At 37.9% G+C, this 72,089-nt stretch overlaps 3 protein-coding genes, 3 long non-coding RNA genes and 1 pseudogene across 11 annotated transcripts; 4 read left to right on the forward strand and 3 right to left on the reverse strand.

The window, feature by feature from the left end:
• Positions 1-3,247: 3,247 nt before the first annotated feature.
• LOC147489581 (uncharacterized) lies at positions 3,248-8,221 on the reverse strand. The gene is made up of 4 exons (XR_015200789.1): positions 7,927-8,221; positions 6,644-6,728; positions 4,253-4,323; positions 3,248-3,798 (listed from the first exon to the last, which is right to left on the reverse strand). It is a non-coding gene; the product is annotated as an uncharacterized LOC147489581 (long non-coding RNA).
• An 8,277-nt stretch (positions 8,222-16,498) lies between these two features.
• LOC147489582 (uncharacterized) lies at positions 16,499-17,495 on the forward strand. Its single transcript, XR_015200788.1, has 4 exons — positions 16,499-16,648; positions 16,815-16,910; positions 17,174-17,283; positions 17,367-17,495. It is a non-coding gene; the product is annotated as an uncharacterized LOC147489582 (long non-coding RNA).
• Positions 17,496-17,930: 435 nt separating this feature from the next.
• Positions 17,931-22,086, reverse strand: LOC147489583 (protein FAR1-RELATED SEQUENCE 6 pseudogene; annotated as a pseudogene). Its single transcript, XR_015200786.1, has 5 exons — positions 19,613-22,086; positions 19,398-19,535; positions 19,247-19,321; positions 18,983-19,168; positions 17,931-18,873 (listed from the first exon to the last, which is right to left on the reverse strand). The product of XR_015200786.1 is annotated as a protein FAR1-RELATED SEQUENCE 6 pseudogene (transcript).
• Positions 22,087-27,116: 5,030 nt separating this feature from the next.
• On the forward strand, positions 27,117-30,640 carry LOC147489584 (uncharacterized). 3 transcript variants are annotated; one of them, XM_086570026.1, is made up of 3 exons: positions 27,117-27,294; positions 27,404-30,021; positions 30,165-30,640. In XM_086570026.1, the coding sequence occupies exons 2-3, from the start codon at positions 27,495-27,497 to the stop codon at positions 30,500-30,502; spliced, it is 2,865 nt and encodes a 954-aa protein (XP_086426152.1). In that variant the 5' UTR covers positions 27,117-27,294; positions 27,404-27,494; the 3' UTR covers positions 30,503-30,640. The 3 variants fall into 3 exon arrangements, with proteins under 3 accessions (XP_086426152.1, XP_086426153.1, XP_086426151.1); XM_086570027.1 differs by having other exon boundaries at positions 27,151-30,021; positions 30,152-30,640; XM_086570025.1 differs by having other exon boundaries at positions 27,153-30,021.
• Positions 30,641-31,439: 799 nt separating this feature from the next.
• On the forward strand, positions 31,440-34,098 carry LOC147489585 (uncharacterized). Its single transcript, XR_015200787.1, has 2 exons — positions 31,440-32,252; positions 33,106-34,098. It is a non-coding gene; the product is annotated as an uncharacterized LOC147489585 (long non-coding RNA).
• Positions 34,099-35,031: 933 nt separating this feature from the next.
• On the reverse strand, positions 35,032-39,689 carry LOC147489586 (uncharacterized). Of its 3 annotated transcripts, none has more exons than XM_086570689.1 (11): positions 39,509-39,689; positions 39,360-39,415; positions 39,118-39,242; positions 38,939-39,033; positions 37,588-37,793; positions 36,765-36,953; positions 36,472-36,672; positions 36,058-36,211; positions 35,905-35,968; positions 35,429-35,494; positions 35,032-35,343 (listed from the first exon to the last, which is right to left on the reverse strand). In XM_086570689.1, the coding sequence occupies exons 1-11, from the start codon at positions 39,599-39,601 to the stop codon at positions 35,267-35,269; spliced, it is 1,326 nt and encodes a 441-aa protein (XP_086426815.1). In that variant the 5' UTR covers positions 39,602-39,689; the 3' UTR covers positions 35,032-35,266. The 3 variants fall into 3 exon arrangements, with proteins under 3 accessions (XP_086426815.1, XP_086426814.1, XP_086426816.1); XM_086570688.1 differs by having other exon boundaries at positions 35,881-35,968; XM_086570690.1 differs by lacking the exon at positions 35,032-35,343 and having other exon boundaries at positions 35,445-35,622.
• Positions 39,690-39,740: 51 nt separating this feature from the next.
• Positions 39,741-45,515, forward strand: LOC147489587 (uncharacterized). Its single transcript, XM_086570687.1, has 4 exons — positions 39,741-40,264; positions 40,773-41,258; positions 43,993-44,502; positions 45,039-45,515. The coding sequence occupies exons 1-4, from the start codon at positions 39,782-39,784 to the stop codon at positions 45,120-45,122; spliced, it is 1,563 nt and encodes a 520-aa protein (XP_086426813.1). The 5' UTR covers positions 39,741-39,781; the 3' UTR covers positions 45,123-45,515.
• The last annotated feature ends 26,574 nt before the right edge of the window (positions 45,516-72,089 follow it).

Raw genomic sequence — 72,089 nt, forward strand, 5'->3', positions numbered from 1 at the left:
TTCCTACAAAATATTGCGGAACTTCCAAAAAAAGAGATCAAAAGCTTGTTCAACAGATCTTGACATAAAGTCCAGATGCAATGATTTCATCCATATTTACCAAGTCTGCCATTTTGTACATAAATACACTACACATTAAACTCCAAAACAATTCAACAATAATTAGTTAAATTAATAGAAGAGGATCAACAGTATCTAGATACCAAGATTTTATCAACTACAAAGAAGCGAAATCCTCCTCCTCAGCTTCCTCATAGGAGTTGTGACACTACATAAGAAAAAACACTTTATTACTTTTAATCAATCAAGGAAAATGACACTTAAGTAAATAAGGTAGAGTGTTTACCCGCATATCAGAATATAATAACTTTCCATATGAGTTCTTACAACTGCATCTGAAAAGAAGTCGTTTAGTGACATCGAGTTCCAACTTAATACTTGAAAGATTTTTTTTTTAATAAAATAAAATAAATAAATAGAGATGAAGGAATCATAAGAATAAAAAATTAACACTCGCTGCTTAGAAGTCTCTTAGGTAGGAACATATTCACAAACTCAACTTGAAGTATGTGTGTGTGTGTGTGTATTGTTAACAAACATTGTTATTAGGTGCTAGAAAAAACTTACATGGTTACTGGGCTACTGGCTATAACCATTAACATGCTTAATCCAATTACAATTTAAAATTCACGTAGAAGTCATATACTATAATAATCAGATGTGAAAAGTGAAAAGTGAAAAGTTAATCTTATTGAAAAACTTAAAAACTCATATCAACCAAAACTTAAAAGTGCAAGGAAAAACAATGATACCCTAAATTGGTTTTAACTAAGGACTACCCACCCCAGTCTATCATATGGCCGGTTATGTAACGTTCACTGAATACAACTATTTATGGGTGTACTAAGTATGCCATTGCGCAGCCAACATGTCCCGCACGCCAAAATTTCTACAGATCCATATCTAATTATAGTGCAGTACCCTAAAGCATACAAGGGCTTTCTAGAAATTCGGTACATACAACTGGAAGAACTCTCCAACTTAAAGAAAAGAATTTACAACATGAAAAGCATATGGCCATGTTGGTCAGTCCTTTAGTTAGGCAATCCATATCATAATTATGAATTATATAAATAAAAAAATGCACAGTAACTAATGTGTTATCTTTAAAAAATGATCCAATCATTAAAACCCAACTAAATATGGATCAAAAGAACATCTAAAAAAATACTACCATGATCAACAACATTCCAGTAACATATCCAAGGAGAAAGCCTACCTGATCACCTCTTCAATCCAGTTATTTGTCCAATGGAAGCTCTTTGCATTTTCGGTAGCACTATGAACAACAAAAATCCAAAAAAAAAAAACAAAAAACAAAAAACAAAATGTATTAAGGAAATAAACAAAGTGACGTATCAAGCAAGGAACATAAACAATGCACACTCCCTACCAAAACAAAAAACACATTGCACACTTTAACAATAGGTAATAGGTATTCAATAAAAATATGGGGGTGATATTGAAACCTACATAAAAATGAAAATCACAGAAAATCGACATAGTGATGAGACATTGAAACAAACACTTGGCAAACTAACTAATAGAAAATAATCAATTATTTGTTTGTGCACAATAAATTATAATAGCTTACACAGCTCCATTTGCTATTCCACTTAGCAAGCGATGCATTAGTTGAGAGAGAAAAACAATTTCTTTCAAGTATAGGCTTCACCACCTTCAGTTTGTCGTCTGACAACGATCACTTGGAGAGTTTATTTGCATGGGCTGAGTTGAGTTTTAAGCATAAAATGTTTTTTTTTCCGCCATCAATGGTATGCCTACTAAGCCAAATATTCATGATGTAATTGATTAAATTTGCTTAATTAGGCAGCAATATTAAACTCTGCCTAACTTGGTTTTTCATATTTGCCTGATTTCATTAAATTTTATTCAGGACATAAATGATGGATTCATTTAGTTATTCCAGTAACATTCTAATGCAACCATGAGTAGGTGCTCATCCATGGAAATGGTATCTTCGAATAATCCAGTTGTTTTCCAATTCAAACAAACCCAATTCGATCTCGTATTAAATAAATTGCCAAACCGTTAAAGAAACTCAAAATTGAACAATAAAATGAGTCTATCTCGAATCACTCCAATGAATTAGAATAAAGTCATTACGGCATATCCATTTCTCCATGTTCAAAATTAATTCAACCATTAAGTTGATAGAGGGTATTTCTTCATTCAATTGACCTAAATAAATCAGCATAATCTGCTAACAACCCTATCTGTGACGTGTCCTTAAGGTAGAGATTTTTTTTTTCTTTTTTATTATTATTTTGTTAAGTAAAACACTCAAAGAGGGTAGACAATGTAGAGCCTTTAACAATTAACAATGATGATGCAAGTGATACTAAAGCATGATTAGTTCATATAAAAAACTTAAAAATCATAATGACATTAGATATGAATAGTACCTTAATAAATCAAGATTGTTCAAATATCCATTTTCCCAAACAATTAAGTAACTCCACTAATGGACATATATTTGAAGCCAATCAAAGACAAATATGTGGAATGTGGCCTGAACCAAAAAGGAAAAGTGAAGGAAAGAATATTAATGCCATTTTTATGTACCTTAACCAAACAATGTTTGGATGGCCATTTTACTGAGATGCTATAGTGATCTATATACAATAGCCTTTACAATGTTATGCATGTGTTAATTCTCCACAGAGCCTGACATACCACACGACATTCCTATAAACATTTTGATAATAAATATGTTCACGTCAGTAAGCAATTTACCAACCCATAACTATATCTAGCTTATCAATAAGCTTCAATTAAGAGTTCAGTTCAAACCCCACATGTATTCCTTAGCTATGTCAGGTCCTTCACAACTTAAATAGTTTATTCCAATGATATTTGCGAATATCTGGTATGCATATATAGTATTCTTTATCCCAGGAACTTTATAAATGAATGCTGCTTGCCATAAAGTTAATTAAGAGGCAACGCTGAAGTAGTACGAAGTTAAAAATCCTTGTGAAGATGAAGTGTGAGAATCCAATGTTCCATTATATGCTCTCTTTTGGAAGCACAATATCCATCTCCCATTCAATCCTACTAGTGGACGTTCTTCTGTTATGCATGATTAAGGAAGGGTAAGCAGTAACTAAACTAACATTAAAATTGATTTTTTTAATTAAATAATTAAATCAATTCAACTGACACATATATCAAAACCATGAGAAACAATAAAGTCATAAGAACAAAATTTGCCTGAAAATGAAGCTTATGTCAAAGAGACTCCTTTTACATTTTTTTGATTTGATAAGACTGGTCATGGTTATCACCATTTTATCAAATTGTGCAACATATTGTAGAAGCACCCTATATAATGATCCCCTTCTTACAGCTACAACACCTTTGGCCAAGTGGGTTAACCAAAACATTGTGAATTTGAGATACAACGGTCATAAGTTAACTTCGCTCTCAAGAAGTAAAACCATTAAACCTAAAAAATGACTCAGTTGTGTTTTATCTTTAATTTCCTTGGGTAATTAAGTCAGTAGCATCCAAAATATTGAACCACTTCAAAATATGGTTTTGTCAATATTACTCACTTCTTGATATAGAAGGTGAGACCATTTGTACGAAGGTTCATAGAAACCATATACCGATATTTCATTTATTATACACGATAAATATAGAATGCTTATATTTATAATGGCCTGGTAGGATTGCACATCTGATTTCCATCAGTTTGAACTGCTCCAAAAAATTCTGCAACCATGATAACAAACAATAGGAATCAACACTTGCAATTTGAGTTACAAATATATTCATCAGATAACAAAAAATTTATTTCATGTAGAAGCATCCCATTATAGAGTCACATTATATTGTCAAAAAAAGGTGTTGGTAACAATTAGATGCATGTGCATGGACACACTTAATAACTAACATTATATTCATATAATACATCAAAGCCAATAGATGATCATCATCTACATATTAGATAATCAGATTCGAGACACAATGTTCCATACACACATGGTTCAGAAAAAGATTATATGAGCATATAATCCTCATATTCGAGCTTTTGTCGATTTATATTTTTTATTTTTTCTTAAAAAAAAGAATCTAGAGATTATTCAACATATTATATACACTTAATTAACACTGCAACTTAAGTGTATATAAAGAGAAACACGGACAATGACAAAATGGAGATTACCCATGCCACCGATTGTATAAGCCGTGTGATCTCTATGGCGATGAAAAAGATAACTGCAATGACTCCAAAACCTATTCAACCAAAAATTCCAACAGTCAAATATAATCAATAACTTATTCCATAAAAATAAAAAAAAAATAAATAAATCACTAAAAAATGATTGAAAGCGGTCATAATCAACATCGAAAGTTGAACAAAATTTTGTCAACCTTTTCTGTATGTAATACTTGATGTGTGTTTTATAAATGTTCCCAGATGTTTAGATATTTACAATATAGTTCAGCTACAGAAAACTAACTCAGTTATTACCTCTTTTCAACATAATTTTTCCGCTAATAAAAACCTGATATATATAAATCCACATTTTAAGTCATCTTATTCTTGGTGCAATTTACACCAACCAATTTAATAAAGAGATGTGAGGAAACAAATTAAACACGCAAAGTAGTGGAGGGAAAGGGATCACTTACTAACAACAGCAAGTGAGACAAGTTTTAATTAGAACTAAGGCAATGTTCTTCTACCGATACAGAGGAGTTATAGAATTGAGTTCCATTCGACCAGTGTCGATATATCTTCCTCTCTTGGCTCATAAAAGAATGGATATAGATTTTCGATTAAACACACATTTCGGATTCTCGAACTACTGCCCAAACCTAATTCTTTTCTTACCAGCCTTCCTATCGGATCTCATCGTTCCATCAAAATCACGCACCCTCGGACGAAGTTTCCATTGACTTAGTGAAAGAACATGAAAGACTACCATAAAGATCAAACACCCTCCTAATATTGTTATTCAGCTCTCTAATCAAACCCACATTTGATCCTATAACAACTGATCCTTTTATATTCTCCTAACTAACTTACCTAAACAAACCTCATTAAAAATATTATACTGCCTTGATTATCCAGAAAACTAAGAAGCATATTTACCCACGGTCAATTTTTTTTCATGTAGAAGATCTTATTATATTATAGTTACTCACAAATTTAAATTATAGTAGCCAGGTTGGGCCTTTAGAGCGATTTTTCAAAATATAAGGCCTGAAACAAACATTTATATCAAGGTAGTCTCTTTGATAGGTCAAAGTTATCGTAGAAGTGGAGGAAGTACTAAAGGCTTCAATCAATTGAGAAACCCACCCATCTAAACAAAACATAACAAATATTTAGTATGCAACGATAGAACATACATCTTTTTTGTCATTTAAGTATAAGTCAATCTTCATAAGTCATAATCACAAATCATAGGTCTTCTGTCCTTTGCATATTGCCACTCTATTTACCAGTATGTTTTTAGCCGTGAATATGTTTATGGGACCTTTAGATCTTTATCTATATCAGAAATTTATCCCCAAACTGAAAAAAGAATATTGTATCCTACTTAATCACGTGAAATACTGAAATCCCAAGCATAAAAAACAGTCACACATAAATACATAAAGTTAAATCAGTTTCGTAAAAACTATTTTTAATCTATGCAACTACTTGCATATGGAACTCCATTAGCATAAACAAATACCGTCAAAACCTCAGAAGAGTTTGTATTCATAAATTATTAGTACGTTTAATTATGAGAACGGATACAACTTTCAATTCTATTAAGTAATTCTATCCCATATCTTGTCATACATCTTTCATAGCATCTAAGAAACTATTCACTTCACAAATCATCCATCTTACCATGCAATTTCCCTCTTTATTTATTTTTTCTTTTGATTTATTTTATGAAAGATATAATCCACTAAAAATTTAACAATTCCTAATACCAACTAAATTTTTTCTCTAATATCACATCCAAGCAACTTACACATCCTAACCAAATAGTGCAAAATTTTGAAAGCAGTACAAAGATAAATATACAACGTATTAAGATAAAAATAAAGCAAAGAGAAGAAAAAGAAATTTGAAAGTTTGTAAGAATATACTATCGTAACTATTTTTTCCCTGCCTTAAAAGAAATTGTGATCAGTTGATCTTTTTCAATCATTAGTCCCACATAAGACACTCAAACTTCCAATCAAGTGGACAATGATTGCTCTCATAAACATTGAGGCTGTGATCTGGGGCCTCGTATGTAATCCATAGCAATCGCTTCAGGGTCATAGCGATTTTTTTGCCCAATGACAACAGCTAATTCCATTAAGTTATCAAGTGCTTCTAAAGGGCTTAAAATTTCAATGGTCCTTCTATTTGGTAGATATGAGACAATACCTTTTCCAAGCCTAATCAAGATGAAAATAAAGAAACGAAATGACACACATTTTTTGAAAAACTTAATCGAAACGCACTTGTTATGGAATGATTTGCAAAATCTTCTTCGAATTATAAAGGGTTGAAAGTCTAAAATCAGTGCAAGTACGACAGTAAAAACAATTAGGAAAAAGTTACCTAATTTGTGGATTCGAGTTTGCAAGAGATTGCATCAAAACTGAAAGAGGATTCAGAAATTTGACTTGATCCAGATTCGACGTCGCTGTAATCCAATAAGAAAAATAATTTAAGACCAACTTGAAAAGGTTATCAGCAAATATCAATGGCTTGCAAAAATAAACTTGTTGTCGTCACAGTCAAGAAAGGGCTAATCATCCTAGCGAAAGCAATGGAGTATTAATGAAGATCAATTAAATCAAGTCAATATTCAATGAGCAAAAAAGAACACAGAGTATTAGACATCAACAATAAACACACATGCTTAGTTTCATGACAAATAGGTGAAGTAGCATGAATTTCAAACTAGGTTACAACAGGTAAAATCAGGTCTACACACAAATTCCCTGCTCAATTCAAACGAAAAATCAATAATAATAACTTTTCTTTAGTAATCAACAATTTCATATGTAATATAACCATATACCATAGTAATCAAAAAATTAGGCTGCTCAAAAGTATACCATATCGTGGTCCTTATGTATACTACATCATGACAATCTTGCAATAATCAAAAGTATAAGATAGTATGTAAAACTTAACGTGCTAATTGGTACAAATTAATGCAATAAAGCTCTTCTTCATTTTAGAAGGAAGGGCATATAATTGTCACCTTAAACATATAGTTTAAATGCTAATGGATTATTTAAACCAAGAAAACATGTAGAGTAATAAAAAGTAAAGTTGGCAAGTAGAAGTTTAGTGGGAAAAAAACTTACAGCGTTTCACACACACACACAAACACAATTCTTTGGGATTCTTTTTGGGTTTTAATTGAAAAATCATGAGAAACCCTGCTTATATTCATTTAGTTTTTTTTCCCTATTTTTATGGGACTATTTGTGAAGTTTTAATTTGGCCTCCTGTTTTTTTGCAAGTAGAAAATGCCCTATGAATGGGTGCTTCAAGGACTTCTCATCGGAAAATCTATTTTGGTTAACAAATTTGCTATAACTTTGCATTCACTTTCTTATTTTGTGGGCATTTTAGCTAAATCACTATGATCTCGTGAGAAAGTTAAAAGGGACCATACCCAAGTTTTGGTTAGAATATACCAATAACACATGATCACTCAAGTGAATAACTAAGAGAAAAAGAATAACATATAAATTCTAAAGAACACGACCCCAACAATGACAATCAACTCCAGTGCAAATTTGAACCCAACACCGATCATATAAAGCAAAACACTTTTAATCTAGAGCAATTCAATCGTATATAGCAACAATATAGAAGGGACCTACCTCCACCGTAAAATGACTTCCTGTTCCTCTTTCAAAGATATTAAATCTTCACAAACTTTGTCCACATCCACCATTCGCCTGTTTGTAATTCCATTTACAGATTGTTTTAAGAAATGTTGGCAATAGAAGAAAGTTTCCATTATTTTTCAGGCTCAAACACTTTTGATTGCTCGACCAATCTAATTCTATAAAAATTGATTTATGGCGAGTAAAAGAAAATTAGGGCTTTAAAAATTGCCTTAAGCAATGCTAGAGCTACTTGAATTTGTGTACCATAACATAACCATAGTGCCTTAACTTCTAATTACGTTTTTGCCTTGACTTTCTAATTACAATAGTGTTATTACGTGGATGTATTCGCTTTTGGTTGAGTAGTGCATTGTCCTATTTCAAAGTGTCATAGGACTAATAGGAGTATGTATTAAATTGTATGCAAATTTTCTCTCTGCGTACTTATATTCCAATTAATTAATTCAAATTAAAAGAGAATAACTAATTCTAGCTGACCTGATTCATAAACAATATTTGATGGAAAGACCCTCTCTTGTAACAAAAAAAAAATTTACCACATAGTCAATGTAATGAACGTGATACTATGCATTGTTGGAATTGGGGATTTTAATTGAACGTCTAAATATTACTTAATGCCAGATTCACAAAACAAACCTTTTCTCAATTATATAGCTTAGTAGGCATGTAAGACAATAAACTTGAAAAATAGGAGATACATACACACGCTAGTCTCAAACATACTTCCAAACCACATTAACTAAACTAGCAATCATGCACATGCTCTGCACGTGGTGAAAAAAAAAATCTTATGGAAGCTTATTTGACGACTGTCTTTACTTTGGAAAAGTTTATTACTAATGTTAGACAAATAAGCAAAACTGAAGGGGAAATCCATTGTACTTGGCACACAGAGTACAATGCGTTAACTGCAATGCACTTTGAAACTAAAACCAAAGCATACCCATTAACCGGTATGAAGTAAAGAAACACCCACAAATTTTTATTTTTTTTGAACAGCCAACAAATAACTACTTCCTTTATATCTTGAAGTTGGATATCAAACATACACAAAGAAGTGTTTACACAAAAGGACACACTTGGGAAAGAAAACTCGGTCATTACAATACCCATGATCCACTTCAATACCTACTACTTCCTTATAGTTATCTAGAGAGCGGTGTTAGCCTATCATACTAAAAAAAAAAAAAAGTGTCACCGATTGCACAAGGACACAAGCTTAACTCGGTCATTAAGAAACAATGACGTCATCGACTACAGCGCGCCATTTATTGGTAAACCTGGATCAATTCAAAAGGTATTTAGCTGGTGGCGATGAGAGCAACCGCGCCGAAGAGGATGTGTATACTTCTTGCAAATGGCTTGGAGCACGTCCTCGCTGGTCACCGAAAGTGGAAGTGAGCCAACATCTTGGCACGGACGGAAGTCGCGTGATTAAGAGAAACCCGGTGTGATGCTCAGAGTTTCATCCCAATTCAAAAGGGGTTTTGTTCAAGGTACAACGTGCAACATAGGCTGCAGGAAGCATCTACCGGTGATGAATAGTACCAGTATCAACTCATCTTGCGTCAAGGCCAGCTCTGCCAAGAAGAATATCATGTTCTCCATCTCCTAATCGACACAACAGCCTTTATATATATCGCACAAGGAAGCTAGACATATGGTGTTGGGATTTGTTAAGCTCCATTCAAGCTTTCCCGAATCGGCTTCTCCATTACAAGTATCGTGCTTTGCCGCAATGCAAACAAAGTCATTAACCTCGGTGCCCAAATCTCCTCATATTTGCTTGCTATGAGCATGACACTCATGCCTATTAACGCAAAATCTTCCTTGAAACCGATCTCATGGAAAGGTACCGATCAACTATATGAACTGTAAGATATCTGAGTTTGGGGCATGAGCTCAAACTTGTTGTGAACTTCAATTAACCATTCCACAAGAATATCCCTCATCTTCTCATTAATTTCATCTTCGAGTATACATGTAAGCGTGAACTCACTCAAATTCTCGGCAAGCTTGTAATATTTGTATATATCCTCTACATAGTCCACAATTTTGCCAAGTGATTATCAAAGATCTGCGCATCAATATCGATAATGGCATCCTTTGGCTTATTGGTTATACCACAAGCAGCCTTGCTTCGAAAGCGATTAGAACTGATGTAAGGGTATGAACCTTCTTCTTCTTCGCAAAGCTTCTAGGGATCTCTTAATTTCTGATTTTTCTTCTTGATATCGATCGATGTCGGGACTAATCTCAATAACCTTCTCGGGCTTTGGCCTCACGGTAACATTCTTGAGCAACCTTCCGTATTGCAGCAACTTCTTTTCCAACAATATGACCATCAACAACTACAACAATTTGTTTCTTATTGTTATTCTCGGTGATATCTCTCTTGTGGTTTGGAAATTATCGTACAGAAATTCCTCGAGCATCGGGCGATAGTAATTGGGTTCACATCAATGCCTCTTCCATCAACACCTCTATTTGTTACATTTATGAGTGCTCGTCGATTATTTCCTTCACCGCACCAGCCTTGTGCGTTCCTCCACCTACAATTACTGCCCCCTCCTGCGGGTTGGTTGAACAACGGATCTTGAACCCATTTCTTCGTTTTCTTGTTCTTGAAATTGCTTCGCACCAAAAATACACCTCCAAAAGTTTAAATCAATGATGATATTAGAATTTGTGGGCCGGGAACCACCTTCTTCTTGAACTTGAATTCGCCATCTTCTTTTCTCTTCTCCACTTCTCTCTTTCTTTCTCTCTCCGCAAATAACGGTTCTTGTTCTTTGCGGTTGTTAAATTGAATGAAAGTAATTCAAACAGATGCACTATAAACTAATAATGGTAGATGTGTTTTTTAGTACTACTCACTTGCACCATTTGGGAGATGTATACAATTGAATTCCTCTTCATTAGTAACCATTCCCTTTCCAAGCAAGCTTTGAACATCTCTCATTTTTGCTAATTCGAACTTAGAAGTTGTTAAAGCTGCGGGGTGGCTCTTTCTCTTATCAAATGGGGTCTTTGAGTTCGCCTCTCCTAGCTTGTGGCCAACATGGAATGATCTGGAATGTTTCGCAAACTCCTTGACGAAACATAGTGATATGGTTCATCTTCTGAGGCCTGAAATCTGGCTCTTTGGTCCTTTCTTGATGTTACGATATAAAAATAATTGAGTCTTTGTCACATCTTTGAAACTTTTGGTTTTACATATAATTCCTCTAAGGCTACTTGAAAAATAAGGTACCATGTTGTTCTAGACAATTAAAATAAGTTGAAGATAATTGATTGAGTTTGAAGCATACTTCCCGCAAGAAGTCCGCAACTCCCTTCCTTTCGGGACATTTGAATCCCGTGATTCAAAGAACTCAAGAACATTCTCACGAGGACCCCGGTACACAATATGTCCATCGAGAGTAGAACAATGTCATCAAAGAGGTCATAAGTTTCAGGTGCCGGTGAAGAAGAGCAATCATAGCAGTTCCACCAAGAATGTGGACGGTGACCGCCTCGAGTCGTTCACAATCTGGAAAGTCGTTGAGTTGTGTCGGGCCGATTGGATATCTCATCCATGAAAAATGCTTTTGCTGGTCCCACAAGCATCTCTCCTACATATAACAATCATAGTGTAGATTATTGACCCAAATCGGGAGTAGCTCATGCTTAATAGTGAAAGAATCGAAAGCAGATTGATTTGTTCTACACTGTGGTAACACGTTTCTTCCGCCACCGAGAGATACCCCTTATCATTACATTTCCGACCATGGTATCGGCACATATATCTAGTCCCAAAATCTGAAGATTTAAGGCGAAATTAATGAGGAAAAAACTCGAACACTTGGTGCTTCGAACAACCATTTATCGTAACAGAAATGCATATAGAACCTGTCCCCTTACTTACCTTGAGAAAGTATTCAGTTATAACATTTTCTTTCGACCTTCCGGTGATCTTTGCTTTTGCTCAAGTGGGGTGAGGATGGAAACAAGCATAATGAAAAATGATTGAGAACCATTGGATTCTTAAGAAAAAAAGACTTAAAGACAACAAACAAACGAAAAGTTCTTCTTGAAGACACCATAAGAAAGAGCTTAAATATAAAACGCGTCTCTTCCCCGCCAAAATTTAAGAAACAATCAAACGAGCCTTTGAACAAACAAAAAGAAGAATCGATTTCACCTTCATAAACACATCAATATATGGGTCCGGCTTAATATTAGCCACTTTTCTCTCTTCGGGATAACTCGACAAAGATATATCGTAGAATAATTCCAATTCAAAAGCAGAGAACTCTTTTCATATAGAGAAAATATTTTTCTGTTACTCTGTTGCATCACTTGACACAATTATTTAGAAGTTGAAGTTACCATATTGTGCTCCAACCCCTTGGCATCTTGCGGAAAATGCTAAGGTTTCTCTCAATCTGTCATTTTCCAATGTGGAGATCATCCCGACTTACATAAAGAGAATTCCCTCTGGAACAAATTCATCCATTCCATGTCCATTGTAGGTTATTCTTCCCGAAACCCGCAACCACGAGAATGGAAACCAAACTTTGATTCATTTAATGTATCGTGAATTAGCTGCTCACAAAACCTTCCAGAAATCTGCTTACATGTGAACGACTCACGTGCAACCACTCTGCATGTGAACGACTACATGTGAATCTGCATTGACATTCCCATCTATGTCCAAAATCTTATTAAAGATTGAAGTGCAAGCATCATATGATTTGATGCAATTATCTCCACCATTTTTCGCTGCAACAACACTTCAAGATTAATCTACAAGTCTAACATAATCATAGTGAAAAGTATAGAAGAAAGCTTTTTATATATTCATTCAGAGAGATCAGTTTGGATGCTCCTTCTAAAATCTTTTCATCTTAGATGAACTCAAAAAATAATAATGAAGTGGTGTCAACGACCAAATCCCGTCGTCATAAATGATGTATCTTGAAATAGACAAACATCTAGGACTTCAAAACACTAAAACTACAATGATGTCTCGTAGTCCGAGAATTGTTATTATTCTTGGGAGTAGTATTAAGAAAGTGGGGAAGACTTACCACATAGTTCTCTTGTTCGCTCGCATTATGGAACCATTCCATTAATACTTAGGACTCTTGGATAATTTTCATTTGTAAGGCATAGTCCGTGGAAGCCTTGTCTTGAACTACTGAATCAATAAGTCCATTGCCAATGGCGAATCCCTGTTTGGCCACATAATTTGGTTATGTAGGTCCACGATTGGGAGTGACAACAACAAATTCATAATTAATCAATAAGAGAAGTACCTTGATTTATATGAATCCCTTCTTTCTCTTTGTAATCATTTTATTTTGAAGTCATCGGGCTATTTTGGAAATTATTTGCAAATACAAAAATCGACACCATTATCACCATTAAAAAGAGAAGCAGTTCATTGAAAATTAGGACCAAACCTTTAAAACAAGCAACACTCAAAAACATTGGAATGATATATGAGAAAAACAAAGGTATGTTAAGAGATGAATTTACATGAACTGTGGGCAATAAGATTAAAATTCTCAGTAGACAATCTTCATGGTAGACTATAAAAGTGATGGGCAGAATTCACTCACCCAATTCGCATCCATCTGTTAAAGAAAAAACTGATTTTATCGATTTCAAGGAGAGTGGATTTTTCAGGGGATTTGCAAGCAAAGAATTGGGAAAAAGTTTCAAATCTAGGAGCGAGCTCTCTTTTACTGTTTGCAAAAGAGGTGGGAGACGTAGAGTCGAGATTGAAACAGAAAGGTTTTCGTGAATTTATTAGTGTAAGAGCATCTTCTAGTGTCATATTTGATATCTCCGACTTTAACTGCTTTTCAAGCACCTCTGCCATGTCTTCAATCCCTGCCGTCCTCATATTGAGAGCACTCTTATGAGCGTGCCCAATTCATCAGTTCAGTAAACATCAAACTAATGAAGAAATAGGAGGAAAAGACGAATGCCCACATCTCAAAACAAAACACTATACACATAGGGTGACATTGCAGATTTAATTTAGTAGTACTCAAGTTCTTAGATCAACAAAATTTCAGCAAGTATAAAACAGAGGAAAAAAGATCAAATGCAAGGAAAAGTGCAACACCAACGTTTCAAACAGCAAATTAGACAATATATATAGAAAATTCAAATAAAATAAGAAAAACTCAAAGTGCAAAATAAACAGAAGGTTGAAAAAATAGTGGAAAGCATATCATAACACATGTATGGCAAGATGCAAAAGAATGTAGCATTTCCCCATGTTTACAATGAACTATATGTAATGAAAAGAAGGAAGATAAAGTATATGCATACCTGAGCAAGGATCCTAATCTTTTCAATCTTTTCCATGACTTGAGGACCAAGTTCTCTTTGAAGAACGTCAAATGTTCTATTTGTTTGTTGAGGTTAAGAGACCGGAGGTTAAGTGATTAGAGGTTTTTTTTAATTTAAGAGACAGAGAAGAGAAGGCTATTGATCCCAAGTATTTCAAGAGGGGCAAGAGATAATAAGATTTTTTTTTTACCTACTGTTTGCAAAAAAAGGTGGGATACATAGAGATTGAGAGGGAGACGAAAAGGGAAAGGATTAATATATTTATGGAAATTTAAGTCTTAATTTATGACTAATAAATATAGGCGTACAATTCATATAGTCATATAGTGCGTGCATTTGGTTTTCAACCTGAATTTACACGAAACTCCTTTGTGAGTGTGTTATAACTTAAGGGTATAAATAGAAATAAAAGTCGAAATGACGGAATAGTCTTTTTTAAAGGGCATTGAATATTTTATTTTAATATCTAATCAAGGGTATTTAGTGGTAGATAAAAGGTTGGTCTAATTTAAAAGGTCAGGTTAATTATGGTGTACTTTACTAATAGAGATAACTAACCCATATTAATCTTCGAACAAAATGGAAAAAGATGAGACGGACCTGATTTGCAGTGATTGCGATAAATGAGAAGATCAATATGCGATAAACATTTTCAATTAATGATCATTATTGCTTTCAAATTGTTTCAATTGAAAAACATTTACCAATCCAAATAGTTTCTGAAACAGAAAGTCTTTAAATGGAAGAAAATTGCTTACTTGTTGTTGAATACCTATTGATCAATGATCAAAGAGAGCAAGACTCAAGCCATAAGTTTTGGGTGGAGCATGTACATATAGATAAGATAAGATAGAGAGCAGCAATAATGTTGTTGAGAAATGCCTTAAATTTGTTGGAGAAGATTGTCGTCCTTGAATTGTTCAAGAACTCGTAAGTGATTCTCGCTTGGATCAGATATTGCAGGATCCCTATGGCAATTACGTTATTCAAGCTGCACTGAATAATTCAAAGGTAATGCTTCCCCTACCGTTTTCATTCACCTCTTATTCTCATTGGGGTGGTTATCTCGTCTGGTTATTAATTTCTGTTTTTGAGGGGGCTGCTCATGCTGCGTTGTTAGAGGCTATCCGACCCCATGTTCCGACCCTCCCGTACCAGTCCATATGGGAAGAAGATCCTCTCAAGCAATGGCCTAAAGAAATAGCTTAAGCTATTTTTGAATGAGTTCCATAGAATAACCACTTCTCAGATGGTTTTTTGAATTCTCAAAAATTTCTTAAGATAGTAGAACTAAACTCTTTGTAAGTCTTTCGGTGAACCACTATGTAGATTGCGTGAATAAATTGAAGCATTTGTTTTAGCTTTGGAGGCTTGGATTCTCAAGTTGCAAAGGCTGACTTATATTGTACAACCCATCATAACAGATCACACGTTTGGTTACGGTTTTTCCTCTTTGAGATCAGTTGAGAAAGGTCGGTAGAAGGCAATTTTGTTAAGGGGCTGCATCTGCATGTTGTTATATTGGAGTTTCTTTATGCTCTGTTTGGTTGGATGTATTTACATGCAATTGCACCTAATTCCATGTAACCACCCACAAAACAGTGTTTGGTAGCAAAATGCAAATAGGCAGTTGATGCAACAAGTTGCAATTATATGCACTATATAAATAGTTTCCATGACATCCACTTGCAGCCAAAAAAGTTGTGTAAATAGATGCAAACACAATAGAGGTGCTTTCTCTTATTTAAGATGTGAAAAAAAGTAGTGGGATAATATAACTAACTTTATAAGATATGAAAAAAAGTAGTGGGATAATATAACCAATTTTACATCTTTTTGTCTTGGGTTTACCAAACACAAGTAAATTGGATGCAATGCAATCAGATGCAATACAATCACATGCCATTTGCAACTATTTGTCATTTGCAAGTCGGTACACCAAACCAAACAGAGCATTTAGCTTATAAGAATGTAATATGCAGGGGCTATTAGGTCAGGTTTGAGCTTTCCAGGAAGGTGATTATGGTTACGAAAATGCTACGGAGACAGCTATTGGCTGCTAACTAAATAACAGACCAATGACCAATTTCCACGTCATTACTGTGAAACTGGATACTCTTACCACCGGTTTTCTTCAAAAGGTAGAGAAAAAAGGGCAAAAGAGTAACTCCCCTTCTCCTTTCTCTCTCATCTTTCCGTCACTTTTTCCTTTTCTTCCAAACTCTTCTTCCAACTCTCTTTCCTCCATCAGTTAACTCCTTCCATGACACACATTATAATCTTTAGAAATATTTGAACTGAGAATTGTCGTCTGGTTGTATCAGTTTCGATAGTTTTTTTTAAGGTTAGATCACGATTTTGAACTCTCTCTTTTTTTTTTTCTTTTTTCTTTTGATTTGATTCATGTTTGATGTGTTGGAATTGTGTTTGCATGTGTAATGCAGCTTGAATTTCGTTTTTTTATTGGTTAAATTGGTTATTGAATTGAAGTGGTTTGATTTATTCTGTAGGATTGAAGAGTGAATAATTGAGAATAGTTTTTGTATGTTTTGTTGTGGGAATTGAGAGTAAATTATGGCGCAGAGTAATTGGGAAGCAGATAAGATGTATGTGAACTTAATTACTTATTATGTTGAATTGTTGTTAACTATAGAGGTTTGAATAAGTGTATTGTAACATACAACTAATATCAGTTATGAACAGACAATATAGTTTACGAGGCTTATGGCTGAACTGCTTGTCCATGCAAAATGATCATGTAGTAATAGTATTCCATGAATTGTGTACTTATGGAAGTTGCTATTAGAATGATATTTGAGCATATTAGGGCAAAAGCTTTTGATAATGAAAACCTTGTGTTGGTATGCAGCGATTGATGCTCCTGGAGGGTTTCTCTTTGAGTGGTGGTCTATCTTTTGGAACATTTTTATTGCAAGGACGAACGAGAAACATTATGAGAATGTTGCAGCTTATATAGAGGTACGTGAAATCAGTATCGAGTCATCCATTAGTTTCCAGAGTGTGTCTCTTACTTGATTCATATTTTTTCTATGGAGGGACAGACACAACAACAAATCAAGTCAAGAGAGCACCAACAGCTACAAATGCAGCAATTGCAAATCAAGCAGCAATGTCATGCTCTGCAGCGAAGGGATGGTAATCATCCTTCAATTGGTGGGCCTGGAAATGCTGAAGGAATGATTGGAGGGTATACAGCTAGTGTATTGGCAGCAAAAATGTATGGTGAACACATGAAACTATGGGTAATGGATCTTTAGCTTAAATGGAAAAAGCGCTTGAGAATTGGACCATGTCTCCAATGTATCTCAAGAGATGGTGGTTCAAGTCCACCAAGATCCTTCAATGATTTGTAGAAAGATCGCCTAACTAGCCAAAGCGTGGAGTTAGGGACTGTGCTTCTTGATAGCTCGCGTTGAATTGTAAGTGGTTTTGTTTTCTCTTTAATGCATTTCTTTGCTTGGTAAGAGTTGTAAGTGGTTTTGTTTTCTCTTTAGTGCACTTTTTTGCCTGTTAAGAATTATAAAAACAATATAAGAAAGAAACGAAGACAGCTAAATGTAAACCTCGGCTAGCCAAACACTGAATATAAAATTTCTCTAGCTAACCAAACAATTAGAGCCCATTAGACTTGCATGAAATAAACCTCGGCTCATGCAGTCAAAGGCAAATCAATATTTGAGTAGAATTAACGAGAAATAAAGCCCTGATATCATCAAAGGTCTCAAAATTCTTTTCCTTCAGTTTTTCCTTGTATTTTCAGGTATCATTAGACTGTTATAGAATATAGAAAAGAGGGCAGCAGAAAAAGAAATCCATGCTGCCACTAAATCAGCACCAACAGAAAAATAAACTCATGCTGCCACTAAATTTGGTGTCTCCGCCTCGACAGACAACATAGTATTGTGTATTTTATCCAGCCAATTGTCCAGCTTATCACACAAGGATTTGATCTGGTATCCCAAGAACCCTTGGCTGCACCCAAGAGATATGAACAGTTCCATCTACTTGATCAATTATGCCCTCGATGAGATGAACCTGTGACGAGTTATGTAGCATCTAGCTATTATTCCACATCATTTTCACAATTAATAACTCATAACAACGAATCTATACTATTGCAAAGACAGAAACAGAATGAATCATTACTAAAATTAACAATACACCAAAGACAGTCAATGGGTTAAAAGTAGATCACTTCAGTATCGCTAAGCTAATATACATTTCCACCTTCATTAATGACCAAGGGCCCTCAATGTCAATCAATTTATACACGCAATTAGTTCCAGTCGAACAAATTAGAAATCTTATTTCATGCTTCCTGACGTTCATGACCATATATATGCAGTGTTGCCTTCTTTACTAAGTTTGTAAATAGAAGTAATATGCAGTTGAAACCCTTTCTGAACCCCACCATTCAGCAGGTTCATTCAAAATGTAAACTTCTACCTATCTAATATTTCGTAATAGACTAAAAAGGCTACAGAGAGATTTCCAATTTAACTTTCTGACTTTAGTTGCATATTTAACTCTTTATTCTTTGTCTCCTTCCTGCAAAACAGAAAAATTGAATAAACAGATCAGTCAATTAAACTGCTTTAAGGTCTCACAGAAAAACTAACCTCTCCACTTGCTTCCTCAAGTAGAAATAAAAGCTTACCCATTGACTACTCAAAGGTATTGCTCCATCGTTATTTGTGCTAGGAAAATCATGTGGTGCTTGGCTACATTGTTCTGGTAGAAATAATTGAGGAAAATGATGTTGTCCACTTGCATTGTATAGTTGTCCAGGTTCAAGTAGTTGGCTAGTGAAGAAACCAGGCGAGTAACTAGCAAAAGTACCGTCCTGATATTGTAATCAAAGTTTAGTGTGGACAATACAAGAAATTTATTTGTTCAACTACCGCATAAATTTTTGTCATACCTCATATCCGCTTCTCAATCCAAGTACATTATTATTATCAAATAACTTGTTTGCAGAGCCACCAAAAGTATCATCCTAACATTGTTGCGAATAAGTACACGTATAGTATGGATATTAAACATACTCGCCATAGTAAAAATAATAATAATACCATACTCATGTTTTCCTTAAACTGGTTATTTGTTATGTTGTGTTCATTGCTACAAGTGTCACGACTGGATATATTTTTGTTGGTTGCTTTGTGGTTGCCCGACTTGGGAACTGTAGTTGCTGTAGGAAGAACTTTTTGCTGCAAAACAACAAAAGTTTAATTATTTATAACAGTCTAAAAAGATAAATCAAGAAGAATATTGGCAATGAAGGTACCTTTTTGGTGGTGGATTTTCAATTTTTTTCCGACTCCGATAACAATCTACCTTTCGGTCGTCCCACTCACTTTGCTTGAAGTGGATTTAAGAACTTCACATACCCTGGTTGCACACTTTCGGGCGACTCACTTGGATGAGTTCCAACCAATTCATCCTCAACACTATCTGAGTTATTACTTTCATCTACTAGCTTTCTCTTCAAATCCTGAAGCACACCCAAAACAGTCTTGAACTTTGATTCTGATGATGCCCCTTCCTCAAGAATTTGAATTGTACAAGGATATAATATAGCATATCGTTGAACTGGGTTTGTAGCTTCATTCAAAGTTAAGTGATTCACAACTTTCAACATATTTACGCTTGAAATCTTTTCTCCACCTTGGGAGTATATAGTGAGAAGGAATCTCATCCACAAACTCATTAAGAACATATAAAGCATGCCTACATAAAATCCCTTTGTGCTGAAATAGGCGACAGATACAATAGACATCAGTTTCAGCCTTGATAAAAAGAACTTCATAAGCCTTTGGAGTATACAGTTTTCCATCCTTATCGACAACCCGTTCTTTAATTGCAAATGTTATGATTTGTCCATCCACTCTAAGTTGCGACTTCGAACATGAAGACATGCTATAAACTTCCTCCTGAAACTTTAGAAACATTGCTCTAGTGTAGACATTAGCCATTTGTCTTTCAAAAGCACACCTTGTCTTTAGAAAAGGAGTAGAGTTAAATGAAACAAAATCTGCTTGGCTCTCTTTCTCATATATATCACTCAAGGCTACCTCATATTGATCCACAAATTCCTTCAAAGAAGTTTTTGCATGCACATAACCATCAAAAAATGCATTCATACTTTCACTACGTTGAATGGTAGACATACCTGCAAAAAAAACATCCTTGAGATATATTGGAACCCATTGCATCCTCAGCTTGTATAACGTATCCAACCATACATTCTCTTGAAGTTTGTGTTGTTCAATCATTTTATTCCAAGCGTCTACAAATTCCTTGATCCTCAGAGAATCATAAATTGCATTATTCATTGCCACTTTAATTGCTTCGTATTCAGTTAGGCTTCCTAACTTATCACCAATCTTTTTCATTGTATGCCATAGGCATAAACGATGACAAGCGTTAGGGAAAACATTGACTATAGCTGCTGCCATTGCCTTACTTTGGTCGGATTATAACATTAGGAGAGTGTCCAGAAATTGCATCTAACCAAGCCTTAAACACCCACTCAAATGTCTTAATTGTCTCATCCGCAAGTAACCCACAACCAAACAACACAGACTGACCATGATGGTTCACTCTAACAAATGGAGCAAACTTCAAATCGTACCGATTAGTTAAGTATGTTGTATCAAACGTTATTACATCCCCAAAATAACCATAAGCGGCTCTCGACCTTGCATCAGCCCAGAATACACTTCGTACTCGTCCATCATCATCACGATCTACTCTGAAAAAGAAATTCGGATTTTTCTGTTGCATTCTTGTAAAGTATTTTTGCATTGCTTATGCGTCTCCATCTTTTAGCTTTAGTCTCTTGTACTTGTCAATATAGTTCCTTGCTTCTTTCTGCCCACATGTAACATTTTGATGCCCTCCTGCATCAACTACAATGCTATGATATGATTTGGTTAGCTTTATCCCCGATTCACAATGTAATTCTAATCTTTTCTTGATACCACTATCCATGTGCTTGTGCGATCTAAACATTCGCGCTTTTGAGGGGCTACATGCATGATTATGTTCCAAGTCAAAGCCAATCACCTCCCATATCTCTGAATCCATCAACTTTACTGTCATATGTGCTTTGCAACCAACCCTTGAGTTTGGCCTTTTGTACAAAACTCCTTCCTTTTCAACCTTAAATCCTTCTTTAGAACACGAGAACTGTGTGAATTGCCTTTGATAAGTATTTTTCTTGTTATACGAATTCTTGATTTTTGTACCAAACCCCTTTTGCATAGCGTGACGATTATAAAAGTCTTTAGCATCTTCAAAGCTTGAAAATTTCATACCAAGTGTTGGTTTTAATTCCACACTGCTTATATTGTTCTTTCCGAGAGTAGAATGCAGAACTTCACAATCTTCACCTTCAACATCTTCCATATCTAAATCTTGAAATTTGGTTATTTAGAGAAGGAATGAAGAGCCAGTAGCTGATAAGAAAATGGTGGGAAGAATAAGGAATGCCGAAGGACAGCGGGAAGTGCTGTAGAATCCCGCGCTTTTATTTTGTTTGTTACGATTCCCCTTTATTTTCTATTTTTCCATAATTCACGTTTTTCTTTTTCTTTAATTTACATTTTCGCCCTTTTCATCATTCTTTAAATAACCGGTATCCAGTTTCACAACATCCACGTGGAGATTTCTCATTGGTCTGTCACTTAGGTAACAGCCAGTAGCTGTCCTCGTAGCACAACTCTTATGGTTATAGAAAATTTCCGATTAATAAGAGATTACGATAACACAAATTAGTTTTTGGCGAAATTTTCACTTTTAACCTTGTTAGGGAGGTGATTATAATTGAGATTATATATATATATATAGATAGATGGATCATCAAACGGACGCAGTTGAATCTACATGGCATTGAGTGAACATAATGGTGGAATTGAGTGAGCATAATTGAGAACCACTATTTTGATAAAGTTAAAGTTATGATTATGACTGACCAGTTTTGTTTGTATATCGTCTGTCACATCGTACTCATAACAACAATAATTGAAAGAACACAGTTAAAATAGGTGGGTCACGCTATTGACAACCACTTTTTGGAATTGGCACCTCTTTGACCAATTCAAAGGTACTGATCCCCTCCATTAATCATACAAAAAAACACTTATGGCAAGAAACTGTCGCCAGATCGCACAATCCACGACATCGGGTTACCGCGATATCCCATATCCCACGGAAGGTGGTTGTCTGGGTTATTTTTTTTAATAGCCATTGTAAAAAAAGTTAGCTGCCATGAGATAGTTGTGTTTACTAAAATGGAGTCTTTGTTTGTGTTAATTATCAAAACTTTTCTTCATTAATTTGATCACAAGTTTTTTTCTTATAAAGATATGAAATATATTTTCGCGAATATATATATATATATATATATATATATATATATATATATATATATATATATATATATATATATATATGGATATATATAAGATGGATCATCAAAGTTGAATGAATCTACATGGCATTGAGTGAACATAATGGTGGAATTGAGTGAGCATAATTGAGAACCACTATTTTGATAAAGTTAAAGTTATGATTATGACTGACCAGTTTTGTTTGTATATCGTCTGTCACATCGTACTCACAACAACAATAATTGAAAGAACACAGTTAAAATAGGTGGGTCACGCTATTGACAACCACTTTTTGGAATTGGCACCTCTTTGACCAATTCAAAGGTACTGGTCCCCTCCATTAATCATACAAAAAAACACTTATGGCAAGAAACTGTTGCCAGATCGCACAATCCACGACATCGGGTTGCCGCGATATCCCATATCCCACGGAAGGTGGTTGTCTGGGTTATTTTTTTTTAATAGCCATTGTAAAAAAAAGTTAGCTGCCATGAGATAGTTGTGTTTACTAAAATGGAGTCTTTGTTTGTGTTAATTATCAAAACTTTTCTTCATTAATTTGATCACAAGTTTTTCTTATAGTATATGAAATATATTTGTCGCGAGATAGCAAGATTATGTCTCGATTGTACATTTTTTTTTGTCATGGTTTTGGTCAGTGGTGGAGCTAGGAATTTAAGTGAGGGTGAGCCACCCAATTTAAATGAGGGTGAGTCACCCAGAAACCAAGCATTAAAAAAAAACACACGATTTTTTTTTTTTAACTAAAAATTCAAACCCGATCACAAAATAAGTATATTTTGAACATAAAAAAATCATATAAAATAATTGCAATAAATGTATTATAAAAAAAATAAGAAAAGAAAAAATAATTCAATCTAAACAAGTACTTCTTCATACTTGTCCTCGGTGGCCTTTTTTTTTGTCATCCTTCTTCATCTTTTGGAAGCGTTGCAAGATCAACTCGGTATCAGTGCTATCAAAAACTTTTTTTTCAATTATGTTATTAAACAATTATTCAACCATTCATCCGCCATCCAATTGCGCAGATGATTTTTTATGATATTCATAGTAGAAAATGCCCTCTCAACGGTAGCAGTAGCAACAGGTAAAATCAGTGCCAACTTAATCAACAAATACACAAGTGGGTACACAATGTCTTTCTTTGTCTCAACTATTTTTTTTGGCTAGGCCGCTAATTCTATTTACTTTACCAAACTTAGTATTGAAACTCACATCAATGATATAATTCTCAAATTGATCCGCTAATTCCATCTGATCTATCTCTGAAAAATCATCGAGATAAAGTCGAGTAAAATGGATTAACTTTTGTTTATCGAAAGTAGCAAATGACTCACAAGGATCAAAACATGCCAATTAAAATAAACCACCAATCAATTTAATTGAAATTACACGAATTAAAATAAACCACCAATGATGTTTACAAAATAAAATAATAATCACAAACATATAAAAATCTAAATAATATGGTTTAGGAATCAGTACAAAAAAAATCAAAAAGACGATAAAGAATTAAATACTATAAAGGTCACCTTGTTGTCTCCACAAAACCGCTAGGTGTAAAGGTGTTTGTTTGGGTAGAAGAGTAGAAGACTTAAATTTTAATATAGAGTAATAGAGAATGGAAGAGATAGGAGAAGTAGAGTACGTGAGGGGGGTTTTTTTTTTTGATAAATAGAAGAGGATTTCTTTGTTTGAGTTTATATATGGGTGGGATTTTTAGTTTGAGCAATTGCTATTTTGCTTTTTTGGTACGTCTGTACATCAACTACATCAGTACATGTGCCGATGTGCACCCTTTTATTTGGTTTACTTTCAAAAAGCAAATTAAGTGATAAATATCAAGTATCAAGTACATCAGTACATATGTGCACCCTTTTATTTGGTTTCCTTTCCAAACAAGTTAAGTCATATAAGTAGAGTTGAGAGTACGCCCTTTCCAAACAAGTTAAGTGATATAAGTAGATTTTTTTTTTAATGAAGTTGAGGGTACGCTAGGGTGTACCCTGGGCCCCTTCTGGCTTCGCCACTGGTTTTGGTGTTGTTCTTTGAGTGTATAAAGAAGCTTTAAAGAAGAAAATGAAGTATCCATATGTCGTGTGTGTTTAATACGCAAAATTTTAAAAAAAAAAAAAAAAAAAAAAAAAAACCATAAAAAAAATGTTCCGCGGTAACTCCTTGTCGTGGGATATGGGATATTGCAGCAACTACCTACCATAGGATATGGGATCTCGCGGCAAACCGATATGGTAGAACTATCGAGCATGTGGGGTGTAAAAGGACATATAAGAAATAACCATTATTATTTTACTTTTTGCCAAAGGAGTACCAATCCTATAAAGTGGGGTGCCAATACCGCGCCCCAAAACAGGTACCTCATGTGATGTGCAACTTTTCACAATTAGATTATCTCCCTAAGCTAATCAAAAGGTCATCCCATGGATTCCTCTTGCATCAACTTCACAGGGGTGAAACTATTATTATTGGATTATTTTATATATGTTATTTCTTGTTAATAAGGGGTCATTTGTTTTTGCCTCTTATAATGTCTTGTAAGTTATAATCTCTTATAAGATGTAGACCAGTGATTTTGGATATTTTTTTTTTTATTTGTTTTTTGCCTCTTATAAGAGGTATTCTTTTAGAGTTCTAACTCTATAAGTACCAAATTTAGATCTATTTTAATTCTATAAGTCATATAACTTGAAAAACAACTCAAACAACCCCATCTATATACCCCTAGCTCTATTTCTTTATTCTTATCTTTTCACTATCTTCTTCTTAATTAACTCCATTGCCCTAACCACCATCACCACCATCACCAAGCTATTTAGACCGCCACTACCACCACCGTGCTATTATATTAAGACTAATATCATCACCTCAACTACTACCACCATCATGCTATTAAAACCACTATTACCACCACTGCCGCCGCCATTACCACCACTTTGCTATTAATGTAATTTCGTAAATCAATATTCTAATTATCAAAATTGATTTGAACTTGAAAAATAAATTATACGCTTGTTTCAAATTAATCTATTCAAGTTAAATGTGATGTAAAGTAGGGTTATATTTATCAAATAACCATCTATCGGATGTTGTGCATTTATTTTTTCTATTTTTACAAGTGCTTATATAAGGAACTTAAAATGGAAAACAAACCATTTTATAAGACCCTTTTATAACTTAACCCAAAAAAACAAATAGCCCTTAACTAGCATATAACCCGTGCTTATAGCAGACATTGTTGACAAAATCAACAATGATCTAGTACTCTTGTGCCCAAATAATAAACTGCACATACCCTATAAGTATTTGGATCCGCTATGTCATAACTTGTGAGGAGAAGGCCCACACCGACCTTTTTTATTAGATAGAAAATAAGTAAAGTACGTCTAGCTAGGTTCCAAATAATGGAGGTGGCCCGATCAGAATGATGTTCATAGTGCGTTGACAATTTTAGCAAAATGTGACACCCCGCGTCTATGGTTTCTATGGTCCTACTTGATTAACTCATCCTCAATTCAACATAATAATTCAAATTGGTTCATAATCAGATTCAATCTCCTTTGTCCTCTAATAAATATGATCACTATTACCTTAAGGGCGTATTTGTTTTTTGCCACTTATAAGTATTTACTACTTATATAAGTGTTTACTATTTATATGTTTCCATAAGTCAAGTTTTGTTACTTACACTTTTCGCACTTATAAACAATGTTTTGAAAACTGAACCAATGATCGAACCGATTTTTTGTTAAAATGGTTCAACCAGGTTCACCTATGGTTCGACTCGGTCAGACCGATTGATGTTTATTTAGTAAATTTTTTAATAATTACAATAATAAAATGAATAAATACATATTTTAATTCAATATTAATTAGTATTATATATCAAAATGAATTTCTTATATAAGAAACACAAAGTAGCATGTTGGTTTGGAGTTTGGACTATCTTGCTTAGGTGCTAGGTTCAACAGGTACTAAAGGGAGGGGTTTGTTAGGACATTTATAAGTTTTGGATTAGGCTAATTTTTTGTAGATATAATCTCATAGCTATTTAAAATATTGTCACAAATAATAAAAAAAATAAAAAATTTCTAAACTTGCCAAATATAGTATCAAAAATGGTGAAAATGAACGGTCTACAATTAGCCAAAATTTGTAAATTGTTAACTACAATTTGGCAAGTTTTTTTTTTTTTTTTTTTTTTTGATTATTTGTGACAATGTTTAGAATAGTTAGGAGATCATATCTACAAAAAATTAACCTAATCCAAAACTTATAAATGTCATAACAATTTTGAGTTTGTTTAGGTGATAAAATATGTTCCTAGAACTGCTCCCATAACTAAAGGTGGTCCACCACTTACACTGGAAATAAGTAATAAGCACTTACAAAAACAAAAAAAAAAAACACTCCCTAAGTGATTACAAACAAACACTCCCCAAGTGATTACAAAATTCCTGTATATTTGAGCATATCATGAAAACGGATTCTGTCCATTAAAAATAAATTCGGGATATAGCATATGACCATTTGCAAAAAAGTATGGATCAAGTTTGTTTCGTTGTTCATACTACCCTGATGGATCGTCTACCTTTTGCATTGGGGTTGTATTTATCAATATATATTCATATTGTTCTTCTTTATTGCAGTGGTTCATCTGCTGCATTTTTTGGAAACGAAACAGATAAACTCGCTTTGCTCGCATTCAAGGATGGGATAACTCGGGATCCACTTCGAGTGATGAGCTCTTGGAATGACTCTCTTCATTTCTGCGGGTGGACAGGAGTCACGTGCAGTCTCTTTGATCAAAGAGTGGTAGTTTTAAGCTTAGTGAACCAGGAGTTGGTTGGGTCTTTGTCACCTTCACTAGGCAATCTTAGCTTCCTCACAGGAATCAATCTGAGGAACAACGGCTTCAACGGGAGAATACCCGAAGAAGTTGGTCGCTTAACAAGATTACAGTATCTCAATCTTACCCACAATTCCTTCCAAGGTGCAATTCCTGTAAATCTGACACAATGCTTAGACCTTAGATTTCTGGATGTTGCTTACAATGAGTTAAAAGGAGACATACCATACCAGCTTAGTTATCTCAAGAATCTTGTCTCCTTTCGTATCGGCGCTAACAATCTTACAGGAGTTATCCCACCTTGGATAGGAAATTATTCATCCCTCGTTATACTTTCACTTGCATTAAATAGTTTCCATGGGACCATACCAGAAGCCTTAGGTCGACTATCGCAGTTGGAATTTTTCACAATTTTCGAGAATATGTTGTCCGGTGTCCTTCCTCCCTCTCTGTATAATTTATCATCTATATATTACTTCTCTGTTACAACGAACCAACTGCATGGTCGCCTTCCACCAAATGTAGGCCTCACACTTCCTAATCTCAAGATATTTGCTGGGGGTGCAAACAATTTCCAAGGACTGATTCCTGATTCATTGTCAAATTCATCAGGACTTCAAATACTTGATTTTGGTGAGAACGAGCTCATTGGGTCGGTGCCAGTAAACTTGGGAAGGTTACAAGATCTAATAAGACTAAACTTTGGCGTTAACCGACTTGGATCTGACCACGGCGATGACTTGAGCAGTGTCATCACTTCATTGGTTAATTGTAGTGGTCTAGAGATGTTGGGTCTGGAGAACAATCGCCTCAGAGGCAAACTACCAAACTCCATAGCCAATCTGTCGCGTCACTTAAACATATTGACAATAGGTGGGAACCTTATAGATGGAAGCATTCCAACAGGGATTGAGAATCTTGTCAATGTGAGCCATTTAGGCTTGGAAAATAATTTCTTCAATGGTAGCATTCCGTTTGGCATTGGGAAGCTTCAAAAGTTAGAGATAATGCACTTCAACGGAAACAGGTTCACGGGACTTATACCGTCCTCTCTTGGTAACTTGACTCTACTGAACTCTCTCTATATTCAGGAAAACAGGCTGGAGGGAACTATACCCCCAAGTCTAGGATACTGTCAAAAACTGCTAGTTTTGAACATCTCTCAGAATAATCTCACTGGTACCATACCAAAAGAGGTACTTAGTCTTTCTTCCCTTTCGATTTCTTTCTCTGTTTCCCATAACTCTTTAAGTGGTTATTTACCGTTGGAAGTGGGTAATTTAATTAATCTTGGAGAGTTGGAAATATCAGAGAACAAACTGTCCGGTGAAGTTCCAGTCACACTAGCCAATTGTCGTAGCTTAGAACGCCTAAAAATGGGGGGTAACTTATTTCAAGGAACCATCCCCATGTCACTAAGAGACTTGAGAGGCATCCAAATCATAGATCTTTCACATAATAATATTTCCGGGCAGATTCCTGAGTTTCTAGGGAACATTTTATCTCTAACGTACCTCGATCTTTCCTTCAATGATTTGGAGGGTGAAGTGCCAAAACAAGGAGTCTTCACAAATGCAAGTGCAGTTATGGTGCGTGGAAACAGGAAGCTTTGTGGCGGCTCCACAGAACTAAGTTTGCCTTTGTGCGCTAAACAAGCACCTACGTCTGGAAATTTTCTTTCTTGGAGAAAATTCACTTGTTTAACAATTGGGATTATACTTCTACTGCTTTTGTCTTTCTTTGCCACACTTTATTGGATAAGAAATTTGAGAAAGAGAAGCGGTGCTACAGCTAAATCTTCTGAAAACTGGCATTCTGGTGCTTCATACTCGGATATTTTTAAAGCGACGAATGGGTTTTCATCAAATTGCTTGCTCGGTGAGGGGAGTTTTGGTTCGGTGTACAAAGGAGTTCTCAGTGATGAAGTGACAACTTTTGCCATAAAGGTTCTGAACCTTCAGAAACAAGGAGCTTACAAATGTTTCATAGCAGAATGTGATGCCCTGAAAAACATCCGACACCGTAATCTCATCAAGGTTATTACTGTCTGCTCTAGCCTGGACTTCAAAGGGAATGATTTCAAAGCGCTAGTTTTTGAGTTCATGTCAAACGGAAGCCTTGAAGATTGGTTGCATCCACACGCTAATGGCTGGAAACAGTTCAAGAGTTTAAGTTTTATCCAGAGAATAAGCATAGCGATGGACGTTGCTTTTGGATTGGAATATCTTCATTGCTTATGTGAAACCACTATTGTTCATTGTGATCTAAAGCCAAGTAATATTCTGCTTGATGAAGACATGATTGCTCATGTTGGGGACTTCGGGTTAGCAAGGATCCTCCTCGAAACAAGTAGTGATATACCAAAAAGTTGGACAAAGTCAGCCGGTTTGAAGGGATCTATTGGCTATATTCCTCCAGGTATGTTCATTGAAAACTGTTTACTATTTAAGTAATCCAACCTAGTATTCTGAAAACCATGTAGATATGGTGATTTGTTTTCTCCTGACCAAGTATAACTTTATGTACTCGCTTAATATTCTAATGATAGTAAGAGACTGCAGAGTATGGCATGGATGGACAAGTTTCTACACATGGGGACATCTACAGTTACGGGATTCTCTTGCTGGAAATGTTCACAGGAAAGAGACCAACTGGCGAAATGTTCAAAGACGGTCTATGCCTTCGTGATTTTGTTATGGGGGCATTGCCCAATCGAGTTATGGAGATCGTCGATCCTTTGTTGCTCAACGAAATAGAATCCAGAACCGAAGAATGCTTGGTTTCGGTTATTAGGATTGGTCTCTCATGTTGTGCTCCATTGCCAAAAGATCGCATGGCAGCGAGTGATGCTGTCAGCAAAATGAATGCTATAAGAAACTCTGTATCTTCTGGTCTCTAACATCACTGGAGTGTGTTGTGTTATATAATACTTATATTCGTATTTCAAACCTTTGACAACTGAACTGTACTTCAAACCTTTGTAAAATGACTGAATATTCACTCCCTATATCTAACGTATTACCACGTTACGCATAAATGGTTGCAATTTTGCCCTAATATACAGGTCCTATGGTGATTTCCTTGAAAACTGGGATTATCGAACAGTGGAGGGCAGACTACTAAAGTAACAAACGAAAAACAGAAAGTAACTAATCAAGAGACATTACTCAGAATGTCAACTTTCTTTTTTCATGTTACTTTGTCAGATACATCTTTCATTTGCTCAAGGATCCTTGTAGCCAGAAGCTTCCATTTAATATGATCTGGAAACTACAAATCAAAGACCATTAATACTGAGTAGTGGAAAATGTTCCTAGTGACCCACGTCAGATTTTTCTCTGAGACTGACACGTCAGATTTTTCATAAAAAAAGGAATTCTACGCCCTTTTTTGCCGATTTCAATTGTTCGTAACCCAAAATAGATAAAAACCTCTTTCTATACTTTTTTTTTTCAATTCTACAAAACACTCGCAACTCTCCAAAAAAAAAATCATCTCTTCAAACCCTCTCTCTTATTCTTCTCTTCTTCAAGTAGTTAGATTTAAAGATACTCCAAGCCTTTAGTTATGTTCTTCTCTCAACTGAAGGAAGCCACCAATACAGAGAGTATGGCAAAGAAAAAGAATGGGAAAGATTCAGCCTGTAGCCAGAAATACAGGGTTCCAAGTTACGGCGCTGCTTGGGTTCCAACAAACAACATCTTTGACAAGCAGAAACCGATGGAGACATAAAAGAGTCTAATTTTATTCAACTTCGGCATGGAGTTGTTGATGAGAGTTTTCCTAGCCGTGATAAAAGCGAGTTACTTTTAGAAAGAAGAAGAAAGGTATGATTTTCTATCTCTGAGCTGTTTATCATTTTTGTAATTTTTCAACAAAAGCGTAGATTGAGCATAGCATACTATAAAAATCTTCATTCAGTTGAAGAAACAACTACCGAGCATCTATGTTTTATTGGATATCAATGGAATCTTTCTTTCGTTTTTCTGTAACAAATGAAACTCTCTAACACCAACCTGGCTGTCGATATTTCTAATGCATCCATATCAAAACAAAAAACAGGACAAACCCCAACGTCTAAAAAATGTTCTAGCTTGCTAGCTTTGCTTGCTCACTATTCTCTTCTCATCTTCCCTTCAACACCTTCTCCAAAGCTGTTGATGAGATGTTATCAAGAGCATTTATCGGAAGAAGAAAAAGTACTAACAAGAATATTAGAAGCCTTAGATATGGAGAGGGTAGTTGTTTATCATCACAGCAGTGTACTGATGAGGATGAGGAATGCATTGTTGGTCTAACAGGTGAACTCCCACTTAACATGTGTGATGGAGGGTCATTTAATAAGTCAAGGGTGAGGGGGGTGCTTTGTTTGAGAGAAGTGATGTTGGGTTCAGTCCAAATGATGGGAGAGAGTGGTGTGGGAATATTTGAGAAGGTGGTTTTATTGGATGGAACTGTTTATGCAGCGAAAAGATTTAGTAAGGTAACAGTTAGGAGGAAGGAGTTTGGGAGGAGAGTTGAGCGTATAGCGCAGGTTAGCAAGGGCAGTGAGTATCTTTTGCAGGTGAGGGCGTATCTATTTGCCAAAAGGATCAAAGTCATTCTTTCGGATTACTACCTTATGGGAAGCTTAGCTGACATACTCAATGGTGAGTTTTTTTAACTTAGTAACTTTTGATTCAAGTCCTGTACCCTCACTGAAAGAACACACGTACACCTAGATAATTACCTTGGGATAGACTAATTTTTGAACGAAATTGTTTCTATTGTGAACATGTTGTAGTCTGAATCTTGATTAAGATGGTTGATGAGCATGTTACGTATAATGAAGTTATTTTAACCATTGCCCATAACAATTATGAATAATAAGTTCAGGATCCCAGTAAGTTCATTTTTTTTATATATAAAAAAAAGCCAATCAATGTTGTGTGTCCATGTAACGAAGGAGAACATTGAAATTAATGGGGACATTGGGAAGGAAAGTTGACTAGCGTGTCTTTTTAGATTACTGCATTAGGTAATATGGACAAGAATATTTAGTGCATATATTTTTTGTATTAATTTTCCATTTGATAGTTGTTCATGAAATTGATTGTGTTTCGAAATTTGATTTATTTTTATCCACTTATTTGATGAAATGCTTCAGCGGATGGTCTACAAATTCAGATTACTAAATTGATCATGGGTTGTTGTTTCTTTCAACGCTGTAATGCATTGGTTAAAATTTATAAAGAAAAATGGTTTGCCTGAAACATTTACTGTCAGTCTCTTCGTTATATGGAGTGGTGCAAAATGAGTAGTGGTTATGAATTCCAAAGCTGTTACACAAGTGATCGAGACACTTTGACATGATCTGAAAATTTCCACTTGATGGAATAACAACCATGAATTCAAAAACTAATGCTCCCGATTGAGACGGTTAGGAATAATATGAAATTTCACTTGATATTATAATTTCTTTTGTTTTGTCTTCATTTCCTTAACTTAGATCTTCTTGAACAGCTAGTTGTTACTTGGATTTCAATGATTATGCTATATACTACTCATGGTGGGTATGTTTACGTATATAGCAAACTAGGTTTTGTAGCTTACTACTACAAGGCTTGGTTAATATTGATGAAGGGACTATTACTCTCATAGGTATCATTGCATAGTGGTTGGTAATATTTTATTTTGATCCATGATTATTGTAAATAGTAATCATAGAATACCGTGTTGAACAGTGTAATGGTTTTGTCAATTATTAATCCTGATGAGGCTGTTGCTTATGGTGCCGCTGTTCAAGCTGCTATTCTTAGTGGTGAGGGTAACGAGAAGGTCCAAGACCTTTTGCTACTGGATGTCACTCCACTTTCCCTTGGGTTGGAAACTGCCGGAGGTGTCATGACTACCTTGATCCCAAGGAACACAACCATCCCCACCAAGAAGGAATAGGTCTTCTCTACATACTCCGACAACCAGCCAGGTGTGTTGATCCAAGTATTCGAGGATGAGAGAACCAGAACCAGGGACAACAACATGCTGGGTAAATTTGAGCTTTCAGGAATCCCCCCTGCTCCACGTGGTGTCCCCCAGATTACTGTTTGCTTTGACATTGATGCCAATGGTATCTTGAATGTCTTTGCTGAGGACAAGACCACAGGGCAGAAGAATAAGATCACCATCACCAATGACAAGGGTAGGTTGCCCAAGGATAAAATCGAGAAGATGGTTCAGGAGGCAGAGAAATACAAATCTAAGGATGAGGAACACAAGAAGAAGGTTGAGTCGAAGAATGCTTTGGAGAACTATGCTTACAACATGAGGAACACTATCAAGGACGAGAAGATTAGTGCCAAGCTTGACCCAGCTGACAAGAAGAAGATTGAGGATGCAATTGACCAGGCCATCCAGTGGCTCGACAAAGAATCGACTTTGCGAGGTCGACAAGTTTGATGACAAGATGAAGGAGCCGGAGAGCATCGCAACCCCATCATTGCAAAGATGTACCGAGGGGAGCCGGTGTGCCGATATGGGTGGTCTTTGGTATGGATGAGGATGGTCTTTGTTGGTGGAAGCGGTCCGGCCCCAAGATTGAGGAGGTCGACTAATTGGATCGTCCCTATTATTTGATCTATCCGGTTTTTATTTCAAGATCTTGAAACATTTTGATTTATGGTGATAGCCTTCTGTTTTTATTGGTCATTAATTTTGTTTGACGGATGCATTTCTCTTCTTTTCTTAGGTATAAGATTTTTGTTTTCTACAACTCTGTTACTCTTCGTTTTTATGAGCATCATGCGGTATTTTGCTCTCTGAGAGTTTTGCATATATGCTTACCATGATTGTTAGTTGTAGAAAGATAATGAATTTAATTTGAACTTTTTTTGGAGAAAGATAATATCATATATATTAGTTATAGAAAGTGCGTTGTGACCAATAACTATAAGATGGGGCAGGACTGCAGGATGCCAAACAAGGCCTTTGTTATTCGAGTATAACAGTCCACCTCGGTTATAAAAAAAGTACAAATATTTGATAGTCGTAGTACTGTTTGTTTATACCATGCATAGGTTAAAACCCCATTATAATACATCTTCTATTGTTATACTCATGATTGACCATGAATACTGAGTAGTTGGGAATGCTCTCAGTGAAACACGTCAGTCCCCTTTTTACTCTAATAGAGACATGTCACCCTCCGCAGAAAAAAAAAGAACAAATCCACGCCATTTTCAATTGTTCGTAAAAAAACAAAAAAACAGAAAGTACAAAAGAAAAACCTCTCTCTTCCTCTTATCACCATTCTTAAACAAAAAGAAACATGAAAAGTGAGACCTCTCCAAAGTAGTAACTCAGGAACCCTAACTTACTGCAAGGATAGCAAGGTTTGAGAGCTTGCAATCTCTTTAAAAAAAATAGAAAAACATAAACTCTTCAAACAAAATATGCAATGAATCATTAGCTATCAATATACATATATTATTTATTCAGGTGGACTTTAGGTTTTTGAGTCATTAGCTATTTATGTAGCAAGTCCGGCCATAGGCCGGGCCAAATGGCTAGTTCTACTAAGAAATGCAGCATCTTTGCACCATTTCCAGAAACATATATTACAATACGAAATCCAATTGTTCAGGATATCATGTAAGACATGCACACACACAAACACCACTAAGGGGACCTAGAAGCAGAACTCCTCGGGTAATTCTCTGTGTTTGCTTGATACAAAGTTCTTGTACATACTTTGAAAGTCTCCAGCTGCAAATAAATCAGTACTAAATACTTAATAAAAGATACTCTTGTACGTGTATACATAAGCAAGATGTTGATCGAAGAAAGCTACCTTTGGGATTGAATGGTGGAATGTTCATAGACAGGGTCGACTGAATCAACTTGACAAGTTTGTTGCCTGTAAAAGAAGGGAAGTTATTTTTTGGAATCATAGCCAACTCTTTCCATAACTACGCCCCGAGAAACAAAAGCCTTCAACAGACCAATAGATCTTGTGAAAAGAACCACCCTAAGGAGCATTTTACCCTGAGAAAACAATTTCCAGTTCCAAGTACCCCATGAGTTGAAACCACCAGAGGTCGTTTTATTTTTAAGCAAACTGATACCTTTCGACAGTCTTAAAAAGAGAGAAGTTTAAGATTAGACTCAGTCCAAATAGGTTGATTAGGTTTTGCCTGACAATCTAGCACTCATTGAGTAGCAAAATATATGCACATACATATCAGTCAATTAGGTATGTACGAAGTACAACAATTCCAGTATCTCAATTAATGTGGAACTTACCGAACGCTCTTTTTTCCACCTTACCAGTAACTTTCTTATCTCCTTTGTTGACATTGACCAGAAAAGATGGAATTTGATGATCTTTTAACTGCAACAAGGGAAAACAAACAATGCATTACACGAGCAACACAGGATACAAATGCTGAAGTTTGTAGACAAGAAACAAGAACTATTTACCTTTGACAGAAAGGACTTTGCAAGCTCTAAAGGGTCAAGAGCTGAAGGCCCATTGCTGTATGCTGGCACAAACTTCCCATTCTGATAACCTGCCAAGAAGTGATAAGCTGCTTGACCTGGAGAGAGTTTTGATGCAGAAGGGAGGATGCCCGAACTGCATTCAAAAGAACATTAAATAATAATAATAATAAATAAGTAAAATTTGACAGAGTGAAAATGACTGAACGTTAATCCCTAAAAGGTGCCAGAGGCTTCGACACTATATAGTGATCAAACCGTCCTCATAGAGATGGATCATCGCCACTTCAGTGACAAAACCACTAGAGTTCTTTCCAGATTTCTTCATGATTCTACAGAAAATTTTAAGAGACGCAGCATCATTTTTTTTGTTTTTTTTTAAATTTTTTGTAATACCTATCAGCAGATGCAAGGATGACAGCAGATGGCAATTTGAACAAGGTGAGTGTAGTGGAATCTCCTGTTTGAAACAGTGATGAAACACCATCAGAAGAAAGGATGACACCTGCATCTGCGGACAACACTGTACTGGAGCAGCTCTTGATGACATCCTCTGTCGCAAAGAGAAGGACCACAGAGTCGCCAGATACAAGGAGCCTAACATGAACAGTATATTTTTGGTCATGTTAATGAGTGCTCACAAAGAACATAGGAAAACGAATCTAAATAGCAAATAGATAGTGCTTTACCTAGCAGACAGAAGAAGGCCCCCTCTTGCTGAAATAACAGGTTCAGCAACAGCTGCAAGTGCATCTTTGATACTTTTCGTATTTGAAAAGGCTTTTCCACAAAGGATGAGAGAGGAACGTTCTATATCGGCAGCTAGCAGCCCTGAATTTACTTGTGAAGCAAGGCCAATAGATTCCAAAAAATTTGGACTGCATGGCCAACAAACAAAATATTAGACGTAAACTATAAATTAAGAAATCAACTAAAGCAGTGAACCTCTACTCCAAACATGGAACTGAAAGTCGTTTTCGATTTTGTTAAAAAGAATGAAAAGTTTGACTCCATCAATCCCCACTCCCCAGATAAATCAACTCAATTTAACATGTATAGCCTAGTCTAAATAATAACATGGACTCCACCTTTAATGTGGTATTATTTTCGACAATCATCTCCACAACGCAGGGATCATCTTTACCAAAAAACAGTCCTCAGCCTATCTGTATATGGCCATATGATGGGTAATTTAGTAAGCCACAATCTAACACGTTTTAATAACAGAAAACAAATCACAACGTCCCCAAGATTGAAGTCTCTAAACATGATAAACCCCTAGACCAGCTGAATTAGTTGTCCTTCATATTAAAACTAAAGCTACCTATGTTGTGAATATGGTAAAGATCTTTGAAAAAAGTTATCATTATATTACCCTCAAAATGAAGAAAATAAAAACCAAAATATACGATTCTGCGAATTTGCGCAATATGTATATTTAGCTTTGCCCAATCTTGAAGGTACCTGTTTAATAGTAGTTCTACACTTATACATATGGTAACTCATGATTACCTTATAGAGGTAGCAACATAAACAGTCAGAGGACAGGAATCGTGGGAAACAGCACGTGTAGGGGTTTTCCAGAGAACATTGGAAAGTGACAATACAGCTGAGGGGCTGTCACTTATGACTCGAACTTTTGCATCACATATTAAGGATGATCCAACAGCCCCATCATGAACAAACACATCCGAGATGGATGAAATGTGAGATGTAACCTAGAAAGGAAAAAGAACAGAAAGTTATTATTCATAAGATGTTACAACAAATTAACCACTATATAATTAAAAAAGGCTTGTTATAGCAGTTACTGCACCATATTTCCAAAACAATAAATTAAATGAAAATGTGAATCTCTTACCATTTGTAGGTAAAAAATGGGACAACAAACTTTTCCATTAGATAAGAAATATCAGATAATAGCATGAATAATCATTGATAGAATACATTCAATAATGTTCAAATACTTTGTTGCGATTTTACCTTTTATGCAAAGTTTTAGACATGAAAGCAGTAACAGGGCTATCAGTAAAGAAATTAAACTTTTATTTTTTGAACGGTAGAAGATATATTCCATTAACTTAAAAAGAAATCTCATTACAATAAAAGTAGTCTCCACCTAGCAAGATATCAAATTGCACACTCCCGAAGATACAACCCTTGATTAGTGTCGGAATGCAATAGAATCCAAATTGATTATAAAGTCTTAGAATCTTATTTCCTTCAAACTTCCCATAGCCCTAGACCAGCCAAATAGAGTTACCTTGACTTCCATTATCAGCTTGTGTATCTACTTCGTCTTGGGTCTTGAGTATAAAAATTCTCCGGTTCCTTTGTTTGGAAGTAAAGAATTTACACAAACTATTATAAACATATATACATAAAAATTCATATTACTATCCAATGAAACAGTCGTTAGACATTTTCAATTAAGATAACAACATGCTCAAATATCTTTCATTCCAGGTCTAAAACAAGCCATGCTACAAAAGAGCTTAGTGCGCATTTCCATTAGGGGATTTTTATACTAGGAATATAGTGATTCGTATATCATGGCCCTGAACAAGAATGCAAGCACTGCAAACTATTTCAAGATTTTCCCACACATACTGAACATGTTTTAGAACTAGCAAAGACGAGGATGTATAAACACACATTACAAACCCAAAACTATGGAATGTGAGAAAGGAGGACATCACGCTGAATCGAAAGCTTTACTGATTGAATAACAATTGGTTCAAAATTCATATTATAACAGTGCGGTCAAAAAAAAATAAAAAAACAAAGCCAGCATTTATATCTGAAGAACATTGAGTACGCAAAATAAGAACAAAAACGGAAACGAGTCTGAGTTGATACATACATGTTTTAGTAGTTTACCATATTCTGCTTTTGAAATCTTGGGGGTCCTTCCAGTGACATCTCCTCTTACATGAACCGGTATACCAGACAAACTCTCTGAAAACTAAACCTAAAAATACTCATTCTTCATTTATTTTAACGAAAACACTGAGAAGCACAAATACGAAATTTACTGTTTACCTGCAATGGTACCACCGAAATGCTTTAACTCAGAAGAGCTCAAGTTATAATGTGATTTGTCTTGTACAATTACACCTTTTCCAGCAAGAGCCCAATTAAGGCCATTTGAAATTCTTGGACCCTTCCTTCACAAACAACAAAAAAGTGAATCCTGTCTTCTGGTAAAACAATGGGCATGTAGTGAAAGCATGTCTATCCATTTTCTTATCCAACGAAGAGAATGACTGTAAAAGAAAGACTACCTTGGAGACACAACTGCTTTTGCTTCTTCTTCTGATACTGGTGCCTGGACAGCATACTGTAAAAAGTTCATAAAGGTCGTCAGATCATGCAAATGTTTAAAAAGGAACAGGTGTTTGAAGGTGTCCGTCCATATACGCGAGAAACTTACGCGTCGAGAAAAAGAAATGGCTGAAGAAGTAGCAGGAGTGGTGGTGGGGAAGTTGAATGCGCGTTGGACGAGTCGCCTTATGAGGAGACTCATTTCTGCTCACAAAAGAACAAGAGTGATCATGGGATTGTAATAAGCGGGTCGGGCCGGTGTGGGTTCTCCATGTTACGCAAGAAGACCCAAACCCGAACCGTTTTAGTAACTTGCAATTTTGCAAAGTTCATTTTCTCTCTCCTAATAAACAAATTTCTTTCTCACACCAAAAAAACAGCAATGGCAGACTCAGTCTCAGACGACCAAAACCCTAAAACCGAAAAAGACAAAAATCAAGAAAACGACAACACCGTAGAAGAAGAAGATGACGTCATCGAAGAAGAAGAAGAAGAAGATACAATGAGGAAAATGGAGAGATTGAAAACAGAGAGAAACAAATTAGTAAATCTAATGAACAGATTATCAAAAGAAAAAGTCAACTTACGTGTCCACGACATAATCATTAAAGGAAACAAGAAAACAAAAGATTCATTACTTGAAAGTGAAGTTGAATCCTTAAAAACTGCTACGACTATGCAAGAGTTACTTCAAGCTGCTGGTTTAGTTAATTCACGTCTTCAGAATCTTGATATTTTTGATTCTGTTAATATTACTCTTGATTCTGGTCCACTTGAGTTACCTGGTACTGCAAATGTTGTTATTGAAGTTGTTGAAAATGAAAACTCTGTTCAAGGCAATATCGGCATTTACTCCAAGCCCGAGGTATTTTTTCTGCTCTATGTAGTATTTGTATGATTGTTATATATGTTTGTTTCAAGGGTAAAAATGTTGTTGACACACGTACATTGCGTGGGAAAATTTGATATTAGCTAGTTTAGGTTATTGGGTTTTGATGAAAGTCAAGTTCTATGGTTTTAAAGATTTGTAGTTGTTAACTTATGATAGAGTGTTGCCTCCCTTAATATCACAATTTGAATGTTCTCAGTAATTTGTAGTGAATAAAGTAGGCCATATGTTGTTTGCAAAAATGATAGTAAGTGTTTCTTACAGCTATTCACATATTATTTAATAAGGGCGGCAAACAACCAGGGTATGATGTGTTGATATAAGCTGTGCATAACCTCTATATTCGTAGCTGTGATATACGATGTGAGCAGTCATATTGGTATGCATGTGCAGGGAAGCAAAACATTTTATGTGAAATAAGTTGAAATGGTTTACCTATATTTATGTTCACACTTTGTTTCTTTTATGACATTATTTTTTGTAGGCTAGGTCTTATTCTCTCGAGGGGACAGTAAAGTTGAAAAACAGGTTTGGATATGGTGACATATGGGATAGTACATGGGCTTATGGTTGGGATCAAGCTTCAGATATCAGTGCTGGAGTTTATTTACCGAGGTTTAAACGATTATCAAACCCTGTAACGGCTCGGATATCGCTACTATCTCAAGATTGGTTGAAGATTTCTTCTTACAAAGAGAGAATGTTTGGTCTTTCAGTTGGCTTACTTTCAATGAGGCATCATGATTTGGCTTACAATCTCACTTGGCGTAATTTAACAGATCCATCACAAATGTCCTCGAGGTCGGTTAGGAAGCAGCTTGGGCATAGTTTGCTCTCATCGCTTAAGTACAAATTCACTATCGATAGGAGAGATTCTCCTCTGAGGCCAACACGAGGATATGCTTTTGTTTCCAGTACCCAAGTTGGCGGGCTTTCACCTGATAGTCGGAGCTTGCGATTTTTACGCCAGGTCTCACTCTCTCTATGTTCTTGTTTACTTTAAAGCGTAGTTGTGTTCTGTGATTCTGTCGAGTAGTGTCTTGCTATAACCTTATTATTCATTGGAAGTTGGATATTTGATTGTACAATTGTTTGTTTGCCTCTGATCTTCTGTTTTTTTTTTATGAATACCACGTTTTAACAGTCGACGTTCATTGAATGTGTGTGTTTGTGTCTATGTTCTCATATTTTAGACCTATTAGATTCAACACTAAGGGTTTAATACACGTTACGTTGTTTTTCTTTTGGTGTGTGTGTCTGCGTGGTGGGGGGGTGTTGGGCTGTGGTGGGATGGCATATGATACTGTGTTGGGTACTGTTCTTTCAGACCTATTGGATTCGACAAGGGGTTGAGACACATACTTTCATATTGGGCTTATAGCAAATCTACTTTTTTTCTTTGCTCGGTCAATATTTACTTATTTTAATATATGAAAATAGGCTCTGATATAGCCCACAATACAATAGGAAAGCATTACAATGAAGTGGCTAAATACCAATCGACTTTTATTATTGTATTGGTGTAAACAGATGAACAAAACCTTCAATCTATATTTTGTGTTGTATCGTCATTGCTTCCTTAGTGGTTATCTCGGCATGACCTTGTTTTACTTTTTTCCTTTTTTGGGCTCGGTGACCTTGTTACTCTGCATGACCTTGTTGTCTGAGTGTGACTTTCCAGTTTCCACATAATAAGTTGGAACAGAAAGTGGAACGTTTAAAGCCATAACTTGTTTGTTTCTGTTCTCCTATGCTGGTCACTACCGAAAAGTAATACAAATATATGTACACCTTCGCTAAGCACTTGGGCTTTTTAGTTTATTACCTCATTGGGCTCATACACGGTGCACATGTAAATCAAAATTATGTATCCTATAGTCCCACGTGTCGCTAATACCGTTAAAGTCCTACCAGCTGTAACATTTTGGGGTTATTATCAGACTTGTGTGTGTTTTTAAGCTTGATCTGCAATAGAAATGACTTGTGTTGGGCTCTGAATTGCTCAGGTTTTGGGCTGAATTACCATCCCTAAGTCGCTGATTTATCAAGAAATTAAAATATCAAAAAGGAAAAGAGAACTGAAATATAGATTATGTGTGAGGGAGCTATGTAGTTACCTGTGCAGGAAATGGCTAGGTGCTAGGGTTGGGCCTAGAACGTAGGCAATTGCCTAGCACATGTCCTTGATATGTAGTCACATGCACAGGTGATATATAGGCGTCAGGCCAGAGCCTATGTGATAGTCCCCCCAATTATAGTATTTTGTGTTAAAATTGAACTTGGGCGTGTCCTTAAGCTCTGGCGTCAATGGATCTGTCCATGATCCAATTCTAATGATTTGTGTTGCGCTTTGGCTTTTACCCCGGTCAGGTTTCATGCTAAATTGGCATCCCTTTATCCATGGTTTACTAGGAAATACAATGAATAGGAAAAAGGAAAATTGAGAGAAAATATAAATCTTGTACGAGGGAGCTTCTATGTCATCGCAGGCGCATGCAATGGCTAGATTAGGTTGCATAGCCATGCCCAGGCTGCTAATACGAATATTCTGCCCTTTTTCCCACAATATTTAATTATGAAAAATAGAAAGTTTTGATGTATATCACATTATGACCTACTTAATATGTATACACAACTAATCAGCTTGAAGACATGCTCAACTTGAATTGCTTTTCTTGCTTGAAGACTATGGAATTGAATGCATTAAGTTCTTAGGTAATTAGTTTAGTTTCAGATTTCCTGTCTCCAAGTAGGAGATCGTTTGGAGATATGTGGAGCCTTATGCAGATGGCCACATTGAGCCTTGGGGCACGGACCTTATCTGAGGCCCCCCTAACGGTGGTATAGGGGCAGCGCTTGGGCTGAACAATTTTGTCTAAGTGAGATCTTGTTCAATAATGGTTTATAGGGCACAACAGTTTTTAACAAGATTAAGAGATGCTTAGATGAGAAATGAAAAAGTGTCATAAAAAAACAAAAGATAAATTTAGGTGATTTTGGCTTGGGTTGATCATTTGCACCTAATTACAGGCAAATATGTGTTTGACTGAATCACTAAGCCTCTGACTGTTTAGTGAGGGAGCAGGGAAAATATGGCAACAATTGATGATAAACAATTTGTTATTATTTACACCAGAAAAGAATAAGCAATTTGTTATTGTTGCAGTCTGTATAGGCATAGATCTGATCTCAGATGTATTGGAAATCTTGAGAACATAAATTGAGTTGGAAGAAAATAGAATAAATGTTAGGAATGCAGCCACTAGCACAACTGGAATCTCCATCTGTTATCTTCTGTTACGTTCCAGGAATCCTGGTGGTAGCATTTTTTGTATGTTGTCCTAGGAATGAAGACTGGGCGGGTGGCTGAAGTGCCAAATTCTGATGTTTTTGAATTACTAACACATTAATTCATTTACGTACTGACCCATACTTGCCAATTATGTAGCTTGTCATCTTTATTGTTTATCCTGAAAGTGTTTTCATGCTGTTATAATCTTGGATCCCTGCTTATTATTCCGTCATTTTAGGTTTTTTCTGTTAAGTTCATCTTTTTAGTTGCACTCGCTACAGGTGGTACTCAATTAATTATATGTGTACGTATGTAGTTAGTTATGTATTTTTATCAGAATAGTACAAAAGAACCAGTTCTACCTCTTTTTATAAATTACCGAGTTCCCTTATTTTTTATTCATTTTGAGCAGGAGTTCGATCTTCGCTGTGCTTTTCCTCTGGGCTTTTATAATGCTGCATTGAACTTTGGGGTATCTGTGGGTGCTATTCTTCCATGGGGAAGAGGATTTATGAACTTGCCTTCGCCTATATCTGAGAGATTCTTCCTTGGTGGCAATTCTTCTCCAGTGTGCACTTTGGGTGGCCCAACAACATTGTTGGGGTTCAAGTCTCGAGGATTAGGTCCTACTGAAGAGAGAAGGGCGATGATTGATGGATCAGGAAGTTCGGCTAACTGTACAGGAAGGGATGTCCTTGGTGGAGACCTTGCCTGTAGTGCTTTTGCAGACCTGTCGTTCAATCTTCCTTTGAAGGTGTTCAGAGATGCTGGAATTCATGGACATCTATTTGCTTCTACTGGAAATCTCACCAAACTGACAGAAAACGAGTTTCAAAACTTCTCGTTTAGGAAATTTGGAGAGTCATTCCGGAGTTCCATTGGTGCTGGGATAATTGTTCCCACCAGACTTTTTCGAATGGAGGTCAGTAATTTATCCTAGTATTTTCATGTTATGATCACCCTGAAGGTGAACTTGTTGTCTGGAAGAATCCCATCAGATAGCGGCAGTGTCTTAAAGAACGTATCTACTCCTCAAGGCGCTATGCCTCTGTGAGGCCTGAGGCTTAAGCCTCATTTAAAAAAAAAATGAGAATGAGGAAAGATGAGGTTGGATGATGGAAGTTGTAATTTCTGATAGAATGAGGTGTTTTGATGCTCAAACCATAAGATAATAGGGAGTTTGTAGTCTTTAAAGAAATTATGAGCCATCAAAAAATTGAAATAAGAAGGAAATAGTAAAAATACGTAAAGACGTGTAAGGCTTAAGCCTCAAGGTGCTAAACGCTTAAAATTCGTTAGGTGTGCCTTGAGGATTAAGCCTCAATGCGTTTTTTTTTAACCTTGAATACCGATTTCTGTAATGCCAAATAGATGAAAGTGATTTATCTTCTTGGTTTATTACAAAAACCTGTCAGAATTCCTTAACTGTTCCTGATTTAAACTTGATTATGTTTTCAGATTAACTACTGCTACATACTGAAACAATTTGAGCATGACCGCGGCAAGACCGGCATACAGTTTAGCTTCTCATCTCCGTTATAGCTCTTTCTTGGTTGCATCAAGTCCTCCGTTAAGTTTTACAGTAAAAACAGGGGTTCCATAAATCACATCTGTTTGTTCAATCATTTTGCGATTATCTATTCAGGGCATCCATGACTTGAACAATTATTTTGGGGATTTAGGAAACATGTAGTTCTTTGAGAACATGTTGTTTGGCGCAAAGATAAAGTTATGGATGAAGATGCATAAGCCAATGAGGTAAATCCGTAAATGTATATGCTGAGAATCGATAGGGAGTAATTCATTCAGGTTGAGAAAAGTTATCTCATTATGTGTCTTTCTTGGTATTTTCCCGGGGAACTGGATTGATAGACGTTTTGATTGCAAACGTTTTTGTTCTTGAAAGGATAATAAAATCATGATCTGTTTCCATTTTATTGTGTAGAAAACTTGTTGTAGCTCTGTGTCTTTCGACCAGAGGTGGCATGTTACTAGTGGTTAGATGCTGGAAATCTTGCTGAGTCTATTCTGATGACCATGATTGCACGAAGTGATGCACATAGTACTCATTTTTATTATAAGTGGTCAGATAGCCCATATTAAAGTGAAAGTTTACGTCATATTCATATTATCAGTGTTGTTTCGTATTAGGATTTATTGCCAGTTTAAGGAACATCGCAGGGTAAACTGACTAAAGAGCTGAAACAGCAAAACTTTCGGCTAAGCAAGATGGACAAAGCGTATGTTTCTTTTCCACCAAAAATCTCTCTCTTAACAATGTTTCCGTTATTGATTCTGCAATTCATTCTCCTAATAATAACGAGTCATAGTCATTTTATGAAGAATTTTCGAGAGTGAAGCGCCGTGGAAGGTTGGATGCACGTATATAAAGATCCTGACGTTGTCATATTGGCACCAAATCAACTTATTAAGACAGCAAATACACTAGGGTTTTCCCAGCGAAATACTTATGTGCTCCCATACTATCGTGGTATATGTACTCTCTCCCGTCAACCCCGGAGTCAATCATCTGAAGTTTATTGATTTTGGATTTGATTTGCATTTGAAGGAGAGACCTAGAGCCAGAGTGATAGAATTGTTCAAAGTTCAGCTTCATTAATGTAGGGGAGTAATGTCTTCATTAAGGAATATTGCACACGCGCAGAACATAAGTGAACTCAGGACATCGACCTCCAAGACCGATCTGTGAGCAACTCCCTTGTGTAGAGGAGTAATATCCTCATTAAGGAATGTTGCACACGCGCACAACATAGGTGAACTCAGGACATCGACCTCCAAGACCGATCTGTGAGCAGTTCCCTTCATGTAGGTGGTACGCTTAAGCTCGTTCAAGGATGTCTCAGTACGAACAAACGGCCAGAGACAGAATGCCTCAGATAAAGTCACCACCAGGTGTAATCATTACCAAAATCTTACTTGTACTTTCCACCACCGGAAAATAGGGACTACCGCGCTAACTCCCAATCAGCCCACGACTTATACTAAAACCAGCCCAACACTCATTCATAATCTCCACCCTACACATGTGCAAAGAGATACACGTGTCTCTAGGATCATCACTTCCTTAGGCCTATAAATACCACCTACATGAACTACGTGAGGCCTGATTCCTCTCTCCCCTGAAAAACCAAGAGAGGATCGTGAGGCATTTCGCTCCTCGATGAACTTCGGTCTCTCCAGAAAACCTCCACCCATTTTCCTCTCTTCATCGCATCTAAAGAAAAACATAAACACCCCTTTACATTGGCGCCGTCTGTGGTTTCGATTACTTGAGAAATCACTTTCACACAACTCAAAAACCAACAATTCTCAAGCCTACGAAGCATGGCAAGCCTTGAAGCTTCGGGTTCAAAACCTGCAATGTCGGTGGGTTTAACAAGCGAGCATTTCCTTGCTTTCGGGCAAGAAAATGCCGCTTTACGAGCACAAGTAGATGCCTACCAACAAACAACCCGGTCGGTAGCGTCGTCGAGAGCGGCATCAGCGAAGTTAATCAGCGGATTAACAATTATCATCAAAGGATCGGCCCGGAGTCGCGAAGAAAGGATCGACCAGATTGTTCAAAAGATGCTCAAGACATACCGCGACGTCTCCGTTCGGTCGCCGAGGTCCTCGATAAACCATCTCCTCAAGATTTCATCGACCACGTTTCCCAATGTACGATGGCAGCATGTGCCCCGGTCAGCATGTGGCTCGCTACATCCAAAGTTTGGCGCTTTACAGTTCCCCCGAGTTTGATCACCTTCACTATCGATTATTTCCGGCCGGTCTCAAGGATGGCGACTTGATTGGTTCTTCTCTTGAGGCCCGATTCTATCAAAACCTTTGAGCGACTTCGATCCGCGTTTGCGGTCAATACGTGCTGCAACGGCGAAAGAAAGTGGATCTTGACTCACTGTTCCAGCTATCATTCAGGGAAGACGAAACCATTCGCCAATTCTTAGGACGGTTCAAGGCCAAGCTGTTATGTATGGAAAGCGGCCTAAAAGAGTCTTTTGCCACACTGACATTTTCTAACACCTGTCGAGTGTGTAATACCGACCTCTCCAGATCGTTGATGAAAGAGTGCCCAGAAACGTTGTCCGAACTGTATGCACGGGTCGACAAGTATATTAAGTTGTAAGAAGGTTTGAAGTCCAGTGGTTTAGCCGAGGACCAGGAGGTGGCAGTGATCTCTAATCATACCCCGCGTACCAAAAAGCGATCCAGGTCGCTTGCACCAAAAGCAGCTATCCGATCAGACAACAGCAGAGAGTTCGCTGTCTTGACACGCTCCCCCAGTTACATACTGGACAAGATCCAGCGCGCCTCATACTTCCGACCAGATGTGAGGCAACCAATAGATCGACCTGACAAGCCCTACTGCACATTCCACAAAGCAAAATGCCATGAAACCAATGCGTGCTGGGGGCTTAAGCACTATCTTCAGGACCTTGTGGAAATTTCGGGTCATATTAAGCGATACACCAATATTCCCGACGGCGATTTGCGCCATAAACTTATGGCTCGCCCGATGCGATGATCGATCCCGCCTCGCGCCGTAACCACCAAGAGTTTCAAGCTCGCCCTCAAAGCGAAGGGCGTCCGAGACCGTTCGCCCGCGGCGAAAACAACACTTTCGTCGGATCGTGACAATGCTAGAACCATTCATATGATTACTTTCCCCGATGATTCTGTAACCTCCTCCAGAGAGAAAAGACGTCGTGTCGGCGCTCTTCAGGAAGTGTATCATTTCACTTCCAGGCAACTGCGCTCGCCGGCTTCGTCGCAACTTCGGGGAGATATCATTTTCACAGAGGCCGACCTCAACAAGGTCTGCCTCCCTCACAATGACGCACTTGTTGTCCACGTCAAGATTAGCGATTGGACAGTAAAGCGGCGTCTGATCGACCCTGGGAGCTCATGCGACATTTTATTTTATCACACCATTCAAGAGATGAGTTTACCCAAATCAGTCCTCATAGATCCGATTGCCCCCCTTTATGGATTCAATGGCTCAAGGGCCGACCACATCAGTGACATCATACTCCCAGTATCGGTAGGGTCTAAAGAAGACAAAATCAGCTGCAATACACGCTTCAGCGTTCTGGACATCAAGTCGTCCTATAACGCCATACTAGGTCGGCGGTGGATCCATCAAATGCAAGCTGTACCGTCAACATTGCATCAAGTTCTCCGTTTTCCAGGCCCTAGAGGAATGATGGAACTGCGCTTCAATCAACTTGAAGCGTATCATTGTAACCAAATACTGTCAGCAAGTAAGACCGACAATGGACCAATCCACATAAGGAACGAGACCACTAGTTATACAATGGGCAAAGACCTGGTTGCCGAGGTCAGAGCCAAAGTATCGAAACAGCACGCTAGGGGCTCCAGCAAGAAGGTTCAGTCGTCTGTTTTAACTCCAGAAGTCAGTCCAACCATTGTCGATCCATCAGATCGGATCTCAGAAGTCGCATAAGTTGTTGTCGATCCAACAGTCAAAACCCCAGAAGTCACATCCACTATTGTTGTTCCACCAGTTAGCACCCCAAAAGTCGCGTCATCATGTTTTGCGCAACAAATATCAATTCCGGAGGTCACCCTAGACTCTGTTGTCATGACCACAGAAGCCATTCCAGCCCCTGTTGTCGTCACCACAGATATAGCTCCAGCTCCTGCGGCCAATTTCACTCTCCCTCAGATCGATAACTTATCACCATTTGAGGCAGTATCAGTGCCAAAGACAACACCTCAGCATGCAGACAGAGAGCGAGTGAACCTAGGAACTGATAATGATCCCAAGTTCATCTATGTAGGGGCTAACCTTGACCCCACACTCAAGGCCCAACTTGTAAACTTTTTGGCTATGAATAAAGATGTTTTCGCTTGGTCGTATATCGATGTGCCCGGAATAGATCCTAATGTAGCATGTCATAGATTAAATGTAAATCCCAATGCTAGACTAGTTCGTGAACGACCTCGCCGATTATCCCTGCGATTTTAGAAAGCCATTAATGACGAAGTCGACAAACTCAAGCAAGTCGGTTTCATCAGAAAAGTGGACTATCCCGACTGGATCGCCAACATCGTGGCGGTCCCCAAAAAGAATGGAACAGTTCGCCTATGCGTCGATTTCACGAATGTCAATAAAGAAACACCGGAAGATAGTTTTCCCCTACCTTGCATTGACCGACTTGTCGACCAAATCTGTGGTCACGAACTTCTCTCCTTCATGGACGCATATAGCGGATACAACCAGATCCCACTCGCTGAGGAAGATCAAGAGAAGACCTCGTTCATTACCGAGCAAGGAATTTATTGCTACAACGTTCTCCCGTTCGGCCTTAAGAATGCTGGAGCGACGTATCAACGTCTAGTAACTGACATGTTTCAGGACATGTTAGGTGATACCATGGAGGTTTACATCGACGACATGGTCGTCAAAAGCAAGAAAGCAGGCGACCACCTCACTCACCTTGAGCAAGCGTTCTCCAGATTACGCTAAACTCGAATGAGGCTGAACCCAGAGAAATGCCTCTTTGGAGCGTCCTCCGAAAAATTTCTAGGATATCAGGTGTCACAACGAGGGATCGAAGCAAATCCAGATCAAATCCGAGCCTTCTTAGACATGCCCGATCCACAGACAAAGAAACAGATACAGAAGTTGTCAGGCATGGTCGCTGCACTTAACCGATTCATATCCAGGGCGTCAGACAAGTGCCGACCGTTCCTACAACTCTTCAAAAAAGGTGAGCAGTTCTCATGGAACGATCAATGCCACCAAGCATTCGCCACTCTCAAAGAGTACCTCACCACGCCTCCAGTCTTAACCAAACCCACAGATGGCGAAACACTGGGGCTCTATCTTGCAGTATCAGACTTCGCCATCAGCTCAGTTCTCCTCAAAGAGGAGAACAACTCAGAAAAACCGATCTACTTTACAAGTAAGACACTCACGCCAGCCGAAAGGAATTATTCTTTCCTGGAAAGAGCCGTACTTGCTTTGTTGTATTCGACAAGAAAATTCAGGCCGTACTTTCAAGCACATCCGATCAAAGTACTTACCAGCCTCCCCTTGAAGAAAATCTTCCATAAAGAAAACAAGACTACTCGTATGGTAGTATGGCCGAAGAACTCGGCGAACACCACATGGAGTTTGTACCTCGAACTTCTCAAAAAGGTCAAGTCGTCGCAGATTTCCTAGCAGATTTCCCTGTCGATGACCCAAATTGGGAACCAGAAGCGGAGCTCGCAGACATAAAGGAACATATCAAATCAATCTGGTCTCTCTTTGTAGATGGCTCTAGCAACCCTGGAGGGAGTGGCATTGGAGTCGTCTTAGTGTCACCCGATGGAGCTATGGTAGAGAAGTCAGTTCGAATCGACTTCACAACTTCCAACAACGAGGCAGAGTATGAAGAATTGATCATGGGACTTCGTGATGGTATTCTGACTTCGGTGTATCTGGGAACTTCAAGTCTTTAGTGACTCGCAACTGGTCGTTCGCCAGATTGCAAAAGAGTACACTACCCATGAAGGTAACCTTTAAAAATATCTTCAAGTCGTACATCATTTATTGCCTTCTTTTAAGAAAGTTACCATACATCATTTTTTGCGTGACGAGAACCGTCACGCAGACAGTTTAGCTTACTTAGCCACTCAAACACCGAATTGCGTCCCAAGATAACTACTCATCGAAGTAGTCGACCGACCTGCGTACCAAGTCGAGCACGCCTTAGCAATAAGCGATCTGCTCCCTCTCGCCGCTAATCAGTTGAGTCAGACATGGATGCAACCCATCATAGACTACATTCAGCATGGCACGCTCCCTATAGAACGTACCAAGGCTAGGCCAATACCATATCAAGCTCGTCACTATTGCTTACTTCATAACAAGTTATTAAGGAAATTTGCTGGTGGCCCACACTTGCGGTGCATTACTCCATAGCAGGGTCAATTGATTTTTGCGGAAATCCATGAAAGAGAATGTGGAAACCATGCTGGAGGTCGCTCTTTAGCCCATAAAGCAATTTCCCAATGATACTTTTGGCCCCGTATGCTGATCGATGCCAAAGCATACGTCCTCAAGTGTATAAGATGCCAAACATTCAGCCACAACATCATCCAGCCTGCTCGCGAGCTGATCAGTATAGCGAGTCCATGGCATTTCACATGTGGGGCATGGACATCATGGGACCATTTATTCCACAGAAAAGCACCGGTTTCCGCTTCGTTTTAGCTGCAACCGACTATTTCACTAAGTGGGTCGAAGCCATTCCTTTAACGCATGTCAAAGAATCACATGTCAGAAACTTCATCTGGACTCACATCATCACCAGATTTGGTTTACCACATACACTAGTGATGGACAATGGCCCCAAATTCAAAGGCAGAACAGTTAAAGAATTTTTAGCCAAGTGGAAGATCGTTCATGCATTTTCTACTCCACAATACGCTCAGAGTAATGGTCAAGCAGAAGCCAGCAACAAAGAAATCTTATAAAATTTGAAGAAAAAGATTGAGAAGAACAAGAGCCAATGGTCGAATCAGTTAGAGAACATTTTGTGGGCTCATCGCACCACAACTCGGTCCAGTACAGGCGAATCTCCATTTTCCTTGTGTTATGGCACAGAGGCCATAATTCCCACCGAATTGACAGTCACTACGACTCGGTTAGAACTCGTAGAGACGGGACACAATGACTCCGTTTTAGCACGAGAGGTCGACCTGCTAGAAGAACGGCGTGACTTAGCCGCCATCAGAGTCGCTTCTTTCCAACAAACTCTGAAGAACTCCTACAATAAACGAGTGCATCTTAGATCTTTCCAGCCTGGTGATCTAGTGTTAAAGAAGACGCAAGACGACTCCAAATTAGCACCTACATGGGAAGGCCCATACATTGTGGAACGCGTTGTAGGCAATGGAGCGTACTGGATAAAAACCCAAGAGGGGAAATTGTTGCCTCGCCCTTGGAATACTTATTTGCTGAAAAAGTTTTATCAGTAGAACCACTGATGTTGTATATTCTGTTTTTCATTTAACATAAACTCAAGATTAAATTTCTTATGTTGCCTATTACAATCTACTCCATTTACTTGTATTGAAAAGTCATATAATTCACACCGGAAGAACGACCAGTACACTTACTTGGTTCAACACTCTCAGCGAGCCATACACAATCATAAGCTAATACGCTCTCCGTGAGCAGACATCTCTCTGGAGCTTACAGGCTCCACAGCCTCTCCAAGTCTTGTTAAGTCGAGGACCTATACTTCTAGGATCGACCAAATGAGAAGGCTCTCCTTGAGCAGACAGCTCTCTGGAGTTTACAGGCTCCACAGCCTCTCCAAGTCTTGTTAAGTCGAGGACCTATACTTCTTGGATCGACCAAACGAGAACGCTCTTCGTGAGCAGACATCTCTCTGGAGCTTACAGGCTCCACAGCCTCTCCAAGTCTTGTTAAGTCGAGGACCTATACTTCTAGGATCGACCAAACGAGACGGCTCTCCGTGTGCGAGCGACTCTGCGGAGCTTACGGGCTCCACAGCCTCTCCAAGTCTTGTTAAGTCGAGGACCTATAATTCTAGGATCGACCAAACGAGAACGCTCTCCGTGAGCAGACAACTCTTTGGAGTTTACAGGCTCCACAGCCTCTCCAAGTCTTGTTAAGTTGAGGACCTATACTTCTAGGATCGACCAAACAAGAACGCTCTCTGTGAGCAGACAGCTCCTTAAAGCTTACAAGTTCTACAGCCTCTCGGAACCTCGCTCGACGAAGAACCTATACTTCTAAGGTTGACCATACGAGAACGTTCTCCATGAGCAGTACGCTTTGATAAGCTAACACGCTCCGCCTGAGCAAAACACTCTCTTGAGTATTACTTCTAAGCTCAGATCAATGCACCTAGTGGAGAACTCTTAATTCTAGACGCAGATTATCTAGAATACTCCCAACGTTTCTTCTCTTATAACATGATGAACAAGGAAGAAAGCGCTAATCACAGGCAAAACGTGTCTCTAATCTAAGTCTCAAGCTCCTCAGTTATTTCAAGCCACATGTATAATAAGCAGGATGCTAACTACAAGCAATTAAGCAGAAACATGCATTCTGAGCACAATCCGTAGCAATACTTGATCACAGCCACAACAACTAGATCCACCGATCTGCTGGGATTACCCAGGAAATCTAGATCGGTGTCTATTACAAATTTAACAAAGTATCAAACTGCCACTTCCGTGGAAACCAGTTCTCTGTACCAAAGTAGCGAACTGCTCAGGCAAACCTGAAGACACATCTCTATTGTTAACTCTCATATAAGAGAGGAGAACGTAAACAACACTTACAATGTTTCGCTAAAATAGACAAAGGTAGATCGTATCATCAAATATCAGTCAAGACATGCTTATCTTCTAGGGCAGTGCTAGTAGAAGCAGTGTGCCGCGCCGATCTCAACATCACGCGCATACCTTGTCCCTGCTCCTCGCATGCAATCGCTTTCTTTAGGGCGTCATACTTCTCATCCAGAGCGGCATATGCGACACAGGCCTTGGTATACGCCTCCTGTGCTTTGCATGCCACCTTTTGACATTTTTTAGCATATGCAGTTACCTCAGCTAATTCCTTCTCTAGATCAGTCATATCAGTTACCAATGCAACATTCTCGACAGCAACATTCTGATACTTGTTCGTCATCACTTCTAGCTTCCTCTTGTCAGCCCCCCACGCAGCTCACATACATCCCAGCTCGACGTGAGGGTTATCATCAGTCTCAACGTTTTGCAGAGCATCTTTTAGTTTATCTGCAAGAAACTACACGAACAAAGTTAAAGATCCAAATTGCCCTGGAAACAGACACAACAACTTAGCGCATCAGGAGCTCACCAAACAAGCAGCCATATCCATCGTCCCCAATAGCGTCTCCATGTCCTCATCTTTCACCTCCGCCTTGTCACCATCTAACACGATTCCCTTCAGAACGCTAGTTGCTATGGGTGTCGAGTGGAAGCTACAGTCTGAGCGTTTCACCATACGCTTCTTCCCCGTCTTCCCCAGGTAGTAGAATTCGCTCCCCACATCCCCACATCGCGGGGACGAATTCTCACCAGTGACTTGGCGACCTTGCCTCAGGTCGCTACGCTCCCCAGCATGACGATCAGTGTCGCCTACCCGCTGTGGCGACCTAAACACAATGCCACCAGCCGGACGACCAGCTCTCCTAGGTCGCTTGTTGCTTTTGGCTCCTACAGAAACAACCTTCCTCTTACCACGATCGCCATGAACATGAGGATCGAACTCTATCTCCTCCATTATCAGAGGTGACGTTTCTCTCATGCTTCCTTCTCCTCTCACATATGGGTGACACCTTGCCATGATCAAACCTACGAATAGAGACAATATCGCATGAGTTAAAACTATACACCAACTCCTTCTCAAAAAGGTAGCATTCAAAAATGAAAGCAAACATACTTGTGGACGCAACGACGAAGGTAGTGCACAGCGTTAAGGCAGAGAGGAGCTAAGACAAGAAGCCAAGCAAATACCTTTGGTATTCTACGAACAGTTTACTTATTAGGTAACGTCTTTTCCCTAAGCACATCATAATTACCTTGAGACGCCAAACGTCAGACCACCTGCCCGCCATCATTACGCTCCTTGAACCGCTCATCTTCCTACACGTGTCACACATGTGAGGAAATACTCCCATTCGCGGCAATGAACAGACCACCATACGTCCTACTCTATGGACAAGATCGCAGCGATCTGGTAACATCATTACGAGCGACACCTAAAGCTGAGCACAATTTAACGACAAGACGCTCATTCAAGACTACAAGTTACTTGCAGGTCAATTATCACCGTAGTGCATCCGACAGGCATAGATATAGCAGTATCACCATTCATACATTCAATCAAGCAAACGACACACCCACGATAGCTAGGGAAACAAGAAATAAACATAGCACATAAGCAAGACAACGACCTGTTCGGACAAGCCCCAACCACAGTTCGTTTTTTAGCTGAGTTGCTGAGCCTACTCAGGAAATCCAACCCGGCTAACCAATATTCATCATCACATGGTTACCCCAAACCAGTACGGGGTACCAGATCGTTCAAAGTGGTAGCACATAAACACAAGAAAGGCGAACTGCCCAGGTTACCCCAGGAAACCAGCTCTATTGTATCACAGCTTACAAGCAAACATATTAACAAGACGAAATTACAGCTCACCATCTCCAGGCGCAACAACTAGCTCTCCAGCCACAAGCGACTCATCAATTTCAGCATCCTTCCTGTCAACCACAACAGACACTCCATCCAAATCCAAACTCATAAGCACATCAGACGCAACAACTTCAGCTCACGGTACCACGGCTTCTGGAATGATCACTGAAGAAGCGGGCACACTACCGACATCTCCCTGCACCTGTTCCACTGCGGTGCGAGACGTACAACGTGCATGTTCCTCCTTCAAAGCGTTATAGTCCGCTTCCAGCTCAACAAAGTCAGCATCCAAGACGTCATAGGCCTTCGTAGCATCCTGAGTAACCTTCTTGCAGTGCAAGGCATACTCATTCAGCCTACCAATTTCCACAGTCGCTGCCAGGACGTTCTCTTCAGTTCCACGAAGTTTTGCCTCGAGATCTTCGCCCGGTATCTTCGGCATCTTTGCGGACTTCGAGTTTGATATGCTTTCTTCAGGTCTTCCAGCTCTTCACGTTCCATCTTAGCGACGTCTTGAACATTTTTCAGCTCGTCTGACAGCTTCACCACAGCTTCTCTATCTGCCTCCACGAACTGAGCAATCTCCTTCAACTTCTGAAACCCACTTACAAGCTACAATTGCACACATATGTTAATAACCAGATCACACCAGCATACAGAGGTGAACAAATACATCAAAAGGGAACAGATCCGCATACTAGACATTGCATGACTTCCATCCGCTTCAGGTTATCAGCCAACCCTCTCTCATCCAACTCCTTACGGTTGCCGTCCAGCGCTATCTGTTATAGCAGACAGGCCGCTACCTTACTCGACCTAAAGCTACAATCAGTTCGCCTCACAGTTCGTTGAACCCTGTTGTGGTCTAGATACACAAACTGTGACTCTAAGTCATCAGCTACCATAACAGCTTTTCCACTCGCTTTGCGGGGAGCCTTCGCTTTTGCCAGCAAACTAGGTTCTCGCACCACAGGAGACGGACTAGACCCCACCCCAAAGGTGGCCAAGTCCATGACCTGCTCCGGTCGCACCCGACTCCGGCGAGCAGCCGTAGTCCTAGTCTGACCACCACCAGAAGCGCCCCCCGCGCTGGAGCTTTCCCCAAGAGCATGCCGCGCAACGTTGGCAACTCGGGCAGCATCTTGCTCGGAGGCGTCATTTCTTCTCTTCTCCGACTTGCTCCTTACACGAGGATTGAAGACCACCGTCTCCAGCTCTAAAGGAGCATCAATCGACCCCCTTTCAAGTCGCGAGCTCGACCTACCAGCCCCTGAAGCACCACCTCCAGAGGGACGTCTCGAGCCACCATGATCCCAATTCCTATCTTCCCGCGTTACCAAATCACTCACACGCGTCTCCATCACCCCTCGCCTTGTCTGACCTCGAGCTCGGTCCTTTTGAGCCTTTCTTTTTTCCCGGATCGCAGGCCCACCCTTTTCCACAAAGAAATGAGCAAATTCGGGAAGCTTCGCTTGTTTTTCTGCTCGAGTCAGCCGCGCAAACCTCTCTATCTCCCCCCGATCAGTTCGCGTTTTCATAGAAAAATCTACAAGCAAAGCAGAGACATGGGCCAGTTAGAACAACAGTAAATCACCAAGAAAAGCAACAAAAGAAAGACATTCCTACCTACCGGATATGTAACAAATCCTAGTTTGCAACCTACATCTACTAGCACAGTAGTTGCCAACTAGCAACAACGGCCTCTTTGTCCAGGCCTCGTTGCTTACACCGTCAATCACAGCAGAACGCGTCGTCATCGCTTGCAAACTAAAGTTCAGATTACCAGATCGCTTCACGACATAATGCTCGATTATGTCGGACACCTCTATGTGGTATTCCCCACTTGCATTCAGCAGGTCAAACACCCTAAACAGTCGCTAGGTGTTACCAACAAACTGACAAGGAAACTTTCAACAACGAGCCAAGAAGTCACAAACCAGTTTCGAGAACGATATTTGCATAAACGCTCTCAGCTGGCCCTCACAGATGATTACCCCACCATTCGGCGGGTTGTACTCCTCACTACGTACGTTTTCACTCAATCGTGGTTCATATATCTCCAGGTCGGGAACGTTGATCCCATAAGCTGCCCTCAGTTCGGGGAACGAGCTCGCAGCACGATGATCCACCATTCTAGGGGGCAACTCACTTGATGACGACATCTCCCCTTGACCTGACGTACTGGCCACAGCACCTTCCGACCCAGATCGAGTATTACCCTCATCTACCCTAACTTCCTCATCCAACTCAGTTTGAATGCCAACACTCACCGATTCTTCATTATCATCCTCATACTCACCACAACTTAATGAAACCTCCCGAACCTCTTCCGACCGAGTATCATCAGAATCAGACATTATGACGTCTCCTTTTTATCAATTACTCAAGCTTAAACCCTACAACCTAACACTTATCTACCTACTCAACAAATCGCACTTGAACAAGAGGAAAGCAAATTGAAAATGAAAAGGTAACAGCAGCAGAAGCACTCACTTGAGAAACCCTAGCTTGCGTTTTTGCTGGAGAAGGAAACAAGAAATACCTTTTCGATTGTCCCAAATTTGATTTTGTACAATTGCCCGTTCAGTTACCAAGAAGTTATGATTACAGCCTATGCTCTATCCCGCACACGTGTTCCAAGGACCTGTCTTTTCAAAAGTTCCGAATAACGCGGCGACACGTTTCTTTACCAACTGCTACGATTCTGTCACGTGCTAATCACGGGCCAATTTCCCTTTCCCGCCAAATCATCATGCCACATAATTCAAATTTACGACATCTCAGTCGGATCGTCCACCACAGCTCGCTCATGCTCCACACGTTCTTCCGTTTTTCTCTCAGCAGATCGTTTCCATGAATATAAACAATCTACTGAGAGGGGGCTGTGTAGGGGAGTAATGTCCTCATTAAAGAATATTGCACACGCGCGGAGCATAAGCGAACTCAGGACATCGACCTCCAAGGCCGATCTGTGAGCAGCTCCCTTGTGTAGAGGAGTAATATCCTCATTAAGGAATGTTGCACACGCGCGCAGCATAGGCGAACTCAGGACATCGACCTCCAAGACCGATCTGTGAGTAGTTCCCTTCATGTAGGTGGTACGCTTAAGCTTGTTCAAGGATGTCTCAGTACGAACAAACGGCCAGAGACAGAATGCCTCAGATAAAGTCACCACCAGGTGTAATCATTACTAAAATCTTACTTGTACTTCCCACCACCCGGAAATAGGGACTACCGCGCTAACTCCCAATCAGCCCACGACTTATACTAAAACCAGCCCAACACTCATTCATAATCTCCACCCTACACATGTGCAAAGAGATAGACGTGTCTCTAGGATCATCACTTCCTTAGGCCTATAAATACCACCTACATGAACTACGTGAGGCCTGATTCCTCTCTCCCCTGAAAAACCAAGAGAGAATACGTAGGCAGCTCGCTCCTCAGCGAACTCGGTCTCTCTAGAAAACCTCCACCCATTTTCCTCTCTTCATCGCATCTAAAGAAAAACATAAACACCCCTTTACAATTAACAATAAATAAATATACATATCTTAACTCAACTTGGCATTAGAGGGTGATGATGATGAACCTTAGACTTCAATTTTATATTGCAGGTCAACAAACACAAATAATGAGTTCTAGCACAAGTATTATGTAAAGAAGCATCCACTTAAAGCTCTTGGATCCGAAAGCAAAGAAGTGAATATGGATTTTATAAGAGTAATCACTATATGGTGCCATGGTGGTAAGGGTAAGTGAATATGGATTTTACAAGTATTATGTCTATTTGTTAAGAACTTATGATCGATCATCTCAAGTTTTCAGTTTTAAGGCAACTATGGTCGTGAAATTCTTACTGTGGGAATTGGTTACGAACAACCCTAAGAGTGCATGGCCAGAACTCGTTGGGGTGCCAACCCGGGGATATCGCCGCAGAAACTATTGAGAGAGAGAACCCTAACGTTAATGTTGTCATTGTTACGTCAGGAACAGGTGTACTTCAAACATGTTCTCCTCTACAATAGGGTGCATGTTCTCCTTAACGAAGATGGAATTGTTTTGGAACTGCCCCGTATTGGATAGAAGTCATAGAACTATGAACTTATTTTTTCTCTTTTAGCTACTGTCGTGTGTTGTCTAGAGGACCTGTCACACTCCAAATTTCCAGAAAATTTAAAATAGGGAATTATCCCAGATATAATTATCTCAATTATCATCCTATTTAATCATCTGAAAATTCAGGATGAAACGAAACCCTAATAATATATTATCAACCACGATATTAAAATCTGAGATCAAATTTAAAACCAAAAAGAACAATCCTTCAATCACATTATTAAACTACAAAGAAACTAATCAACTCTATTACATTTGTCTCAAAACAAAACTGAACACTTCCAAAAAACTTACACCAGAAGACTCCAAGAGCAAATCCAAATCACGCGTCCTCATCCACTGTACTCCACCATCTTTGTTTCCAAGAACACACCCACGTTGCAAAACAAAACAAACATGGGTCAGCAAATTGAATTTGTTGGTATGAGTAAGACTAAAATAAAAATAACATGTTCAATATTTCAAATAAAGAAATATACTATTACAATCATTTCAACTTGGAAGGCAAGTTAGTTCCGTTTTCTCAAAACAGCATGTAGTTTCTTCCCAAGTAATATTTCACCCCCAATATACAATTCCAAAAATCTCCTATAACAGTATTAATCATTCTCACTTTCCAAAATAACTCACAACATAAAATACCACTTATTAAATGCACATATGATAACCTAATTAAATATGAGTTTGATACACCTTACCTTTAAGCTAACACGTCATCTTAAGGTAAGATATTTACGTCCTTGCATAAAAGATTAATAGATCCTACCTTCCTACAAAACAGAGTTAGACATCACAATAAAAGAATTTATCTCAGCAAGTCAAATTTCCATTCATAACCAAACCTCATTTAAGACATTTGAGTTTAATTGATACAACCTGGTTCGTCCAGCATATTCAGAGAATACCACTTATCATAATATACCTATATCAAGGGTAGTCATTCACATTACGTCATAAAGTTTCTGTGTGCATAACCATAGATCTCAGACTATCACAAGTCATTAATATTTTTATAATAACATATATCAAGTTATAGTCATTTCGCAATCACATAAAAGATCATAAGCATTCACTAATATTATTCACAGTCACACTTCACATCTATAACTTCACACAAATTCACATACTTTTAGTTCATTCAATTCCACAATATATCTGGTTTATTAATCACTTATTTACTGACCTCACCTTTAGTTCGTTCTTACTCCATGATTTGCACTTCACACATACCCGTGTGCCTCTCTCACACCGAGTACCACTACAAGACATATCTCCCAAGCGGGGATATCGCCTCTAGGAACATATTTACATCTTCCAAACTCGTAACTTGTAAGTCACAGCCTTCTTTGAGCTTTCCATGTGCATAATCACAGCCTCTTATGGGCATTCAATATCTCAGGTCATTCATGACACATTCAATGAATACCTTGGGTCATTCCCGCCACATTCAAGGAATACCCATCATACATTAATAGGTCATTCATGACACATTCAATGATTACCTTAGGTTATTCCCGCCACATTCAATGAATACATATCATAGCACTAACAAGTCATTCATAGCACATTAAATAAATACCTTCCTATCACATGATATCTCAAGTCATAATATATCATTACCAAATTTTGAGGCGTGGAGAGTTCTAAAGGTGTGGTTGACTCGTTGAAAATATTATTCTCAGCTAACTTATCATTGTACTAGTGTTTCGACCCCCACCTATATGGTGAACGTCCATTGGTAGGAATCTCCACTTTATTCGTTTAATCGACAGGGCTAAAGCCCAATTCGCAATACCATGGATCAATGTACAGGCCCATTAACTCATGTGTCTAAGGCTGAACCTTAGCCACATGGCTTGTCACTAATGTACGTTGATTTATGTCCAGATTCATTTCTTATCAAAGAGATAATTATCAGTTGAAAGTTATAGTCTATCACAGTTGCTCAAGCTACAAGATTACTTGAGCTACAAGGACTCTCTACTCTACCGATATAAATACAAAACTATTTTTCATTCAGAACTACGTTCTTGAGACTTGATCCCATTGATAATTTGGGTACGTAGGCAACCGCAAAGTACAGTCTCATCATTCCCCCGATCACCATCATTTTTCCAATTACTTTTCTACATTCTTCATCTCTTTTATCAACACTTGATGTTTTGATCATATCTGGTCGAAATATAATTGGCGCCTTCTGTGGTTCTTATGCAAAACCGACGATCACGTTCTACAAAAGTTATGACAAATACTCGACGAGCCTAAGTTCTCAATGCACTTACTGCCGATCATCGCGAATGTGCGGTTCCAGGTCAACCTGGTGGTATCAAACTACTCCCTCCTATTCCTTTTCAACATCCGATTGCATACGACCTGACTACCGTTCCACAGATGCGCCAAATTATTCAGCACGAAGTTATTGCCTCTGACGATTCTTCGTCATCTGTTGCAGATAATATCCGTCATATGTCTTGAGGCATTCTTGTATTAAAAATATTACACTGGCCTTGTTTCATGCTGTCAGACATCTTAAGCTTATTTCAAAGAAGGAATAGTTGAAGTTTATACTTGTCGAATATCCGCTGCGCAATTTTTTCGCAACGTCTACGGATCGAGTCGCAGAATGGAAAAGTTACCTTAGCATTTACAACATTGTCTCTGACACTCATACAATTAAACAGAGACAAACTTTGGTTTCGCTAATGACTGATTTTCTTATTGATGATATTCCTATGTCGAAAGCATTACTCGATGAGGAAAACGTCGATCTCTAATTGTCATTACCTCCCGGGGGCGATGACTTGAAATATTTATCGAATATATCAGCTACTTACTAGATTTACACTGATAGTTCTCATAATAAGTCTGCCTCCGGTCTTGTTTGTGTCATCTTGAAGCTGAATGAAGACATAATTGAGAGATCTCTACATTGGGGATTTGATGCGTCAAATAATATGGCCAAGTCCAAAACTGTCATTTGTGGTATACGCACAACTCTTCAGCTGGGGGCGACTAAGTTACGATTAATTATTCTAAATTAGTCGCTAGCCACTTTGAATGATAATATGCGGCTCACAATGATAGAATGGGCGTTTATTTGGACATCGTTCAGCGAATTGCATGAAATTTTACCTCTATCAGTATTGTACAGTATCCGCGTTATGATGTAAGGCATCCTGATTCTATTGCATACTTATCCGTAAAAAATCAAGTCGTCACTGTAACGACAACACTGGATTAATCACTTATGCTGTCAGATGATTCCAACGAGCTTGGCACTGATAATGTCTCGGTATCTACCGACGACGATCATGCAGCTGACAATGCTCAGGAATTCCCAGGGGTGAAGTCTCGCTCACATAGCAATGACCCAATGGTATTGGTGGCCATACATGCCAAAGGATGTTAAGCGTTTGTCCGAGAAGTGTGTGCCTTGTCAAACACATGATATATGATATGGGTCAACTTCTCGCAATGAAGCGTCATCCAATCCATAAACCTTGGTCATTTGCGAAATGGGGCCTTGACATTTTTGGTTTATTTCCGACATCCCCTGACAGTGTTCATTTCTTGCTCGTCGCAACAAATTATTTTACTAAGTGAGCGGACAAAATTAACAAGTTGAACGAAAAACCGGACAAAAATTTGTTAGTCTGTTTTCAGTTCAATTGTTTCTTTTATGTTATTATCTTTGCACTTTTCAAGATTTGGTGATCAATAAAGTCTTTCTTTCACTTCAGTTATAATGGTATAATTATGTTTCCATCGCAACATTATTATCGCTACGACATAATCTGACGAAATTACTGCGTTTATGTTCGTCAGTCTAAGTTGAACGCTGTTACGCTCACTTAGTTCGTTACTATCGCTACAACAAAATCTGACGAAGTTACCGCGTTTAGCTTCATCAGTCTAAGTTGAACGCTGTTACGCTCGCTTAGAACCTTATAATCACTACAACAAAATCTGGCGAAATTATCACGTTTAATTTCGTCAGTCTAAGTTGAACGCTTTTACGCTCGCTTATTCGTTACTATCGCTACAACAAAATCTAGCGAAATTACCACGTTTAATTTCGTCAGTCTAAGTTGAACGCTTTTACGTTCGCTTAGTCGTTACTATCACTCCGACAAAATCTGGCGAAATTACCATGTTTAATTTTCACCTAAGTTGAACGCTTTACGCCGCTTAGTCGTTATAATCGCTCCGACAAAATCTGGTGAAATTACCACGTTTAATTTCGTCAGTCTAAGTTGAACGCTTTTACGCTTGCTTAGTCGTTACTATCGCTACAACAGAATCTGGCAAAATTACCACGTTTAATTTCATCAGTCTAAGTTGAACGCTTTTACGCTCGCTTAGTCGTTACTATCGCTACAACAAAATCTAGCGAAATTACCACGTTTAATTTCGTCAATCTAAGTTGAACGCTTTTACGCTCGCTTAGTCGTTACTATCACTACAACAGAATCTGGCGAAATTACCACGTTTAATTTCGTCAGTCTAAGTTGAACGCTTTTACGCTCGCTTAGTCGTTACTATCATTACGACAAAATCTAACGAAGTTACCGCGTTTAGTTTCGTCAGTTTAAGTTTGAACGCTTTTACGCTCCCTTAGTTCGTTACTATCGTTACGACAAAATCTGACGAAATTATCACGTTTAATTTTGTCAGTCTAAGTTTGAACGCTTTTATGCTCGCTTAGTTCGTTATTTTCACTACGATAAAATCTGACGAAGTTGCCACGTTTAGCTTCGTCTGTCTAAGTTTGAACGCTTTTACGCTCGCTTAGTTCGTTACTATCGCTACTGCAAAATCTGACGAAGTTACCACGTTTAGTTTTGTCAATCTAAGTTTGAACGTTTTTACGCTCGCTTAGTCTAATTTTGCCAAGTTAAGTTAGCATTGGGGGCGTTTGTCTCTACATGGGGCATTTCATTCTATTTCGTTTCATCTACATAACTCAACAACATTGTCAGTTTTCCACAGGCTTTCCCAAAGTCTTCGTACGATCTCTGCTCGGCTTCTTCCGTCCGCTCTGTTAAGTTTTTGTTTTTGTCTTCTAACTCTCTGTTGGTTCCGCTTAACGCTTTGTTTGCCTCTTCCAATTTTCAGTTGAGTATCTTTACTTTCTCTATTTCTTCTACGGCATTGACTTCATTCGGAACGATACTTGTCTTCGCAACTGTTTCATGAATTTCTTTGGCCCGTACTACCGCCGTTTTAACCTGCGGCAAAAAATATCTGATTTCATCAATCTTTCAGACTTAAACACAAGTTTGCAATAACTGATAAGAAAAATACTATCATACCTGGTTCATACTATCGAAAATCATTGACACTGCTCTGTTATATTCTCCGATGTTCTCCGTATTCTGGTCACAATTTTGATATTTTTCGATCCCTTCCATTGGCGTGGTCCCTGGCGATACCTTCGCTTCGTCGTCCAGACTTGAACATCTTTGCTTCATCTACCAATTTCATCGGTTTAGTGTTGGACATAAATTTATTTACCGTCCTAACGCAATAGTAAAAGTCAACGGTCAACTTACTGTTAACAGATTCTGTGGTTTTCCTCCATGAGTAGTATTACCCCGGACAGTACTTGCCAGTGGTGGTTGGATTCTTTGCTCCTGCATTTTGTTTTGCCGTTTGTTTTCTTTCACCGACTTTGTGTTCTTCGCTGCAGTATCTTTTGTAAGTATCACGGTTTCGTTCTTTTCCCCGCCATTCTTTTCCTGTATATACCAAACCAGAGCGAGATATTACATCTCCCCACACTTTTACATATCTATGTTTTCTACGGTACATACCTGTTCCTCTTTATGTTGAGAGTGTATTATATTTCGTCTGGGATGTTTTGTGCATTGTTGTCTCGTCCCTCGAGGCATCATACATTGTAATGTTGGTTGTCTCTCTTGGTCTCCGTTCGCCCGTTTTCTTGTGGAACATCTTCTTTTGTACAATTCGCTTTTTGTGCTTGGCAAGCTCAGCACTAGTTCTCACTGTGTTAATTCCATTCTATCTTCTTTTTCACTATCGCTATCGCTGCCAAATATTGCATTTATGAGAATCTTATTCTTCTTCGCCATTTCACTATGTGTCTCTTTGGACCTATCGGGCTGTTGTTCGATACCCCCATAATGTTGGAAATCAACAATATCATCAAAGTAGCTCAGATCTACCAATTTCTTGTCAGAACATTCATGAAAGACGAAACGAAGGTTGTTCTCCACTTCCTTGTCCAATTCAATGTCTGGTAGTGTACTCACATTTTCTGTTAGACACAAAATAACTCGTGTTAGTCAACAGTTTACTCGTAGTACAATTTTCAATACTTATGTTTTGGCTTACCTCGAAATTTGTTCGGCACTTTAAACTCTGTCAGATTCCACTTCCCTCGCAAGCGGTACAGAAATCTATCCCATCCGGTATATACTTTTGGGAACCCTTTAAAAGTTCTGTTTGAATCGTTGAATTCAACTTCAAATTTTATGTACCCTTTCGTCAGTATGGCTTTCGGTCGTATCAACGCGAAGATTTTTTGAGCCCCAAACTTTCTGTTAAATTCATTTTGTAAACGGTGCGCTCTCGTAAAGATTAACCAAAATGATATTGGCAGTTGTCCCGGTGCAATTTGCCACCACTCCAATAATTGCGCAATTTCTTTGTTTAACGGAATTGTAGTCCTGCAATTTAATTGTGTGTAAGCCATTACTACTTCATCTTCTTCGACTTTTGTTTCAAATTTGTACACTTCTTCCATCTCAAATTTCTCGAGTCCTAGTATTTTCTGTATTTCCTTAAGCGACCATCGACGTGGTTTCAGGTAGTCGCTGTATCTGTCACCTTCTTTCTACCTCACCAAGTCTGCGATCGTTATCGAGTTTTCTTCTCGAGTATTTTTCACCCGTATAGTACGGTCGTTTCTCCAAAAAAAAAAAAAAAAAAAACATGGTCAAATAGCTCAAAAACCGGATTCACTAGCTCCACAAGGGTGAACCAGGTCAGATCAAGGCAAGACATGTACGGTGCCCTTCCTTTGCTGGCGCGGCACCGTATCATGTTTAGTTACTTTCAGTTCTGAATGCACCGGCCCAAATTAGATAACAGCAGGTACGGTGCCTTTCTTTTGCTGGCTGTTGCACCGTATCATGTTTGAATAGCAGCGCCATCAGTTTCGCCATCTCAGTCCGTCTTCCACAGCAGTTCCTGATGAAGTTCAATACAAAAACCAATTTTACTATTTTGTGTCGCCACCACATGTTCCATACATAAGACATCCTATTGCCACATGTTACAATTTTATTAACACTTGATGTTTTGATCATATCTGGTCGAAACAACTAGCATTAATCATGCACAACAATTGATCACACATGCAAAAAGTTATTTTCTAACATCAATGCAAATTAATCATGCATTTAAATATTATTGAACGCAACACGAATGGTCATCAATCAAATACAATTCAAACATCAGCTACAATCACATAAACAATTAAATACTAACATTATACACATATAGTTATCACATAAACTAATATATAATATATAATATAGTGGTTGCACCTGTACATAAGGCTGCCTACGTATCCAATATTTCAATATTAGAATCAAGCCTTACGTAGCTCTTAACCAATAAATATCAATATCCTTGTATGTACTTTTAAGGAAAACAATAATTTATACTATATAGAATCACATACAATAAGTTTCAAATACTCCCACAATCATATACTTAAAATTTCATACCCAGCGATACACTATGAACCTTTAAATCCAAAAACTCACAAATGGATATTTCTCTACTTTTGATTCTAAAAAAAAAGGATCTTATGAACCATACCGGTTCCAAATAAAACCACAATATAAAAGTAGGCTACAAACACTATATAAAACACCCAATAAGAGTTTAAGAGACTCTTAGTTCATTACTAGACATATTTTCCAAAACATGTTCATTCGCATAAAGGATAACTTGGTAGGTTTTCTAGCCAACTTGTCAATGCTATAGTTTTTTCTAAATTCATTCAAATGATACACCACTTGATTATTTGAAAACTATGATATGTAAAATTACTTTTTCATGTAGAATTCGAAGTCCCAACCTCAGCCCATTTAGAAGAAAACTTAAAAATCTTAATTTTTAGCAAACTAGATTTCTGACGGGCTATCTTCTGAATGACACAACTCTTTTCACAGGTATCCAAATACATCAAGGCTTTTTGTGTTGAAAAGCTAACACACAGAACTTACTTTTTATGTTCTACTAAAATATTCAATTTCATTCTAAATGTGCGAAAACTATGCTCGAATACAGTGCGCAGAAACTGATTTCTAACGCATTGTTTTTTGCCAGTCAAACTTCTAGACGTCATAATTAATTCCACGGGCCTTCGAATGCGATGAGGCCAATTGGAATAGAAAGAAGACTTCCAGATCTTACTCTTTTATGTTTTATAAAATTCTAACTCTCATCCTAACTATTTTAAAACTGGACTTGAACACAGTACTCAGAAACTTATTTATGACGCACTGTTTTCTGTCAACCAAACTTCCAAATGTTATATCTATCTCCATAGACCTCGGAATCCATCGAGTTCAATTGGGTTGGAAAAAAGACTCAGAAAACTCATACTTTTATGTTTTGGGGAGAGTTTGAATCTGAGCCTAACTATGTGAAAAATCGATTCCAAACCAGGCACAGACCGGATTTCTGCAGTTAGAAAATTCTGATGTGCCAACTTCCGAAGGGTGTAACTCCTTCTACTTAAACCAAAATGCTATGAGGCTTTTTGAGTTTGAAAGAGGGCGGATAACACTTACTTAAAGAAAACCATTGAAATTCGTCTCCAAATCAGACAAAATTCATGACTTGAATAGGACCAAACAACACCAAATTTTGCAACAACATAGACACCCATGTCAGTACTTATACATCCGTTATTAGTATTAGACGTATACGATTTGAGACCTCATATGATTTAATAGGAAGGGTCATGCTCATCTAGGGTCTATATACAAAAGCAAAGGTAATAGATAAGTTCAAAACTAAAATAAGGTTAAGCTAATGCATTACTAAAGTGTGACGACTTAGCCTTGTACCATCCATTTGAGTAATCAAAACTCATCTAAAATACCAATACGTTGGCATCCCATGTCATGGTTTATTTCTTATAAACATTCACGTGCACAAGCAAGATAAACAAATAGTTGGCAGTGTATTTCAATTCAAGCACACATAATCATCACTTTCCAAATGTTATATATCATCTTATGTGTCAAGTCAAATAAGACAACACTGTATTAAATCATTGAACATGGAGAAATATTTTAATGTATAACAGCCAAACATTTCCACTATTGAGCACGTATCGTTAATCAAAGTCGGATCTAAAAATATTCTATACGGTTGTACTTATAACTATCTCATGCATGGCAAATAAACATTTCCGCTTATAACCTAATAACACTAGTTAAAGTAGTAATCTTTAAAGTTCACACCTGTAGCTATAAACAACCTTTATATATATAAATTAAGCACTTCAACCTTTAAAGTTCACATCTGTAAGCTTCTAACATGAACTAGCATCATGCACGTGTGTTGCACGTCTTAACAATACGCCACTAAACCAGAAAATTTCCAAATAAAAAAAGGTCATTTTCTCATCTCAGAAATAATTTAAACTTGGAACTGAAATTGAATATATGACATAACCAAGTGAAGACAAAAAGTCAACAAAGGACACATGAACAATAGGCAAATAAAACGTTAGAAAAATATTTCAAGCAAAAAAAAAACAAACAAAAAAATCAGAAATTCAATTTTTACATTGACGGAAGAAACCATAGCTGTTCACAACATCACGAAGACATTACCCATTCGAACTTCAAAAATTAAAAGGGAACAAAATTAGAGAACACGTGAAGCTCTAAATTGCGATTCCACGCATGGGGCCTTCCGAACAAATTCCCCTTTTAATATATGGTTCAAACCAACAAAACTTCTCCTCTGCTCGGTTGAAATAAAATCGTGCTCTATTTCACCAAGTTAACTAAAGTGCATGCCTTTTCTTATGAGTTTCTTTCTCTTTGCTACATATATTGTTGGATCAACAGCAAGCCCTCCAAGAAAAATAAATAATAACAAATAAGTATATAGTGTAACTCATAATAATCTCGAACGGTTATTATATACCTCAGAAGATTCAAAAGTATCTCCTTCTTGAAGACATAAACTCCCATGGAAGTAATGTACAGCTTCTTCCCAGCCTATTTGTCTTGAAAGTCCCAAAAATGTTGTATCTGCTTCTTGGATAAGTGAACATAAACATATTAGTCTCGTGGAACAGCTTGCTAAGCATTATATATATATATATATATATATATATATACCATTGCCTTGAAATCGACTCCCTTTGGCTTTTCACTAAAAGAAATGACCCTTCCTTTTACTGTCTATCTTCATCAAACCAAAATCTATTGTGCAACTGTGATGAGTATAGAACAAATATTACTCTTTAAAAGACAATATTAATGACAGTCTAGTCAAAGAAAAAATATAAAAGAAAAGAAAAAAGGACTATTGTAATCATGGAAAACAAAATGTTCCTACTTCAATGATTAGGTTCTGACACCGGTAACTTATGACAATTCATAAACATTCCAATGTAAAAAAACTCAACTATCATTTTCCTTTATATGATGTATCTACTGGTCTAAGTGCACAGATGAGGCTTACTTATATGGCTAAATATGGAGCTCATTTTAACCATGTATCTAACAATAGTACCGATAAGTAATGTACCTTGAATAACTTGAATAATCTTATGTTGAAAATTGAATGAACCAATTATCTATCATCCATGGGCAAACAGGAAAGAGTAATATCAGCACCACTTTCCCGGTGACGACTCTAAATTCATAGCATTAAATTTCAGAATTGAGGCAAGTAGATTCTCAAGATCGAATCTATTAAGTGAACAACCCTAACGAACTAACATACGTTCAGTTTTGTACCTGTATGAAGTCCATATAGTCCATTCGATAAAGATGATCCCCAGATAGGGTGATGATATAACACCCCGTCTTTTTATTTGCTTTTCCTATAATAATGAAAATAGATAAAACTAGATATATGATAACTATCAGCTTAGGGATAAAAGACATGTAAGTAAATAGATAAGTGTTATCCTTGTTTTTCGGTGAAGTTGTTAAAACTAATAAAAAAAAAATGAGTTTTCTCACGTAGAGTTTGGAGGGGAAAAACACAGCGAGTTTTTCAGAGAGGAAAGAAAAAAAAGAGGTTTTACTGACAGAAGAAAAAGAAGAGTTTTTCTGTTAGCTAGCTGATAGTCGGAGCACGCTACAAGTGAGTAGAGAATACCTCAATTCAGTTAAACATAAAATTTCTTACTCTTATTACTCTTACAGCATGTGTTGGGTTTACCGACAAAGTTATAATGCTATCGGTTTTCTGCTTTACTGCGCATGTTAAGTTTATGTGTTTACTCACTTTGTATCTATGCATAAATTTTACATTTAAAATTATGTGGTTTAACTACTGTTATCACTGGTTCGATATTGTCGACAAAAAATCTGCCCCAATCCTTTGAAATAAAACGAATACATAAATTGATTATGGTTACTGTAATTGTCGTGGGTGAACTAGGTAATTATATATGCGTTTTATTGGTTTGAATTAAGGGTGATTGTTGGTGTCGTGAGAGGCGAGCTGTTGAAGCTTTGAAGAAACTATTAATGGCGTCGCCTGTCTTGTTTGGGTTGGTTTGAACTCTTGTTGTTTTAAATGTGTTGATTGTTGGTTGGTTATGGGTTATTGAGGATTGTTTGGGTGCTGTAGAGTGAGGGGGCGGCTGTTGGGAGCTTGAAGACGCATCAATGGCGTCCAGTAGAGTTTTTCCCAGTATAATAAAATCACAAATTGTTGGTATAGGTGATTAGGGGTTTTCTCAAGGAACCTAACCGCTGGGTTCAATATGGGTAGCGAGTGAAGGCCGGTGGTGGCTGTGGTGGTGGAGGCGCTGTGAGGGGAAGAAGATGACCAGCGATTTTCCTTGTCTGTTGGGCTTGGGCCGAACCATTTCTATTGTGGTTTAGGTAGAACCAACTCATCTTGAGTGATGGCCGGTGGTGGCTGGA

The sequence above is a fragment of the Coptis chinensis genome, chromosome 7 (assembly GCF_015680905.1).
Source record: "Coptis chinensis isolate HL-2020 chromosome 7, ASM1568090v1, whole genome shotgun sequence".
Classification (NCBI taxonomy): domain Eukaryota; kingdom Viridiplantae; phylum Streptophyta; class Magnoliopsida; order Ranunculales; family Ranunculaceae; genus Coptis; species Coptis chinensis.

What these genes read in the sequence shown, in the direction of transcription:
- LOC147489587 (XM_086570687.1), top strand. Translation starts at nt 39,782, where the DNA reads ATGGCAGACTCAGTCTCAGACGACCAAAACCCTAAAACCGAAAAAGAC. An exon ending in GCATTTACTCCAAGCCCGAG is followed by an intron (nt 40,265 to 40,772) that starts GTATTTTTTCTG and finishes TATTTTTTGTAG; the next exon opens with GCTAGGTCTTATTCTCTCGA. An exon ending in CCAGACTTTTTCGAATGGAG is followed by an intron (nt 44,503 to 45,038) that starts GTCAGTAATTTA and finishes TTATGTTTTCAG; the next exon opens with ATTAACTACTGCTACATACT.
- LOC147489584 (XM_086570025.1), top strand. Translation starts at nt 27,297, where the DNA reads ATGGATCAAGTTTGTTTCGTTGTTCATACTACCCTGATGGATCGTCTA. An exon ending in TATTGGCTATATTCCTCCAG is followed by an intron (nt 30,022 to 30,164) that starts GTATGTTCATTG and finishes AAGAGACTGCAG; the next exon opens with AGTATGGCATGGATGGACAA.
- LOC147489586 (XM_086570688.1), bottom strand. Translation starts at nt 39,601, where the DNA reads ATGAGTCTCCTCATAAGGCGACTCGTCCAACGCGCATTCAACTTCCCC. An exon ending in ATGGTAAACTACTAAAACAT is followed by an intron (nt 37,794 to 38,938) that starts GTATGTATCAAC and finishes TTTCCTTTCTAG; the next exon opens with GTTACATCTCACATTTCATC. An exon ending in TATGTTGCTACCTCTATAAG is followed by an intron (nt 36,954 to 37,587) that starts GTAATCATGAGT and finishes TTGGCCATGCAG; the next exon opens with TCCAAATTTTTTGGAATCTA.